Genomic DNA, 69,708 nt, shown 5'->3' on the forward strand with positions numbered 1-69,708 from the left:
GCTTCCAATGGCGCGGGCTCCTGCCTTCACACTGAGGCTTTTCTGTTCCTGTTCTAGCACCAGGACTGCATTCCAAGTTGGTTTCTCTCAGCCCAGTTCATTCCTGAGTCAGCAGAGCATATCTCCACCAGCTTATGTCTCCTTACTCTGCACCCTTCCTGACTTCTGAGCCGAGTCTTTCAGAGAGCCTCCGTAGTTGCTGTTATCTGTCTGCCATGTTCTCCTGGAAGTCTATTTATGTAAAGCTTAAAGGTAGACAATATATAATAGATTGGGGATATACACATGATAATAAAGAAAGGCAAGAGAATGGGATAGTGGTTACTTTGTGGATTTGGCAGGGCGAGGGATGAATGGTATTGTTACCGAGGGGTCCACAAGGATTTATTCTCCTATTTTTGTATTTAAATCACTAAATGTATGTCACAGATGCTCTTTTGCATGTACCCTCTAGTCCTTGCTCCCCCACCTCCAGTTCAGAGTCAAAGCCTCACCCCCGTTTCCTACTGACTTGGAGCTGGCATCTCCAGTTTACTTTCTCCCACTTGGGTTCACATTTGGCTTCCTTCCACCCCCTGCCCCTGAGACTTCTGATTCAGAACTCTATGATTGTAACAAGGTGAGGTCACAAAGCCTCGGGAAGGGAAAGCCTCCAAGCAAGGTTTCTGGGAGCTTCTTGGGCTGGAGCTGGGCTTTAGTGCTCGAGAGAGGCTTGGAGGAGACTGCAGCTGCTGCCACCATGGTGAGGCCTGTTGCCCAGGAGTGAGCGGCTGGAGCTGCCAGCTCAAGTCTGCTGCTGTGGAGCAGGGGAGGCCTGGCAGTGGGGATGCAGCAGACACTGAGGGAGTGGTGTTCTACAGTCTCTTCCTACTCTACCTATCCTACAGAGAGATTTGCTCTGGGCTGCTGGGCACAGTTCCCACTATCTGGGTCAAGGGGTGGGTGTAACTCTATCTGTCCCTCAGGCTGTGAACATGGGCTTCAAATGCTACTGGCTGAGTGCTGACCAGCAGGGTGCCTCATTCCCCTCTGGTCCCTTCTCCTTTGTCTGTAGTGGATGGAATGAGCACCCTGCCTGTGAAGAGCACAGAGCTGGTCACATGCACCTGGTTTACATCACAGATGGTTTGCATGGCCCTAGTGAGAGGGTGTCAGTGAAAGATCTGGAAAAGTGTCAGGCCTTGTGCAGGTGTCACCATGCCCAGGCTGTTTTTGTATTTTAAGTGAAGGCAAGAGATCGTCTGATTCCATCCCTGGCGGACAGCACCCACCTTTGGTGGTCTTGGGCTTGGGAAAGGATTTGCTATCTGGCTTTCTGTTACTGGGCTCTGACTCATGACATTCAGCAAGTTAAGTGATTTTCTTCATTTCTTTGGATTTGTAAAGTTTTTAAAATTAGTCACTATGGTTGAATATTATCAAATGCTTTTTGTATTAGTTTTGCTAATATGTGGTAAAGTGAAATAACTAATTTCTCAGGGCTTAATTCCTGTGCTCCTAGGGGGAAGCACTCCTAAAGCTCACCTGGCTGCTTGCTGCCCTGCCTTGCTGCTCCATGTTCCCAAGCGTAGGCTGCCTGTGGCACCTCGAGGCTTGGCAATAGAATGCATGGCATTCTCCCAGCAGCCCTCCGGACAGGAGGATGGTCCCCATTTCACAGGATGGCCACTTGTGGAAGCCAGTGGTGGTGTTGGTGCACAGGAACTGTGCCCGCTGTCTTCCCTCACTGACCACTGCTGTGCTCTGCTGTCCCTGCCCCAGTGTGAGGAGATAAAGACGACTGTGCAGAGACACACACAGAGCCCCATGTACAGCAAGGAGGACCTGAACAGGCTCAACCAGGCCATCCAGCGGCTGACGGTGGATGTGGATGGCACCAAGGATCAGGTGAGGTGAGGGAGTCGGGGTGCCAGATGGCCATGTGGGAGGGCCCCCATTATTTATAACAAATATTCTAGACCTTCTTCCCAATCCTTTGGATAGAAACTCTCTGGAGCTTCTTTTTGTTACTGCCTGAGTGCAGGAGGATTATGGCTGCATTTGTACATCATGCCTGCCTTTGCCTAGGATGCCATATGTATTTTATGTGGGTGATGAATATGCAGCAAATGCGTATGATCATATATGCTTGCTTGGTTATTGCCTTTTTATATGTACATTTTAAATGTTTTCTTTGCATCTTACTCAGCACTAATTGAGTCCATCTTCAAAAATTGTTAAGAGATCACCTAGAATTCCAATTTTCTGAGTTCTCTTTGAAAATATGAAAATCTGATGATATTAAACTATGACTCGCATCTGGCTGGAGAAGAAGAAAAACCTCTGTCTCCTGTATCATCTCATATACCAGCTCCTTGATGTGCTGCAGTCCTCCTTACTCCCAATTGCATTCTTTGGCTCCTAGACAGAGGGTCCTTTGACCTCTATCGTCTCATTGACTTTACTTTGTTATCTGTGTGGAAGAGCAAAGGGACTGAGCCTGTGTCTCCAGTGAATAAAAGAGTAGAGATCCTTGTGATTACAGGGAAATGGGAGATAGCATAGTTTTCTGTGGAACAAGATACTACTGATATGTCTAACATTCGGCCTTTTTCATGCTTCCAGCCAGGAGGGATTCTGCAGGCATTTGCATCTGTGACTCAGGCCTTAGAACTTAGAAAAGAGAAGATTCATAGGGATGTTTTCTTTCCCCCGAGCTCTCTCCCTCCCAAGCCCTTTTCTCTTGCATGTTAAGCTCCCCTGGCTCATCCCTTCTCCTCTCCCACAGAGGGAAAGACTTCTACTCCCAGTCTGGGCTTACTGCCTTTAGATGCATGTGTCTTATAGGCTTGAGGGATATTCATGGTTCGTGTGGGATGTGATGACTTTGAGGGGGAGGGGATGGGTTGTTCAAGTACATTGGTGGCAGAGAGGGTGGATGGGCCGGTTATGGTTCCATGTCTGGCCAGTGGCAGTTACTCTGATGGACCAAGCAGCAGGCCCATCTCACCAAAGCAACTGTTTGCTCTTATTACTATTGTTCCCAGAGACTCCTATGAGAAAAGATATTTTTCCTGTTAGATTTCCTTATGAAACACTAATCCCAGGACTACTTGCCAAGGAACATTTGATGCTGCTCTGATCCTAGCTCCCATGAGGAGTGTCATCATGTTAAATTGCAAAGGGCTCTTTCTTAGCCATCACAGAGGCAGGATCCAGATCTCCACTGTGAGTGCAGAGGGATGGGTGGATACTTTGAATCCTATGGTCTAGATACACCAACACATTTTGAAACAGGCCTACTCACTCCTTGCAACCACAGATAATCTCCATACCTTCACTCTTCCTCTGGCCTTTGAGAAAGGCCTGGATCCTTGGGGTGGAGGAGTAGGACCCAAGGAGACCCTTCTGTCCTTGGTCTTTCCATCACCCCAGTCTTGTGAACCAGAAAGAGCCTGGGACCTCACAGCTCTGCAGGCAGAAGAGGCCTCATGCAGTGCTAAGGACAAGCTGGCCTATCTGGAGGCTGCTCTGCAACGGGCCAAGCAGGACATTGCAAAACAGCTGCGTGAGTACCAGGAACTCATGATTGTCAAGCTGGGCCTGGACTTTGAGATCGCCACCTACCGCAAGCTACTGGAGGAAAGCAGGTGAGGGGTGAGACGTGCTTCTGATGGTTATGGGTGAGGAGGGGACGGAGGGGATGGTGAAGAGCAGCCACTGCCCTCTGCAGCCTGGAAGAAGTAGGGAGAGCTCACCTGGGTATCCAGGATTTGATCTCCTGTTTTCCATACTATCTTATAGCTCTTTAAACAAAAATGCTTAGCTAATGAGCAGCTTTGGCACCTGGCTGGGGGTGAGCCATGAAGTCACTCACTCACAGAATCAGAAAACAGGGGCAGCCTGTTGATCAAGATAGGTATAGGGACCAAAGCCTAGCTGGTGGGAACAATGTCACTTTTCACTTCTGTCTTTCATCCCCGGGTATGGTGATGCAGTGTTAAATGAACAGGTAGGGCCTGGCTTTCACCCTAGACAGCAGTAGGGCATCAAGGGTGACCAGTGTGAGCTCGGTGTCCCAGGCAGAGCAGAGGCGAGGGACTGAACACCCACCATGCAGCAGGCACACTCTATCGTTTATCTCCTGATTATCTCACAAAAGCCTGCGAGGGGGAAACTGTTTGTTCCACACTATAGACCAGGACACTGAATCTCAGAGCAGGGTAATAACAACTTCAAAGAAACATGGTGGGAGGTTGATGGAGGGGGGCTTGAACAACATTCCTCAGATAATCAAGCTGTCTCCTCTAAAATTGGATGGCCTGAACTCACCTTCCAAGGTAGGGTTACGTTACAAAAGGCAGATCTTTTTGCCTTTTTCTTCCTCTAAGAGGTCATCAGCCAAAGTGAGCTGTCTGAAAAGAGGCAGAAGGGACTGAAATGAAAGTTTTGCAAGGACTTGGGGATGAGGGACTCACAGAGCTTGCAGGATGGCAGGATTTCTGCCTGACCAGCAGGGTCAGGGCCATCTGTTTTGCAGAACAGAGACTTATCAAACCTAGTAGACAGAGTCATTTACCTGCTTGTTTTTCCTCCTCTCAGGCTCAGTATGGAATTTGGGGCCGGGAGTGTGGGTAAGTACACATTTGTACCTGGGGTAGGGAGGTTGGTTCTTATACACCAGCCCCTTCCAATGTGCATGCATTATCTCCCTTTACCCTTCTAGGAGTGCAAAGGTGTTTATGATGGGTCCGTCTGTGCAGCTTGTTTTTGTGGGGATGTTTCTGCTCTTGAGGGAGATTCTTTGAGTGTATAGGGGGAAGTGCTTTTGCTCCTTTGGGGCAGTTTGCATACCTGTTTTGGGGGAGGGAAAGTCTGTTTATCTGTCCCCTGGAGAGGCCTATAGGCGGGTCTTTTGCCCCGGGTGGGGATGGGAAGGCTCCCTCTTTCCCACACTGCTCTCTGCCCAGCATCGGGCAGCGCAGCGCTCCGGGCCAGTAGGCCCAGCTCCCAGCTCGGCCTCTGGCCCCACATGCCTGCTCGCGCCAGCTCGGCTATCCTGGACACGAGCGCTCCTGGCGGCGGCTGCGTGCTCTGCAGCTCTCTGGGCCGCGCTGAAGGATTGAGCGGCTTCCAGGGATGCTGACTGCTTTCTGGAGCCCCAGTTTCTACCACAAAGCCTTGACCTCTTGTCTCAGATACCTCTCCCGTGGAGCTAGCCCTCTCCCTCTTACCCACATCCCAGGGTGTAAAGTCTTGAACCATAGCTTACACAATGGTGAGACCTGACCCAGAGCAGACAGCCTGGGCACTGGTGCCACTGGATGGGCAGGGTCTGTGGCTTCCTGGGACCCAAGACCCTGCCCTCTGAATCAACCCACCCCTTCTTTCCAGGCACTCCTTCTTTGCAATAAAAAGTTCTGCTGTGACCCAGTGGCCAGTGTGTTTGACTCTGAATTCCAGAGACCATTCCCACAGCAGGGACCCCTTGAGGTGGCCCCACTGGCAGGAGCAATACCAGAAAGCAACCTTCCCCTGGTGGTGGGGTCCTGTGTGACTTAAGCTTTTGGCGGCTTGATACCTGTACAAGTAGGATTTTTAGATCTGGGAGGGCAAGTCAGAGGACCCTGGGAAAATTTAGACAAGGGATCTAGCATGGGTTTACAGCCAGGTTTTCTGGCAGAAAAGCCTCAGGCTTCATTCATTCATTCATTTTTTTCATCACTGTACAGATACTTTTTGAATGGCCTCGCAGTGTCCTGTGTAGTGCTAGTGCTGAGGACACAACTGTGAGGAGGCCCCCTAGATTTTACTGCCTGGCGATGACTCCCTGGATGGGGAGGTGGGCTGTGAACAAGGGACAGACAAGGAAGAGGAGAGAGCAGATCAGTGCCTTCTGCTTCCCTGACAGGGCACTTGAGGACAGGTGCTGAAGAAATTGCCATTGCCAGTTGGCAATGGGACAATGAGCACAATTGGGCACCCAGCGTGTGTTCTAGGCTAGCAGGTGATCTGATGGTGGGCAGGGAGGGCACGTGTCATTACAAGGGAAGCATGGGTGTCTCTGCTTCCAAATCTAAGGGGAATTTGGCCTGAGTTTCTACAAGGCCACTGGACTTTGGGGCATTAGATAGGATATCCGAGGGTGGGGTAACCAGAGCAAGACTGTTTCTAGGCTCTTTCCTTACGCTTTCCTGACCACATAGGCTGCAGTGCAGCTTCTGCTCAGTGAGCTCATACATTTTTGCTGCACAGAGGATTACAACATCGCTGCATGTTGGGAGCAATTGTTCCTGGCTTCCAGGTTCCTGGGTAGGGCTAAGGTGCGTCATTAGCCAGAGGCCTTGGCTTTACCTTTTAAGGTATTAAGTGCTGGAGTGTGTACCGTGTTTTCCTGCATTCTTACCTGGAGAACAAGTATCCAAAAGGCCCCTTTCCTGGATAAACAAAACTGTCTCATGCAAAAGGAATGGGGCCGAAACTTGGCTGGTAAGTGACCACACAGGTGAGGGGGAGGGCCCATGGCCCTGCTGGGATCATATCATCCTCATGTGGTCAACGCTGACCCACACCAATGATGCTGGTATTCTTGCTGACATTCCCAGGCCAAACAGCTGCCTGAAAGCAGATCTGACCTCTGCCAGATGCTGGAGCCCAGCTGTGTGTCCCTTGCATTTTGCTAGGAAATAGTAAAATTTTATGGCTTTCAAGGCCCATTTTTCCAGGTCCTGCTGCAATGAGCAATTCAGCTAAGGGAATTTGTGGGAAGTACAGATAGAAACAGCACTGACGACTTGTAGGCAGCCTTTATGGGGTGCGTTCTGCACCCCATGCGCCACAGAGGATCAACTCCCTAACTTTTTCCTTTCCAAACCTTAAACTCCTTTTTTTTTTGTCTTTTTCCTTTTTATCAGTACTGGAGATTGAACTCACGACTGCCTGCTTGCAAGGCAGGCACTTATGCCACTGAGCTAAATCCCCAGCCCCCCAAACCTTAAACTCAAACTTACCAGGAAGTCCCTAGGGCTTTAGGGTCATGTTAAAGCCTCTTCCTGGGTCAGGGTCACTTGGATCAGCAGCAATGTTTGTGTTTGGGGATCTATTCTCTAAAAGCATACCCTGGCCATGGGCCACATTCCAGTCTGAGGTGGAAGAGAATGCTGGATGTTTTTATGAAGAATCATTCACCAGCCTTTTGGCTTACTCAGTGAGTAGAGGTGACTTTTGAAGAGAAGAGAACTGTCACCAGTTTAGTCATTGTTTCTTAGCATCAGGGAACTACAGGGGCCCAGCCTTGTGTTGACTCCGCATGCCTGCCTCATACTTTAAAGCACTCAACATGTAAGATGCTAACTTATCTGTTTACAATTGTATTTGTGACCCTGACAGCAGTGACTTTCTCATCAAGCTCTTGAGCCTCCTGTATAAGTAGATACGAGAGGTTGAGGTTTTATTGTCCAGGGAGATCTGTGTGTTTTGGGGTATCCTGAGCCTTACTTCTTTACCATTAGCATGTCTCACCCTAAATAGCCCCTTGAAAGTCTTTTGTGGTGTCTATGTGAGAACCTTGACCAAACTCTTCATGTGTTTCAGGGTTCCGTCCCACTCCAGATCATATCCCAGATCTAAATGGTAGAGTCATTTTCCCTATATCTAAACTGTGAACTAAAGTTTATCTGTAAAATAGAATAGTAGCAATTATAAGATTGCTTGAGAACAAAAGATATTGCTGCATGAAAAGTGCTTAAAACATAGTTGTCAATATAATACATTTCACTTACTGAAGTTCTTTGGAAGTTTGTTTTTTGGGGGCTCGCTGGGGATCAAAGACAGAGACTTGCTAAGCAAGTTCTCTTCACTGAACTATATCACAGCCCTTTGGAAACATTTAGAACAGCTCTTAAAAATGCTGTACAAAGTTTAAGAGCAGCTGACCTCCCTCTGTCCATTCTGGTGGTACAGTGACAGTAGGTAGGTGAGCTCAAGGGTTAGAGCAACAAGGACAGAAAGCACCTCCCAGAATGACATCCAGTAGCACTGACCCATTCTTACTCCCACTTAGCCCTGGTTTTCTCCTATAACTCTTGCCACACTAGCACACCTGGGCCCATTTACATATTCACACTATACTCACACCTACACGTGCCCACTAATCCCTTTCCTTAACACACATACACACACCCCCATGTATAATCCTGTGTATGGAAAGAAACCTCAAGTCACACATGCACATATGCTTCCACACAGCTGCCTGGGATGTGCATGTCCTGGGAAGCAATCATCCTCTTCTGTGCCCACACACAGGCACCTGCAGACATGAGTTACGAAAAATGGGCAAATATACAAGACAACATGTATCTGCATAGCACAGTTGCAAGCAGGACCCTGTGCTCCCCGTTCCTTTCCAGCTCCTGATTTTGTCCCACCTCTCTTACAAAGAATAGATCTTTAAGTTGGTAAAGTACCTTAGCAGCCATGTAGTCCAAATATTTCATTCCATTACTAAGTATACTGGGGAGGTGACCTGCTAAGGGCTATACAGTAAGGAGTTCCATTTTCATCACCCATCTTGATGTGGGCGCTGTGTTTGATGGGTTCACCTTTGCTCCTCTGTCCAGTTTGTCCAGGAGTGGAATTATGAGGGAGTTAAATGCTGTGTAGCTGGAGTGGGAAGGAGGAGAAAGGCAGAGCTTGGGGAAGGTGGGAGGGTGCAGCAAGTCCTGGAGGCCATGAAGACCCAGCAGGGATGATGAGACCAGAAAAACAGGCATGAAGGACTCCGCTGGCCTAGGCGGGAAGTCCACCAGGACTGGAGTTTCAGCTGCTTCTGCACTGGGAAAGGATGAAGGATGAAGGTTGGATCTGGTGTTTGGGCTTCAGGATTGGACTCTGGACATAGACCCTGCTTGTCAGCTATGTGGTGTTGCAGCATAGAGGGCTGGCTGGAACAACTGCACATTCCAGAACTTGCCAGCATGCTGTCTGGCTCATAATTCTATCAGACATAACTGAGAAACTTGGCTTGATTCTACCCCCTATAGGATTCACTTCAGACCACTCTCAACACTCTTAATTATTTCTGGTGCTCTTTTGGGGGCTTCCACTTATGTTACATTTTGTAGGCCTGGGATTGAAAGATTAGAGATTCCTCCTGCTGTAATGGCCTGGTCAGTGCTATGTGAGTACTTCCCTGTAAGAACGAATACAATGATCCTGTAGAAATGGTGATTCCCTCTGTACTTGCATTTCTGATCATGGATAAAGATATACTAAAAGGCTGGCCCTGGTTCCCAAAGACATGTCTACTTTACATTGCAGAAGAAAAATGCTAATGATAAATGCAGATGGTGATTTTTTTTGTGCTAATACTATTTTACATATGTGAAATTAATCCTCCCATTGGCCTTGAGGTGGGTTCCCTTTATCGTCCTTGTTTTAGAGATGTGGAAACAGGCTCAGAAAGGGTAAGGATGTTGCTCAGAAAGGGTAAGGATGTTGCTCAGATTCACTCAGCTGGGAAGAAATAGAGCCCAGCTTTGGACTCAGGCAGCCTGGCTCCAGACTGTGCTTGAAGCTTTGTGCTTTTTGGCTGAGTGCTGTTTTCTGTCTTTGAGGCAATGCATCAGCAGTGGCAGGTTTCCAAGCCTTAAAGGGACGCTATTGGGAAAAAAGCCATGACAAAGGCTTTTTGAAACTTTAGATAATATTCATATAATCACTCCTTAAAGAATCCCAATAAATTACTCAGATGTGAGTCTTCTCCACCAAAGCAACCAATGAGTAATGTTTCCTTAAGCTTTGAGTGATGGGTGAGTTTAATACTCATTATCCATCAGTTTACAGATGTGCCCAGGCTATTTTCTGGGAGGCAGCTATGGTCTGGTGAAATGAGACACATACAGGATTCAAACCACAGTGAGAGAGCCAATGACTACATACACCTCTGGTTCTTTCATCTGCAACATGTATTGTTAAGGTTGCATGGATAAAATTATTAAGGTCATGTGGATAAAGTTGCATCATGTAGGGGCCCCTCCATAAACCTTGGCTCAATATGAATGCTGTATACCAAGGGACAGAGAACCATCCTGGAGGTCCCAGACTTGAACTTCTTTTTGTTCCCTGTGATTTTGAGGAACACTCTCATATTCTGGCCCCTGAGGAGGTTAACAGAGACACAGACAAGGCCCAGGGCTAGCTACATTGATTTATTGGAATCATGAAGCAAAGCAGGAATGAAGAAAGCAGAGGAGGAAGGGGGAAAGGCTTGGGGCTCTAACTACTGAGCCCATGTTAGCTCAGGAGAGGGCCCTGGCCCTGGTCCTGGAGGCCCAAGTCGTCTTCCTGTGGGCTCCAAGGTGACTTCTGGAGTAGTCCATCTCAGTGCAGCAAAAGCCCAGGAGCAAGGATCACATGGAAATCCTACGCCCTTGATGCAGGCCCCTGGGTTGGGCTGGTTGAGCTAGACATGTGGAGACCTAGGCCTGGGCTGGAGCTGGGGGCCTAACACTTCCTGCAGCTGCTGGTGCAGGAGCCTACACCTAAGGAACTGATGCCACAGGAGCCCACTCTGCAAGATGCACCGGAGTTGCAGGGTGCACACAGGCCGGTGCTCACCGCCACGTTTCCAGTGCAAGGGGCACTGCAGACACTGCCTGCCACTGGCCGGGAGCCGGATACGCACAGGTCACCACAGACGACCCCGCCTCGGGAGCTGCTGACACCTGTGGGCCAGGAAGGGGAGTCAAAATTGGAGGTAGGGGAGCAAATCATCTACTTCCTTAAGGACCACCCCAGCCCAATCCCTGAGTAGTGAGATTAAAGTCAGGGCATCTACAGCTGAAGATTTCTCATTCATCAGCTCCAAAGCTGTGATTTCTTTCCTTTTTTTTTTTTTTTTTTTTTTTTTTGGTCTAGCTACAGATTCCTCCTGCTGTAATACCAACCCATCCTTTTATGTTGGACTCTCACTAAGAATGTGCTTTCCAGATGCTACCTCCATTACAGAAGTAAGTCTGTCCATACTGAGTTCCCAATACTCACAGACATTCACGGCACCAACACCTTCACATAGCCTGAAAGTGGAAAAAAGAAAAGAAATTAGTTTGCAGTCCTGAGTTGCAAATAGATTTCCCCAAAGTCATTGGGAGCGCAATAATTAAGGAATTAGGAACCAAAGTTCTGAAGAAGCATACTGCCCACTACTAAAACTCCCCACACAAAGTGATAAAAGTAGACTTGTCTACTTTGTAGACACTGTTCAACCAAAGGCAAGAGTGGGATTTGTGTCAAGGATGGGATTGGGTAGAGGGGCTCAGAGCACCCTGGGTTGGGCCACACCTCTGCTCCTCGCCCTCCAGCAGGCGCCTGTAGGTGGCGATCTCGATGTCCAGGCCCAGCTTGGAGTTCATCACCTCCTGGTACTCCTTGAGCAGGCAGGCCATGTCCTGCTTGGCCTTCTGCAGGGCCTCCTCCAGCCCGGCCAGCTTGCACTTGGCATCGTTGAGGGTCGCCTCACCCTGCTGCTCAGACTCGGTCACTGCAGTCTCCAGCTTGGTGTTCTGGGGGCCCAAGAAAGAACGAGGTGGGTTATGTTTCATGAATTTTCAAGTTCGTTACCTGAATGTGTCCAGTCTCAGCCACCCAGTAAGAAACTACCCAGAAACCAAGCCTTGCCCTGAGTGACTACAAGCAAGAGCTCCAGTTCCAGCAAATGGGCTGGAGAACAAATATGGGGTTTAGATAGGACTGAGTGACACTGGGTGGGCCATACCTGGCACTTGGCATTCTCAATCTCAGCTGTCAGCCTCTGGATGATACGATTCAGCTCATTAATCTCTTCCCTGGTGCGGCGCAGGGTCTCCCCATGCCGGATCACTGTAGCCTTGATCTCTTCACACTAAGGAGAACAGAGAACCTCATGAAACACAGAAAGGATTAACTATCTGCATGTTCAGGACACCACTGAAAACTATGGAAGTTGTGCTCTGCTTAGCTTGTGCAACCACATGACAGCCTTGCCACTCCAATGTGCAAGTTGTCTGCCTTTTCCTTAGCATCCTTAGAGATCAGAATCCTAGACTTTCCTGATAGATACATCACATCTCTTTATTAACAAGTCTATGAAATAGATGTTCTGAGCTACTCACCCTGGTGCGGTACCAGGACTCGGCCTCTGCCCGGCTGCGGGTAGCAATGTCATCATACTGAGCCTTGATCTCAGCCACAACGCAGTCCATGTTCAGATCCCGGCTGTTGTCCATCTTCACGACGACTGAGGTGTCTGAGATGTGGGCCTGGAGAACTCGGATCTCCTGCAGGAGGAGGCAGAGAGGAAGGACAACCAAGTTACGTGGGCTCTTCCCCACCCTCCAGTACCTATACTCCCTTGGCTGCTCTGAAGCCCACCTCCCAGGTTTGGAGCTAAACCTCCCCCCCCCGATGAAATAACTTTCTGTATAAATACGTCTCCAGCAACTTCCACTTCTCCATGCTTCTGGAACTATCAGGTGTAGGTGAACTTAAGTTACTTCCCAGGGCTCACATGTCTTGGGTGCTCCCCAGGGGAAGGCTGACTGTGGGGACCTGTAAATGTACTCAACCATATCAAGCAGGATTATTGGCTGCCAGAGGGCCAAGCTTCTCTTGTGCTTTGGAAACCTTTGCTGCATCCAAAGCTTTGGGGAGGACACAGGATGGCTTCTCCAGGCACAGCTGTCCTGAAGGTCTCGTCCTCTTATCCCCACAGAACTGATCACATTTGGGGTCTCCATTCCTTTCCTCCCTATTCTTGCTCCCCTCCAACTTGGAGCCTAGGCTCACAGGAGTCCTGGTTCCTGCCTGTGGGGTTTAGGCCGGAGTGGGGGGCCTATCAGAGCACACACGTGTCCACCGTGGCTGTGATCCCCTCACCTCCTCGTACAGTCGCCTCAGGAAGTCGATCTCCTGCAGCAGCGCCTCTGAGTTGGCTTCCAGGTCTGACTTGCGTAGGTAGGCGCAGTCCACGTCCTGTGTGGGGTGGCAAGGTGCTGTGAGGCCAGCTCCTCCAGGGCGCCCTGGGGACTCGGTTGCAGTGTGGCAGGCCAGAGGGGCAGGATCGAGGGGAACTAGAGGTGGGCTGGCTTTGGATACTCACCTTCTTCAGAGCTACAAACTCGTTCTCTGCTGTGGCCCGAAGTGCAACTTCTTCTTCATACCTGAGGTGGGGAGGGGAGAAGCAGATCCTGTTTGCACAACTGTGGTTTGGCCATGGAGCTGGTCCTGATTGGTAGAACTGTGCCTGCTCCTATGGCCTCCAAAATTATGGAGAGGGCCTGGGAATGGTAGGGCTGCAGTTTCAAGCCCATAGGTCTCCATTTTCCTTTTTTCCCTGAATAATCTCTTTGCACCCCTGATTTTACTTTTGGTAGTAGGGACCCCCCATTCCCATGTGGTCCTGAACCAAAAGAATTAAGCTACTTTGTAATTGGATATCTACATGCGTGATTATGTCATGTTTGTCTCACAATGGACTATGATTGCCTAAAGATAGGGACCAGGTGAACTGCTTGGCCCTAGTCTACTAACTCCAACCCAGTGTCAGGACTTTAAGAGCTGGGTTGAGAGGGATGAGAAAATACAAATTTTTCGGTTCTGGGAGGTGGAGAATGAGAGCAATAGTGATCTGAACTGATGTAAGTAGACAAGGTCAGCCTCCATCTTTAAGTTTCTGACTGCTGACTTGGAGGAAGTGGGATTATGCAGGAATCTCAACTACAGACCTGACACTCCTTGGGCTCAGGGAGCTTCCACTGAGCCTGCCCCTGAGAACCCAGAGCATGTGCACTTACTTCTTCTTGAAGCCCTCCAGCACCTCCTGCACGTGGTTGAGCTCTGCAGCCAGCCTCCCGCCATCGGCCTCCACACACTCGGCCTCCCGCCTCAGCGTCTGCACGTAGCCCTCAAACAGCGGCTCCAGGTTGCTCTGGCAGCACTCACGGTTCTGGTAGAACTGCAGCTTGGTCTCCAGCAGCTTGTTCTGCTGCTCCAGGAAGCGCACCTGCTCATAGCAGAGGAAAGGACAGGTCAAGGAGGGCCTGCTGCCTCAAGGCCAGCTCTGGCAGTCACTGTGGGAAAGGAACTCCAGCCCTGGAGCTCAGTGGGCAGGAAGCAGAGGCAGCTGCTGGGCTCCAGGCAACTTGTAGCTGTGCTGCTCTCAGGTGAGCTGAGTTGCTCAAGCAGGCAGGGCCAAGTGGTATGTGTCAAGTGGCAGTGGTCAGGTACCACCCAGAGTTCAGACCCCTTCCCTGAAGCCAGTGAGGTAGGAGCCCCTCAGGCTGTGTACCCAGATTCAGATCATAGACCAGAGTGTGGGGACAGGAGCCAGGGAGAGGAGGTCACAGGTCATCTGTGAATAGCTCAGCTCCCCTGACCCTTCCCCTGCTTACACTGAGGGTCAGGCACCCCTACCCTTCACAGGGAACACAACTCTCAGCCAGGGGGTTGCCTGGTTTCCCTGGTTCCAGCAGCAGCCACTGCATTGCTCGGGGACTTCCTGCCCTCCAGCTTGTGTCCCACCCAGCCCGGTTGCCCCTTTCCCCACAAGCTCTGACCTTACTGCGGAGTATTTCTGGGTCTGTAATACCCGAGCAAGTGTGCGTGTGCCTTTTCCCTCCGAGTGTGGTCTCACCGAGGCAGAGCTCTTTCTATTTCTAACTCCCTTCTTAAGTGCTCAAGCCTGGAGATGCACATGAAGGGTGCGATCCAGGACACCCACCTTGTCGATGAAGGCAGCGAACCTGCTGTTGAGGCACTTGATCTGCTCCTTCTCCTCGTGCTTCACGCACTGCGCATTGGGGTCGATCTCCAGGTTGAGGGGTGTGAGGAGGCTCTCATTGACCGACACGCTGGTGATGCAGGGCGGGCTGGGGCCGCACACCCCTCCAGAGCGGTATCCGAAGCTGCGTCCATAGGCGCCTGTGTGGAAGGCCCCGCAGACGCTGCGGCTTCCGAAGCCTCCTGTGAGGCCGCGGTAGCAGGAGATGCCGCGGTAGGGGGCGGCGGTGATGCAGCAGCGGCCTGGCCGAGGCCCGCAGGCGGAGGCGCAGCTGAACACGCGGCTTCCAAATCCAGATCCACAGGTCATGGTGCTTGTGAAGGCGTGAGCTGCTGGGGGTACAATGGGAGATCCGGAGTCCTGGCCAAAACTCCAATGTGTTCCTTAGTGCGCTTCAGTCCTATTTATGCTGGACTGTCAAGGGGTTTGGTTCTGAGGACGGGTTGGGGCAATTGAGCTTTATGGGCTTCCGTGGTTAGATCTGTGCAAAGCAACTCCTGACTGTGCTTTAATGGTGGAGTGGTCCGCACCCACCTCTTTGTACAGCAGGCCAGCCCAGTCGCCCTCGGGGGACTCAGCACTTTTAATCTTCAAAGTGCCTGCTGGCGGGGCATGCGCCCTCCGTGGGCATGAGGGAGGGAGTGCAGGGAGGAGAGGAGTGAAGGGGCCGCCAGGGGAAGGGGCCTGTGCTTTGAGTGTGAGGTGTGTGTGTGTGTCTTCCAAGGAAGACTGGAGTGTTAACAAATCACATCTGGACGTTTCCACTGCATAGTGACTGAAATGCTGCTAAATACAAACCTGAATTTCCCCAACCACAGATTCTTCAGTGGGGTGTTGAAAACCATTGGGGTTTCCTACCAGGAGAGCTATAAGCAGGTTGTTAGATATTTGTCTTTTACGTTTTCTTCAGCTTTCATTAGGAGAATCTCAAACAGAGAGGAGTTGAAATACTACAACAAAGGCCAATAGACGTTCTCTCTAAATTCAACAGCTGTTATAACTAGATCATATTTGCCCAGGCATTTGGTAGTTTCAGCGAGCATGGCATGTGATCCTTAAACACTTTAGCACACATTTCTGAATTTTTTTTTCTTTTTTCGTATCTGAAACCTGGACCTTGTGAAGGGAGATGTTCTGCCACTGAGCTACATGCCACACCCCAGCCCCTTCAGCACACATTCTTTTTTTCTGGTATTGGGGATCAAAGTCATGACCTCGTGCTTCCCAGGTAGACACTTGTGCCACTGAACTAAAACCCCTGGTCCCAGCCCACATTTCTGGAGAATAATGATAGTACAACTTTTACATACAAGAAAGTTAACATTAACTACGAAGAACCACTCAACCATTCCGTATTCAAGATTCCAATTGTCCTAGGTTTAAAATAATGGATTATATGAGATTTAGCCTGTGTTTCTCTCCTTTGTATTTTCTATAAACTGGAAAGTTAGGTATAAAACTGAGCTGTACATTGTGGTAGGCAAAAGGTATGTGTGGCTATTTAAAAATAAATAAATAAAATATCTATTTCCTCAGTTGCACTCCCCACATATAAATCCTCAATTGGTACATGTGATTTGTGCCTACTTTATTGGAAGGTACAGATAAAAAGCATTTCCAGCTCATAAATTTCTTTTGGATAGCTCTGGGCTAAGGCCCTGACTAGTTTCAAGTTACAAATTTTGGGCAGAATACTTCATAAGAGATGGTATATAACTTTTATTGCATCCATCTAGAAAGTGCAAAATATCAGGTTGGTGATGCTAAATTGGATTACTGGAGTATGTTTTTCTCTTTATAATTAGAGCTCTATAGGGAAACATACAACTTGTTTTGATAAGAGGATATTTCTTTGTTATTGGTTACCTAGTATATGATCATCATTGTATGGTTATTTTAAAGTTAATTTTATGAAATATGTACTCTTATCCCCATTTTACAGGTAAGAAAATCGAAACCCTCAGAAGTTAAATAACTTGCTGAAAGTCTCCCATGTGGTAAGCAGTGGAGCCAGGAAATGTGCTGCTTTCTCACCTATGAGCTTTGACAACTCTTGTATTTCTTAATCCCTGGAAAAGTTTAAAAGGGTAGAAGAAATTGTTTAGGTGGGGATATTTGTGGATTTAGGATAGATGGGCAGAGTCCGAGAGGCCCGGGGTGGTTAGAACTGAAGGGGCCCATGAGGTATGTGTGGGTATGGGCAATGGGAGGCTGTTTTGGGCTGTTCTGGGGATAGTTGTGTGGAACAAGGAAGGAGATAGAAGTCATCAAGCTTAGCTACTTATATGCTTCTGGTACACTGTAACTACTTTCATAGCTATACTATGTCCTGCTAGCTCATGAAACACCCCTACCTCTACCCCAGTAGAACAGGTCCTAGGAAAACTGGTTCATAAGTACTGAAGTTTGCACTAAATTGAAGAGGAAGGCTGGGTGCAAAACATGTAATCCTCAGGAGGCTGAGGAAGGAGAATTGAAAGTTTGAGACCAGCCTGGGAAATTTAGTGAGACCCTTTTTCAAAAAAGTAAAAAGGGCTGGCGACGTAGCTCAGAGGCAGAGTGCCTCTGGGTTCGATCCTCCAGTGTTGCAAACCAAACCAAAGAAAACATGCCAGGAGAACCCCAAAACAACCAACTAATCAAAAACAAGAGAAAAGAGCAGTAAAATGCCGGGGCTTACAGCACCTGGTGGAGGGTACACAGTAGCCCTCGGGAGGGCAAGGGTTGGGGAGGGGAGAAGAGCAAGGAGGAGGAAACTAGACGGCAGGGCTCAGTGTGTCTGTGGAAACATTCACAGTGGGACCTTGCGACAGTACAGTCATAGAGTCACAGACTGTCAGCACCTGCTTGTCCCAGAGGAGGCTATGGCATCTGCTGTCACTTTATGTGTTTCACGCAGCTGGGCATGACCTTTGAAGCTCTTTGTACCTTCATCTGCGATCCTGGACACTGCCCATAATTGAGCAGCAGTGTCCCCAGCCAAGCAGCAGTCAGGGTGTCCCCAGGAGCACTGAGTCAAGGTGAATCTCACACACACTTTACCTTTTCTGCCAGCGGAAGTCCTTATAAAATCGCAATGCACTAACTCAAGCTAATTATTAAGGGTTGGCCCTTGCTAAGCAACTTTTAAAATGCAAGCAACAATTTGAAACAAGACATAAAGAAATTCAAATGTGAACTCCAGGAATTATTACTTGCTGCTAATGTCTGGAAATCTAAAAGAATATTAAACCTGTTTTTTTTCAGTGAAAATGTTGTGTTGAAGGAACCACCACTCTATGGCCTTGGCTCTGGCAGTGTAAAGTTAATACTTTCAACTTTATGGTAAAATTATTTTACCAAAATATGTCAACCTACAGAAGAATGTATAGGTGGTGCATCTATCCCCTGGAGAAGGAAATAGAACATGCATATTTTTAAGGAGTATGTATTGTGTATTGTACCTCATTTTGATTGTTCTTTCCTGACCTGGGGTGATCCCCTTTTCTGGATTTTTGTGTTTAATTATCCTTTGTTTTTCTTTATGGTTTTAGAACTAGTATATATAATATTCATCAATGATATATTGTTTGGTACTCCATTGTTTATTTTATTTAAAATTTTTTTTGCAGTACTAGGGATCAAACTCAGGAACTTCCTACTAATTGAACTTCATTCCTAGCCCTTTTCTTTTGAGATTGATATCACTAAGTTGCTCGGGCTGGCCTTGAACTTGTGATCCTCCTGCCTTACTCTCCCAAATAGCTGGATGAGATCTCATGTATGTGCCACTGTGCCCAACAGTTTTCCAGTTTTTGAGCTTCCTATAAGCAAATGGAAGCATATTGTACTTTTTCTTTTCTTTTCTTTTTTGGTTTCTTTTGTCCAAGTTTACTTTCCATAGTTGTTCTATGTCATTTTCACCTTTCTATTCTGACAAGCTCAGGGGTATTTCTGGAGTTCAAGATTATGAACAGAGCTTCTGTGGATGTTCTTTTCCATATCTTTTCTTTCATCTGCGAAAGGGTTTTTCTAGGGTGTATTCTTGTTTCTTGAAGTTATGCAAGAAGTATATTTTTAGTGTAGGAAACTATTTCATAAATATTCCAACTTCATACCTCTTGATGTTCATCTTACTCCATATGTGATACCATCCTGAGATTCTCCCATGTTTTAACTCATGTAATTTGTACAATTACCTTTGAGGCTGATGTTTTTACACACAGGCCTAGGGAAGTTAAGAGACTTGCTCAGGCGTGAGTTAGAGATATTTGGTACTCAGAGCCAAGTGTGCTTGGTTGCAAAGGAAAGGATGAGTTGGATGCCTTGTGCTCCCATCCATCCACCATATGGTTTCAATTAAAGTAGCACATGGTAAACAGTGTTTGTATACACACACACAGACACACACAGACACACACACAGACACAGACAGACAGACAGACAGACAGACACACACACACACACACACACACACACACACTCATCTCTCTCTCTGCCCTCTTCAAGGTCCTGTAAGGTGGTCTCAGAATTTGAGGCAAAAGTTGGAGACTTTATGCTTTTTCTTGGTAGAGGAAAACTAGGTATCTATTCAGATCATGAACCAAAATGCTAACCATGCAATGTATTAATGTGTACACATATTTTATTTATGGATATAATTCAAGGGCTTGGCACATAGTAGGTACTCAGTAAATATTTTTTAAATGAATAAAGTGAGTACCATCTACATATTAAATGCTGAATAATGAGGCCAACAAAGCTTGGTGGCTAATTGTTCAAAGCTTTGTGGTAGTATGGGGTGGAGACCAAATGAAGCAGCCTGTCCTGGAGGTGGGGCTGAGAAGAAAGATGTTCCTTACTGAGGGCCAAAGGAGGGATGAATGTGTCCTTGACCACATGAGCCAACCAATGACGACAAGGATCCTGAAGGGCTTGGGGTAGAATTGAGATGGGATATATGGATTGGATTGGGGAGGGAGGGATGAGAAAGACTTTCTGGAGAAAGAGAGAGAAGGAGATGCTTGGTTTTGTTTAGATTGTAACTCTGAGGTGCCACTTGGAAAAAGAGGAGGAGGCTGGATAGGTGAATACCTGGGGAGAATGAAAGGGAGAGGAGATCTGGGGAGACAGTTGGAAGAGGATAGAAGCAGAAGACAGTAGAGGAAAACCTGAGGAAGACAAGGGGGATTGTGTGGGCACTCTAGGGTTGGAAAAACTGGGGAGGAAGAGGTTGGTGGTGAAAGAATACAACACCAAGAGCAAGGTGTAGGCTTACCTAAGGAGATGAGTGACCTCAGCTCTAGATTTATATTAATAAAATCTCTCAGGGTAGGGACTAAAACAGGGAGAGGCAAGGGGCTCAGCCTGATTGACAGGATGGGCCTCCTCAGGCAGAGCTCCTGAGTCAGGTTCCAGTTACATCTGCACTCCCCATGAGAGCCTTTGGTCCCTTTGCCCAATGGAACTGCCTTCTGGTAGTGTCCCAGTTGTCTTGGCTGAAGATGCGGGGCTCTGATAGGGCCTCTCAGCTCACCAACTCAACCACTCCACCAACTAGTGACTGGATTTGAGGTCATCAATAGCTCACAAGCCACTCCATTACCCCTCTGCTTCCTTCCCTGGAACCTCCCTGGAACCTGGTCAGCAGCTTCTGCTACAGAAAGCAGAAGCTGTAAGTTTAGAAAGGCCTCAGCCCCTTGGACACCCACAAGCCTAGCATACAGATGTGGAGCCCATGAGCTGCCTCATACCGTTGAGTCTCAAGTAGTCTCAGGCCTCAGGGAGGAGACTGGCCCTGTTTTCTCTGCCTCAAATAGCTTAATTCCTCTTTCTTCACTGTCAAAGTGTCTCATGATCTCTTCCATTCCCACAAGGGCTCTTGGGCTCCTCTTCTCTCCACCCCCTGGCCTTGTCTCACCCTATTCTGCTCTCTGAAGCATCTCCTTCACACCATTTCACTGACACTGCTCTGCTTGCCTCCTTACTAAAGTCCATCATCAACCTTTACAAGGAGTCTTCCTTACCCTTTTCCTAGCCCAGCTGGAGTCATTGTCCCAGAAAGGACTCTAGCAGTATTTAGTGGTACATCCAAAAAGCAGCCCTCTCCAAATTTCTGGCTTTCCTCAAGAATATGGGTCTTCCCTGCTGCACTGGGAGCTCTGATCCGTATCTCCATGCCATACCACTCATGCTCCCAAATTAAGATGGCATTCAGCATACAACTCGGGTCTGTGGGCCACATAATCCCTGATTGCCTCTCCTGGAAGATGATATCTGCTTTTAGTGATCATGCATGCATCCTGGGGAATGTGCCTCACAGAACTTTCTACAGAAGTAGGATGAGTTCACGGCTGCTTTGAACAAAGACTTCCTAATGTTAAACTATCCAGTTTGCTTATTTTTTCAGGCATACTTTGAAACAAGGTCTACTTAGACCAAGGTCCAGAACAGAAGGTTTTTCTCATTTAGTCTGTCTCCACCAACAAGGTGGCCAGTCCAGAGGGATTGTTTTCTTTGCCACGAAGCTTTTCTAATGAAAACGCCAAACTGGCATGATTTTAGGAACATGGCTATCTGCACTCCCTCCAGGAAGTTCTCCCTTAATTTCAACTTCTGTTTATCCAGTTGCAGTGTCCTCTTGCTCTCCCTTTGAATTTCAGTATAGTAAGGTTGATTACAAGGGCACGTCTCCCACCCTCAGCTCCATGGTATTCTATCTCCATGGTATCAACCAAGCAAAAAGCAAGATGAGTAAGCATGATTCTGTTTGATTCATGACTAAGGGTTTCTGATGGTCTGTTAAGGTTAAATAATAAATACAAATTTATGAATTAGTCATGAATTAGTGGCTTTTCAGATTATCCAAAGGTTTTCTTTTCTACTAGTGAGATTGCTCAAGGGCCTGTGACAGTTTTTCTTTGCCTAAGATGAGAGATTCTCAGGGGACTATCCTTGGGGCAGTCAAACTGGAGTGGGAGTTAAAGAAAGGGCATTTGAATTTTCCAGACAAAGAGAATAATCTGGAGAAAGGCCTCAGTCCATCCTTCCCCTTGACAGGGCCACATGATAGAATACAAGTAGAAAATATTTATTGGGCACTTTCTTTGTGCCAGGTGCTGTTTAAATATTGCCCATGCATCATTTTATTTCATTCCCTACTAATCCTGCATGATAGGTACCATTTATAGTAACTGAACGTAAGTGATTTAGAAACATGTAGATATATTACATCAATCCGGTCATTATAGCCGCAGCAACAGCAGCAGCAACAAAAACAAAACAAATATGATTAAACACTTAGAGTATGACAGGCTCAATTCCAAGTGCTTTACATGGACTAATTTTTTAAATCCTTATGACAATTTAATGAGGTTGGGTATATTATTGTCCCCATTTTACAAATCATGAATGGCTAAGTAATTGCTTTGTTACACAACTGAAGAGTGGTAGTGCACTGGAATTTGAAAATAGGTAGCTTGAAATCTGGCCTTATATATTCTCAAATACTGTGCCATAATTTCCATTTGTTACTTATCAGTGCAGTAAGAATTTTACACAGTGAATGTGTGTGCACATCTATCCATACATATCATATACAAAGGGCTATGTAACAATAATTATGCACATAAAACAATGGGATGATATTTTTTATTCTACTCCATTTGATTTTTTTCTGATTTGTTTTAGCAAAATGAAATTCTGGCCACTTTCATTAATGGGCTGCAATACGAACTCTGAAGAGACCTTGCCCCAGGGCTAACTTAGATTATGATAAAGCCACCTCCACTGTAAGTTCTATGTTCTGGAATTTACTCATTGTGCAGACACCTCTGTAATTTCTGAGGCAGCAATGGGAGGCAAAGTCTTAACCCATTTCCCAGTAGAGGGAAGCACCTTACCACCAGGTCACCAGAGCTCAGTCGGGTGGTGTCTTGGTCCATACCCAGCCCTTGTGAGGCCCACATTGGATAGCACACATCAATATGGATCTGTTCTGACACCTGGCAAGGAGACTGACCAACTTTTGTGCAGGGAGAGGGACTTCAGGGTGTGTATCATAGAAAGCACTGGGGACTGAGAGTAGCAGCAGCTCTCATGTGCCTCTATCAAACTTCATATTCTGAGGAAAACATTATATGGATTCATAACTGGTGTACGCGCCAGGCCTTGGAGGAAACACAGAAGCCTGAGGTGAAAGGCAGACATTTGATCCTTGCTGAGGCCTTGTTGGATATAATTGTTGGACTTTCTTGGGTCTGGCAAGCCACTGTGCACACTCTGCCCCTGCCTTGTGGAAGATCCTGAGGGAAAGACTGACAACTCTTGGAATAGGCTGGCCAAGGTGGCCTGAACTGGGTGCTAGTGAGGTTGGTGAGGCACAGATGGGCATCTGTGAGCAATCACATGTACAACTGCAGGAAGAGCAGCCTGTGAGTGGAGAAGGGGGGATGGAGATGGGGGAGGGATGCAAGGTATGGGAGAAACATACATACAGAGAGAGAGAGAGAGAGAGAGAGAGAGAGAGAGAGAGAGGGAGAGAGGGAGAGAGGGAGAGAGGGAGAGAGAGAGAGAGGGAGACAGAGAGGGAGAGAGAGAGAGAGAGAGAGAGGGAGAGAGGGAGAGAGGGAGAGAGGGAGAAAGAGTTCACAGCAGTTTGAGAGTGGGTGTGGAAGTGTTGGGTTGGTGTGTTGGTGGGGTTGACTGGGTTGTAGAAAGTGAACAGGGTAAAAGAAACCAATAATCACAACCCAAGTTCTATATCACCAGGTCTCATACCGATCCAACCTTCCGGGTCAGACAATTCAGCACCAGGGACAGCAACATCAACCTCCCCAAACCTTCAGACCCTGAGCTAGCACCGGCCCCACCCTTTCCAACCTGAGTCACTGCCCACAGTGTCTCCCAGCAACTAGGGTTTTGTGTATTAGGAGGTGAGATAAGTGTGGGGGAGGTGAGCTGGCCCTTTGAAGAAGAAAATTGTGCAGTTTTGGGCAAAGGCCACAAACAGGGGCCTCAGCTAGACACCAATTAAATACATTTAGAGAGGAGCTACAGCAGCTTGAAAAGCCAAGCTCATAAAGGCTTCTAATTGCTTCTCACCACGTGGCTCACCATGTATATAAAAGGCCCATAGATGCTGGCGATGGAAACACGTCCACTGTACCCTCCATTAGGACGTCTCCAAGCAGAGTCTCTTGTCCCCACTAAAAGCATCATGACTTGTGGATCCTACTGTGGTGGCCGAGCCTTCAGCTGCGCCTCTGCCTGCGGGCCTCGGCCAGGCCGCTGCTGCATCACCGCCGCCCCCTACCGCGGCATCTCCTGCTACCGCGGCCTCACAGGAGGCTTCGGAAGCCGCAGCGTCTGCGGGGCCTTCCACACAGGCGCCTATGGACGCAGCTTCGGATACCGCTCTGGAGGGGTGTGCGGCCCCAGCCCGCCCTGCATCACCAGCGTGTCGGTCAACGAGAGCCTCCTCACACCCCTCAACCTGGAGATCGACCCCAATGCGCAGTGCGTGAAGCACGAGGAGAAGGAGCAGATCAAGTGCCTCAACAGCAGGTTCGCTGCCTTCATCGACAAGGTGGGTGTCCTGGATCGCACCCTTCCTGAACCCTCCCTCACTCATGTGCACCTCCAAGCTTGGGCACTGAGGAGGGAGTTAGAAAGAGCTCTGCCTCGGTGAGACTACATTCGGAGGGGAGAGGCACACGTACACTTGCTCAGATACTGTGAACCTGGAAAATACACCAGTCAGGTCAGAGGGGCAGAGCTTGTACCTTTCCCCCCCACAAGCTCTGCTGGTCTGGGTAGGACACAGGCTGGAGGGCAGGAAGTCCCAGAGCAATGCAGTGGCTGCTGCTGGAACCAGGGAAACCAGGCAACCCCCTGGCTGAGAGTTGTGTTCCCTGTGAAGGGTAGGGGTGCCTGACCCTCAGTGTAAGCAGGGGAAGGGTCAGGGGAGCTGAGCTATTCACAGATGACCTGTGACCTCCTCTACCTGGCTTCTGTCCCCACACTCTGGTCTATGATCTGAATCTGGGTACACAGCCTGAGGGGCTCCTACCTCACTGGCTTCAGGGAAGGGGTCTGAACTCTGGGTGGCACCTGACCACTGCCACTTGACACATACCACTTGGCCCTGCCTGCTTGAGCAACTCAGCTCACCTGAGAGCAGCACAACTAGAAGTTGCCTGGAGCCCAGCAGCTGCCTCTGCTTCCTGCCCACTGAGCTCCAGGGCTGGAGTTCCTTTCCCACAGTGACTGCCAGAGCTGGCCTTGAGGCAGCAGGCCCTCCTTGACCTGTCCTTTCCTCTGCTATGAGCAGGTGCGCTTCCTGGAGCAGCAGAACAAGCTGCTGGAGACCAAGCTGCAGTTCTACCAGAACCGTGAGTGCTGCCAGAGCAACCTGGAGCCGCTGTTTGAGGGCTACGTGCAGACGCTGAGGCGGGAGGCCGAGTGTGTGGAGGCCGATGGCGGGAGACTGGCTGCAGAGCTCAACCATGTGCAGGAGGTGCTGGAGGGCTATAAGAAGAAGTGAGTATGGCCCTGTGAGGTACTGAGGCACTGAGGATGCTTGGGTTACCCAGAGCACAGATGCTAAGAACCTTCAAAAGTATCAGGCTGGCAGAGTTGCATGGTTTATACTTATTGGCCTCCACGGGTGGCTTTAGAGTGTTGCTAGAGTGTTGCTGGCAAGGGCACTGGAAAGTCCCAGATGAGCCCATTGCATTTTCAACTCAAAATTGGAGGGAGAACCTCGGACGCAAAAGGGAAAGGACTTGGCAGGGCTGCTGGGCCTGGCTGTGCATCGAGTTCTGTCTCCTCAGTGGTATGAAGTGGGAGGCCAGAGAACAAAGCCCTGCCTTGCCTTGACCCCCAATTCTCTTCTACCTAGGTACGAGGAGGAAGTTTCTCTGAGAGCCACAGCTGAGAATGAGTTTGTGGCTCTGAAGAAGGCAAGTAGCATGGAAATGGGAAGCAGAAACACAAGGATTTCAGGACAGACTCATCTTAGGGAAACTAGGGAGCTCAGTCTCAGTGTGGGCTGTGCTGACTTTTCCATATCAGAATGGGAAGTTTCCAAACAAGCAGGACTTTAAATGTTGTGTCCAGGACTTAGACAAAAGGCAATGACTTGGATACCTCCTTGATCAGGGGGATGGCTGGGGACCCATGACACTATGGAGCTTCAGATTTCTGAGGGACATTGTGGTCTATATAGCATTCTGTAAATATGACTAGGAAACAAGGAGCCACTTCCAGGTTCAGGGATGGACAGAAGCAGGAGTGACCAGGCAGCCTCCTGGATAACTACTATGGGTGGCAGGGTCAGGTAGCAGAGCTGAGTGTGATCTGGGCAGGCTTCTCGCAGCAGAACATGGACAGAATCAGTGATGGGAGGGATGAAAGGTGGATGAGCCTTGTCCACAGCCTTCAGGGTTTGCTCTCACATTGGGAAGGTTGCCGGCAGCATCCTGGGCAATGGAAAGATGAGAAGGGAGAAGTGGATTAGTATAGAAACACTGCCTGCCCACCCCCTCTCCCAACTTGCATGGACTGAATAAGAAAAGAGAGCAGTCTGTGGCACAGTCTGCAAGATCTCTGGGCTTAAACATCCCCATCTTCCTAGGATGTGGACTGTGCCTACCTGCGCAGATCAGACCTGGAAGCCAACGTGGAGGCGCTGACGCAGGAGATCGACTTCCTGAGGCGACTGTATGAGGAGGTGAGGGGCTCACAGCCATGGGTGTGGCCACATGTGTGGCTCTCATAGGGTCCCCCACCTGGCCCAAAACCCATAGGCAGGAGCCTGAGGAGCAAGCAGAGAGAAGGAACAGGAAGAAGAATGCAGACCCCAAACTAAACCAGTGCAGTGGGGCAAAAGGGTGAGACTTTCAGGACGGCTGTGACTGAGAAATCATCCTGTATCCTTCCCTGAGCCAGTGGGATGCAGCAGAGGCCTCAAAAGCACCAGACAAACTTGGCCTATGCCTAGGGCCCAGGGTTTTCTCTGGCAGCCAATATTGATGAGCTGGTCTAGGAAACACTCACAGGTCTCAACACTCAGTCTATTCCCTGGGGAAATTTGGGATGAAGCCTGGGCTCACATGTATCTGAATAATTCCAGAAACAAGCACCTAAAAAGTGGGTATTGTTGAGGATTTATTTATATAGAAAATTATATAATTTCATTCAGGATTTCAGCTCCAAACCTGGGAGGTGGGCTTCAGAGCAGCCAAGGGATTATATATAGGCATTGGAGGGTGAGGAAGAGCCCATATAACTACACTGTCCTTCTTCTCCACCTCCTCCTGCAGGAGATCCGAGTTCTCCAGGCTCACATCTCAGACACCTCAGTCATCGTCAAGATGGACAACAGCCGGGACCTGAACATGGACTGCGTTGTGGCTGAGATCAAGGCTCAGTATGATGACATTGCTACCCGCAGCCGGGCAGAGGCCGAGTCCTGGTACCGCACCAGGGTCAGTGTCTCAGGACACCAGCCTCCTAACAGGACAGGGAGGGATGTAACATGTCTAATAGGAAAGGTTTGCTTTGTATGAGGATTGTGACCTCTAGGGATGGTGGAAAGTCGATGACTCTGGTTGGCGTGACAGGACAGGATTGCCCTGTGTGGTTATATAGGCTGAGCACTGTAGAATCTAAATAATTTTTAGTGCTGTCCTGAATGAGTGAATTGTGTCTTCCTGAGCCTCATGAGCACCTTTGCTTCCCTAGTGTGAGGAGATCAAGGCCACAGTGATCCGGCATGGGGAGACCCTGCGCCGCACCAGGGAAGAGATCAATGAGCTGAACCGCATCATCCAGAGGCTGACAGCTGAGATTGAGAATGCCAAGTGCCAGGTATGGCTCAGCTGTGTCCAAATCAGAGGGTCTGGGCATCCTTGCAGTGTCACAGAGCCAACGTGACCCCTGTCACGTGACCCACCACTTAGTCTCCATTCTACTTGTATAGATATAGATCTGTCTGTGGTCACCTGGGGAAGTTTTATTTTTGGGATATTTCTAATTGAGAGGCAGTGACTGGAAATACCCTGGTAATGAACTTGGAAATGCATGGAGCATAACCCACCTCGTTCTCTCTTGGGCTCCCAGAATACCAAGCTGGAGACTGCAGTGACCGAGTCTGAGCAGCAGGGCGAGGCGACCCTCAACGATGCCAAGTGCAAGCTGGCCGGGCTGGAGGAGGCCCTGCAGAAGGCCAAGCAGGACATGGCCTGCCTGCTCAAGGAGTACCAGGAGGTGATGAACTCCAAGCTGGGCCTGGACATCGAGATCGCCACCTACAGGCGTCTGCTGGAGGGCGAGGAGCAGAGGTGGGTTTTGCAGTTGTTTCTTTTTTAAAAAAAATTTCCTAGCTCTGCCTGGGTTTTCAGAGTGCCTGTTCCTCCTTCTTATGACACACGCCAATGTCTGTTTCCATTCCTCACCATCCTACAACTGTACAGGAAATTTGTGTAAGTCCTTTGAGTATGTCCTTCTAGTCCTATCTGAATTTCTTTTGCTTACTCATGATGTGGAGTAGGCACCTGCTTGCTGTAAATGGGACTTGCCTTGTGTCAAAAACAAGTGATTTCTGTTCCTAAAAAGCCTACCTCATTCCTGAAGCCACCTTCCTTGCATAGTACATTTTCTCTCCCAGCCCTGATTCCATGTGCCCCTCAGGATTCCAGCTCTCCTCCTCTAGTCCAGTCCTGTGCCCATCCCTGGAATTCAGATGTAACTCATAATCACCTCCTCAGATAGGAGATTCCAGCCACTACCACTCATCTGTTGTAACTTCAATAAGTGTCCCAAAGTGGCTTCACTGCAGTTGTGGGACTGAGGTAGACAGAGTGCAGAGACTGTCCCTTGCAGCAGGTATACCTAGCTCTCAGGGATTTTACTTGTTTACTTGCTTCAGAATGAGGATCATTCAGCCTTCTGATGGTTGGAGGGCAGTTATACAACTCCAGAGCATCGAAGACAGCTCTCCAGAATGAGGACTTGTTGTTTATACTGGGTTTGTTTTCCCTAGTTGGTCAGTTGATCATGCCTGGACTTGTCCTCTTGTCACCAGGCCCCAGGCCTTGGCACAGAATGGTAGAGGGTAGGATGCTGAGGGAGCATCCTGTGTACCGGGGAGATGAGGAACACAGGTTTGGTACCTGGATGTCTAAGTGATAACATGGTGAGACTCCAAAAACAACCTCAAGGAACTGTGTTGGAAAACTCAGAGGTCATGTGTAAAGGGACATAGGAGGCTTCATTAGGGACAAATTCCCTAATATAGTAGCAATCGAGTCTGGGTTTAGAAATTGGAGAGACCCATGGAAATAGCACTGGAAATTGTGTTTCTCATCAATCCACTGCATTACACTCTTGCAATAAAGGCAGACGCTTTGATGTAGTTACCTAGGAAACCTGGGTAAGAGATGGTTTTTTTTTTTTTTGTCTTTTTCATTTTTATCGGTACCGGGGATCGAACTCACGACCGCCTGCTTGCAAGGCAGGTGCTTATGTCGCTGAACTAAATCCCCAGCCCCAAGAGATGGTTTTTTTGATAGTGGCTGCAAAGTCTTCTTTTATTTGAGGCCTGTTTGGCCAGCCCTTCACCACTGTGTGTTTGGAGTAACTCTGCTTGCTTCCACTGGGGAGAGGATACTGTGTTGGAGGAAATGCAGACTCTGCGGAGTCAGGAGTCCAGTCATTTCCTCTCTGGGCCTTGATTTTTCCACTTGTGAAATGACAGAATTGTAATAGTCTCAGTCTATTTTAGATGGGTTCCAAAATCGCATTCATTCCTCCACCAGTTATTTACCGCTTCAGGTGTTGTTTTTAGGGAGTGGGGAGGGCATGTAAAACCTGCCCTCCTTTAGGCCTACATTCCAGTGACAGCAATCAAGGTAGATTTAGGTTTTCCTCTGCTTCCCTCAAATGCACTTGTAATTCAGTTGGAACCAATACAGAAACTGCGGCAGCTCACAGTTCTTAAGTGTTCTCAGTGTGCTGTGAATATCGGAGCAGATTTTCCGGGTGCAGAGAGCAGAGTGTTCCCAGGCAGTCTCCAGAACCCCTACAGTGCCTTGGTCTTGGCTTTCTTGTGCCTCCCTCTTAGCAAGTTCCCCAAAGAAATAACATAGTTCTTACCTTGCATCTGGCTACTGGTCCCTGTGGCTTTCCTGTGGCACTGATTTGTCCCCTTTCCTCTCCCACAGGCTGTGTGAGGGCATTGGCTCCGTCAATGTGTGTAAGTAGTCCCAGCTGTCTCCCTGGGGTGGGGGTGGGGTGGCCTAAGGCCCTTTGAGGAGGGGACATTTGTTTTTGCTAAGAGACTGCCTGGCCATGGCCATGCCTGATCGCTGCTGCCTGTTCATTCCATGTTCAGGTGTCAGCAGCTCCCGAGGTGGCATCGTCTGTGGCGATCTCTGTGCCACCGGTACTTCTCCTGCTGTCAACACCAGAGTCTGCAGTGCCCCCTGCAGCGGCAACGTGGTAGTTGGCACCCCCAATGCCTGTGCCCCCTGCGCTGGGGTCAGTGCCTACAGTAGTGGCTGTAAGCAGTGCTAAGAGGCTGCAACTGCTGCTAGCAACACCTCCCCGTCCCCACTATCACCCTCCACCCAGCCAGGACCTCACACTGCTACCAACAGTCTCCTCCACACAGTCCCCCAATGAGCATACCTGCAAGCCCTTTTGCCCGCTCTCCTGAGTGCCAAGCATGGGCAGGAGTGTGCCTGGGTCTCTTTCTTTAGCCTTTTCTAATGGTTTATTCTTCTGAGGAGCCATCTTTTTCTTCTGCCTATGTTTTGCTGGATTCATTGGTTCTGCCTGACCCGTTCCCCCAAACCTGAAGACATGAGGCAGGCCCGCAACATCTGCCTGCTAGCACTTTGGGGAGTCTGATCATTTGCTTCTGTCTGGGAAGGGAGATGGGGAACCTGAACTGCTGCTAGTTTTCTGTAACTTGGGAGGGATCTGTCCCACGTAGGGAGGGCACCTTCCTTCCAGGGCTGCCTATAGAAGCTTCTAAAAAGCCAATGACTCAGCTGCCTGCATGTTTGTCTTTGTCTCACTCCTTGTTTCCAATAAAGTCATTGCAGCAAATCAAACCTGCCTCCTCAGAGTCTAGAAAATGCCCTGGCCCTGCTGTGACGGGTACCCCTGCCAGATGGCTCCTTGGGACCTGGCCACCCCCTTAGACATTTTTAGTAGGTGGGAATGCCCACCTGAGTGCTGCCCAGCTGGTCTGGAGCCATCTAATCCTTGTAGAAAATGACAACTGACTCTTGGGTTGGGAGTCCTGTGAACCTTGAGTTTCTCTAACCAGGAAGTCTGAGTGGCAGCTCTATGGGATTATGGGCTGGATAATGTCTTTAGCTGGCCTGTGTATTTTTTAGTATTGCTGTCTTCTAGCCATTAGATGCTAGCAGCACTCACTGTACCTTACTGTGACAACCAACGATGTCTCTAGATGAGGCCAGGTGTCCCCTATGGATTTTGCCTCTCCTCCTTCCAGTGGCATTCCTGGAGTAGAGTTGCCATATGAGACTGTGTGGGGGCAGAAATAGAAGAAAGGATGGAAAGAGTGGCTGTATGGGGAAGAACAGTGCCAGGCTGAGAGGCAGGAGAACTGGGCTGCTAACTCAGCATCCTGACTGCCACCTCCTACACGGGTGGCTTGAGGCAGTTGCTCCTACCCTCTGAGCTCCTGTTTCCTGAGTGGTGGTGTTTGTTCATACCAATTTAGTTTAAATGTTGGTGCAGCCACCTGGCAGTTCTGCCACTGTGGGCAGTCACTCATCCTTGCTGGCCTTTGCCTTCTCCATAGGTAAGCAGGCTGTAGGAAAGCGTTACAGAGACCTACTGAATTAGAGTGGGGGTGGGGGGAGCAAAAGTAAACAACAGGAAGTAGCAGGGCAAAGAACTGAGAAACCAGAGAGCAAAGATGACTATGGCAAAATATCAGGACACCAATAGATAAAGGGCACCTTGTCCCCACTGCCCCAAGATCTCCAAGCGTGTACAACACCAAAAGTACACGTCCCTGGCCTACATCCGACCTCATTTGCGTTGCAGTTTTGTTTCTTCTCCATGGACGCTGAGAGCTATTACACTTCCTCTAACAACCTTGTATGATCAGAATCACCTCCTCCTGATGGGTGCACCAAGTCAGGTACCCTGTTGGGCTATGATTCCTGCCAGTTCCTCGGCTATAGATCCCCTCATAACCCCAGGACTTTAAAAGACCCAATACTACTTGTCGCTGCTGGAGCTCCAAGGTAGTCTCACTAGTATGTGTAACTTTGCTTCTTTTTCTTCCTTTCTTTCTCTCCCTCCCTGCCTCCCTCTCTCCTTCCTTCCTTCCTTCCTTCCTTCCTTTCTTTCTTTCTTTCTTTCTTTCTTTCTCTCTCTCTCTCTCTCTCTCTCTCTCTCTCTCTCTCTCTCTCTTTCTCTCTTCCTTCCTTCCTTTCTTTCTTTCTTTTTGGAATGGGGGATTGAACTCACAACCTCACGCTTACCAGGCAGGTACTTGAGCTGCTGAGCTAAACCCCTGGCCCTGCTTCTTTTTCTTTAAAAAAAAAAAATCTTAGTTTTGTTATTCCTTTTGAGTATCCTGCTGAAATCTTTATTTGGAATGTGAAGAACCTGGAAATAACTCCCTTGAGAGTTATTATCCCACACAACTCCCTTGAGAGTTATTATCCCACACAACAAATCACCCCAGAAAGTTGAAACAATATTGATCACTTCTCATGATTCTGTGGACTCTCTAGGCAGTTCCTCTCCTGTGCATGATGTTTATGGTGTGAGGGTTGCTGGAAGGTCTGAAGTAGCCTCACTCATAGGGTTAGATTGGGTGCTGGTCACCAGCTGGGAGCTTAAGTAGAGCTGTTGTCCAGGATGTGCTTATTGGTATCTTGAGATGAACAGAGAAAGCCAATATAAAGAACAAAAAGTCTCTCAAGATTAAAGGAGCAGTGGCTGGGGATATTGCTCAGTGGAAGAGCACTTGTGTTTGTATATGAAAGGTCGTGGGTTTAATTCCCAGTACTACAAACAAACAAACAAACAATAAATAAGTCCTGTATAAGAGCTATAGACACGAGGAGCAGTCCATACCCCAGGCCTTTTCTCAGCATCCAATGGTTCTTTCCTCAATGTCTGTACAACTTTCATTAATTGTCTTCCTGAAGACATTCAGGCTCAGTTTGATGCCTGGTCCCAAACAAATGTCACAGGCTTTCGATTTTGTTACAGCAGCATCCACTACCAGATACCAACCTCTCTTCCACTTAGCTATTGTGATGTAACAATATAACGGCTTAAGGCAACACATTTTTCAAGGTCGTGTGGATTGATGGGTGAATTTTTTGTTCTTGTTTCTTATTGGCTGGGATGGCTAGAAGAGTCAAAATGGCTTCACTTATATGGCTGGCATGTGACGCTGGCCACTAGGTGAGAGTTCAGCTGCACTGTTGGCTGGCAGCCCCGGTTCTTCTCCACGCCCTGACAGTCCATTTAAGATCTTGGCACAGAAGCCCTAGAATGTCCATCCACTTTTTATTCAGCTTGTCAAAGCAGCCCCAGGGTCAGCTCAGATCTAAGAGGCAGGGAAAATGGCTCTATCTTTGCCATGAAGAACAATAGGTATCCAGAGGGGAGGAAGCTTTGGGAGACTATTTCTGAAGAAGGCTACCATAAGAGCATTAAATGAAAGAACTTAAATTACAGTCTGCCATGCAGTGTGGCATGACAGCATAGCAACATTACGAGCTTCTGAATAGAGGTGGCAGATGGTGGGAAAAGGCTGATGGCTGAAAGTCTGGAGGCTTAGGCCAAAGCCTCTCACTTTTGGAACCGCAGCTAATTTACCCATGTGATGACTGGGGATGTGTGTAACACCAGGAGCTCCACTGAATGTGCAAGAGCTTCAGCTGGTGTGCAGAGCAGGGCAGGTGCCAAGGGTCCATTACTCAGGAATTATCACTACCACAGCTGGCCTTATGTCAAGCTTGTTAGCACAGAGAGATCGGTTGGCCAGATGCCTTACCTTTCTCAGCAGGAAACCTCCAGAGAAGAGGCAGTTGGCTCTCTGGAGCCTGGGTGCCCTTGCTAATTGGCCTGTATGATCTACTGCTGCAAGATGATGGACAAGAGCCTGAAAGAGGATGAGAAATGCACTTAGATGGAGAGAGCTTGTATGAGTGGGATTGTAGGTAGGAGGGGAGAGTGGGGCTAAGGAGGGACTTAGGGACTCAAGACCAGAGGCCTAACAGAGTTTGAAGTGTCCCTCAGGACAGGTTTGTTGGGCTGACTGTGCCCTGTCAAACAGGTGAGGAAAGCTAAAGACTCAGGAAGAGAGAAGGTGACAGGGAGCCAAGGGAGTTTGTTGTGGAGATTAGAGAGCCATAGTGAGACAGTTGGAAGCCATCATGATGGGACAAAGTTTGGGACAACAAAATAAACCCTTGGGCACGGTGACCTGTTACCCTTTGTAGCTTGGCAGGTTGTCACTCCACATTTGTACTCTCTTCAATTGACCTGTCATGAGACTGATAAAACCACAGAAGCAGATTGTTTATACAAATTAAGAGACTAGATACTGAGGAGAAACATAAATTTAAGCTTTGTTTGTCCTTTGTTGAGTTAAAGATTACTAGTTTTGGCAGCCACATAGCGGGGTAATGCATTGTTACAGTTCATATCTAGATGTCCCCGCAAACCCACACGTGCTCAGAGGTGGGGCTTTTGGAAGCTGACTGGGTTGTGGGGTGTGACAGCTGACTCAGTGGGTCAAAAGAGGCAGGTCTTTGGAGGTGTGACCTGGGAGGGTGCAATTTGCTCCCTGTGTCCTGATTTCTCTTTCTGTTTCCAGCTGCCGTGATGTGAGCAGCTTCTCTGATATGCTCTTTGCCTGCCTTGGAGCTGTAAACACGAACCAAAATAAATGTCTTTTCCTTTAATTTGGTGGTATCAGGTATTGTGTCCTAGTGACAAGAAAATGACTAAGATATCCCTTATTAGTTTCCCACTAGCTTTGCAGTGGATAACAGCTCTGAGGTGTGGGTTGTGAGAACAATTGCCTCGGTTACTTCTCAGGGATCTGAAGACTGCTTTTGCTGAGAACCTTGACTCTCCACTTGGGCCTGTAGATATCTGATGGGTGCCTGGAATTCTTCAAAAGGCACAGTATCTCTGTCATCATGTTATGCTTATCCACTTTGCTTTTTTAACCTTTATGCCAGATTCAATCAATTCTGCCTGTACACATGAGGATTGCCCACTGGAGCTGTTATGTGTTCTCTCTCTCTCTCCCTGCTCTTTTTCTGTTCCTTGCCCTTGTGCTTCTTCAACAACTACAGTAGCCCAAGCACCTGCATTCTTTCAGTCCCAGACCCAGAAAGCTGTGATATTTTGTATAGCATTATGTTGCCAATGACACAAAAAATCAACAACACTTAGGATAAGTCAACTGTGACCCTTTGACAGTCACAAGAAGAAATGTCTTTTGGAACTGTACCCTTGGTCAGTGGAAATTTACAGCAAACCAATAAAAACTTGCTACTCTTTTTGTTATGTGAACAATTGGTTCTTCTCTCAGTTGATGTTGACCCCTTTCAGCTAGCACTCCAATTCTCCTGATCCTCCCCAAGCCTGGCCTGTGTATGTGCTTGCAGTTTTTGATGCAGTCTCATTTCTGTTGTCTCAATCAAAAGATCCTGTCCAGTTCCATACCTCTGGTGACTCTTCAAGAATAGTGTACTGCTGGAGACCACTTTGATGTGCTGCAGTGAAGGCTTTAGTATTAACCAATTGATTTTCTATATTAATTTGGGAGTCTGTCCCAGGCCTACGTGACTTGCCTGTTGAGTCAGTGGCTGGCATTCAGGAACAGAACTCTTCATACCAACAGTTATGGTAGAGGCCTGCAGTGGCCTGTGACAGTGTGACATCTCTGAAGCTAAGTTAACACTGTAGCTGAAGGCATCAAATCTCACTGAGAATTTTAAGGCAACAGCTGTCAACCTGAGAGATGAAACAGTTCTCTCATTCAGCAAAGATTTACTGTATGTAATATCTTTGTTCCATTTTTTCAAGGTCTTGCTCGCCTTCATGTCTTTTTGTCTGAGCTATTCTGTGTATTTCTCTGTGTGGCCCTTGGTGTGTGATATATACAATAAATAGTGGACAGTTCAAAGAAGCCTTTTCAAAGCAAGACAAGAACTCTGACCTTTCTGAATCCCTGTATACTGTATTACTTTGTGTATTGTCTTTTTAAATTGTTTTTATTTTTAAAAAGCAAAGCAGGAAAAAGGGTAGAAATAATACAGAATTTCAAAAAAAGTAATAGTAATATATCAACACTAGTTAATATATATTACGCATTGTTATCTTAGAAGTAGTTGCTCAAGTTACAAGATCAAAGAATAAAAAAATGAACAATCAAGCAATGACAGCATAAATTATTCTTTTTGATGAATTAATACAGAATTAGTAATATGGTTATCTGTCTTGCACACTTAAACATACATACAGTTATATGTGTATACTTACAAGTTGTTCTTTCCTTTTGAGCACTTTCCCTTTCATTAATACAATATTTATTATATATTTTGGATCTGATTATTCTTTCAATTTATTATTATTATTGTTATATATTTTTTACACTAGAGACAGACTACAATATTTACAAATGCGAGACTGAATTATTTCACTTATGAGTATAGCCTCAAGTTGCCTCCATTTACCTATAAAAGCCTCAAGATCATCATTTTTTATAGCTTAGTAATATTCCATTGTATAAAAATACCATATCTTTTTCATCCATTCTGCAGTTCATGGGCATTTTGGTTGTTTCCAATATTCAGCTATTACAAATTGTGCTACTATAAACATGGATGCACATATATAGCTGTGACATCACATTTTCAGTTTTTCTAGGAAAATACCCAGGAGGGGAATAGCTGAATTGAATGGGACTTCCAATCCTAGTTTTTTGTTTTCCACATACTGATTTCCATAGTGGTTGCACCAGTCAGAATTCCCATCAATGGTGTAGAAGTGTTCCTTTTTCCCTGCAGCCCTGCCAACATTTGTTATTGATTGATTTCTTGATTATCCGGTCCTGACCTAGATTCTCCAGTCTCCCAAATGAGTGTGTAGCTGTATGGCAAAATCTTTAATAAAATGAGACAAGTGTTATGACTTCAGGGCTCCAGGAGGGTCAAAACCCTTTAGCGGAGTTCAAGACTCTGAGGGCTAAGACGAAGACTTTTCTGGACTGCCTATTTTTATTAGGTCCAACAACAAAGGGCAGGGAATTGAGGAAAGTGTGGGAAATGAGCAGGACCTTGGAAGTCATTTCAAAGACTTCTCCAAGTAATAAATTATGCCAATTTAGGAGAACCGTCTTATCTCCAAAATGATACTTATGGTAGGATTGAGACTGCAGGAGTGAAATTTCTTCAGTTGCAGTCTCTATTTACTTAACTAGTGTTGGAGCCAAGTATCTTGAGGCTTATAGGTAAATGGATGCAACTAAAGACCATATTCATAAGTGAAATAAATCAGACTCGCATATGTAAACATCGTATTGTCTCCCTAGTATAAGAAACTGAAAGAGTAAACAAGATTCGAAATGCACAGTAGATACTGTGAAAGGAAAAGAAACTACTCAAGAGGAAAGAACAACCAGAATGGGGGAAAGGAGAAAAAAAGGGAGGGAAAAGAAAATAAATATAGATAGATATAGATGGATAGAGATATATATGCACAAGATAGCAAAGATAATTATGATACTAATTTCTATTAGTTCATTGAAAAGAATGGTTTGTGCTTATTTGATTTGATCAGTTTTTCGTACCTATATCTTGGAATCTGAGCAACTACTTTGAAGATAATACACAATATGTTATCATTGTTAATTCCCTATTATTTTGTTTTGAAATTCTGTATCATTGTTTTTATTCATTCTGTATTATTGTTTTATCATAAAAAAGTTGGCTAAACTAAGATGAAGTCAATTGTGTTATAAAGGAAGGATTTCTTATGTATGGCAGCCTGATGATAACCATTACAAAGGCTTTCTCAGAGTTGTGTTTGTCTTGAGTTAGTCCAAGCCTGACCTAACAGACCTGCATCAAAACTCCAGATCTTAAGGTGTTGATAGGTAAAAGCTGTTTTACCTATCACAAGGATCACAAAAGACAAAGGATGCAATTACTAGTACAGATAAAAAATGTTGGGCTCTTCACTAAGCCTTCTGCTTTCAATTGCACTGGTCCATAAAATATAAACATGAAAATATACCTTAATATATTTAAGATAAAAATATATCTTAATTCCTTTTTTTATTAGCATATGTTTGCTAAACATGTGTTCTAGACTCCAACAATTTCAAGAAAAGCTGACAGATCACCCAGGAATTCCAACTCATCCCAAGCCAAGAGCCTAGGCCACAATTACTGTCTCCTTCAGGTCAGACAGCGGGAGATTTTTATAACTCCCAACATGGGTAGGGTTGATGTTCATATGTCAGCTTAAAGAAGCTGTAGAAAAATATATTTGGTCCTGCTCCTTAAGAATAAGGAAGCTAAAATCTTTCAGGGGACAATAAGATGGTCATGGGTGATTGTGGTAGAACAAAATGTTGGGACAACAAAATAAATCCCTGAGCATAGTAAGCTATTACCTTTGGTAACATGGCAGATTGCTTTTAAACCCCTCTGCTCTTTGTGACAGACCCATCATAAGACTGTTGAAACCATGAAGCACAATGTTTACACAAAATGGGAGCACAATGCTGGGCGTAGTGGTGCATACTTATAATCCTAGCATTTGGGAGACCGAGGCAGGAGGATTTCCATGAGTTCAAGGCAGACCTGGTTACAGAGAGAGTTCAAGGCCAGCCTGAACCACTACATAATGAGACTCTGTCTTAAGCAAAACAAACCAAAACAACAAAACCAAAGACAAAACAAAAACAAAAAACAGAAAAAGAAAAAACCGAGGATTATTAAACCCTTTAGGTCCACTTGCCTTTTGTTGACTTAAAGATCACACACATTTTGGAGATCACATAGTTGGATAATACATTATTAGTTTCCCACGGTCTTTGCTGTAGGTAACATCTCTGATGCCTGGCTTATGTTAATGGTTGCCTAGGTTACTTCTCAGGGACCTGAAAGCTGCTTTTGCTAAAAACACTGACTTCACTTGAGTCTGTGGATACCCAATGGGTGACTAGAATAGCACAGAAAGGCTTGGTACCTCTGTCTTCACAGAGTGTCTGTCCCCTTTGCTGCCTTAATTTTTGTTGTAGATTCTAATTATCTCTTCTTCTGGATGTGTTGATTATTTAAAAAATGCTTTGTCCAATCAGCAAGGCTAATTTGGTCTATGGTGCCCTTGAAGTAGTGTGTATTTACTTCTCTCTCTCTTTTTTCCTACTGTCACTTGTGTTTTTTCAGCAGCCTTGTCATAAGGCCCAGACCCACAAGGCTGGGATATTTTTTACAAGATAATGATGTCAGTGGTATAAAAATGCAACAGCTTCTAGGGCAAGTTGGCCACGACAATTTGGAGGTTGTAAGAAGAAACATCTTTTGAAACTGTCTCAGGCCAATAGAAGCTTATGAAACTTGGGTCCATCTCACCAAATCAATAATAATTTGTTATTGTTTCTGTTGTGAGCATCTTAGTCTCTTCCTTGATCGATGCTGATTCTCTTTAGTTGAAGTTTCAGTTTAGTTGAACTCTTCTCACCCCATGGAAAGTCTTGCTGTGTACATGCTTGCAATATTTGGCTTGTTCTCGTTTCTCTATCATCTCTGAGTCAAAAGATCCTATCTGGTATCATTAGGGGCCTACATATTCTCAAAGAGAGGAAAAAGAGTATGTTCTCCAAAGATAGAGCAGGGATATTGGTAGGAAAGGTCAGGCAGGGGCTAGGAAAGGCACGGGAAGAGGAGGAGGAGACCTAGCAAAGGAAGAAATGGACTGGGTGGGTGGCTACTGCCCTCTGAGTGCTGTTCCAAGTCTGGTTCCTTGAGGATGGGATTAGGGGATTCTCAGATTATTCCTCCTCAGAGCTCTCCAGAGAACAGGCAAGGTTAGGCCAGAGAGGGGGCAGTGATGGTATCTTCGTGTCGGAGTTGAAACGCTGAGGTATGGGGGATAGGACAGCTGAGAAAGCAAGGGAAAGGGCCCCTCTCAGCAGCTACAGGCCTGAGAAGACTGCCGGGGGACTGAAGAGGGAGGAAGGTGGGGAACGAGTGAGTACCAAGGTCTCATCTCCCCTTTGCTGGGCAGCATTGAGAGGACAGTGCAGCGTGGGCGGTGTTCACATTGGCACAAGGTGGCCACTTGAAGGTGGTGTTGGCACTTCTGATGGGTGCTGCTGTGGCATGTATGTGGTATTGGTGTGTGGGAGTGCAGAGTGGAAGTGTGCCAGGAAAACTGTGTGTGTGTGTGAAGGAGTTAGAAGCCAGCACATACGTGCATATACACATGCATAACGTACACATATACACTCACATGTGTATACACACTGCCTCCTGGCAGATCCTGTGGCTTCCTCTGGCTTCCTTCAAAACCAGTTGAAGACACAAAGCTACAAAGCAGCCCAGGCTGGTGGATGTGACTTAGAAGGGATGCGTTGTGTACATGGGCAGCACTGCGTGCCAAGGAAGCATGGCTGTATTTGGGAATAGCCCTCAAGTGTCCAAGATGAAGACAGGCTAGAATGACCCAGTTCTCAGGCAGAGTGATGGGCCAGTTGTTTACCACTTGATGGACATGGGCTTGCTCCAGGAAAAGAAGACATCACAACACAGCGGTTTCCTCAGTTTATTGGGACATGGGCAACCAGAGAGGCCAGAGCTTCATGGGAAGCAGCTCCCCTGCCGTGCTTTGAAAGGGAATGCCCTTTGGCTGGAGAGGGGTGGGTCCAATCTGGCGGGTGGGTCCTTTTCAGCAGAGAAATGGCTACCGGGAAAGCCCCAGTGGTGTATTTTCAGAACACAAGGAGAAAGCCACCAAAACATTGCTGAGCTCAGCTAGGGCATGAGCAGTGGCAGACTGGGCAGGTGGAAGGGGTTTCCCTGGCTCTTAATTCTCCGGCCACTTAAAACCTCCCCTGGCAGATGGAACCTCCTCCACAGGGTGTGCACAGGCCGGTGCTCACTGCCACGTTCCCAGTGCAAGGGGCACTGCAGACGCTGCCCGCCACGGGCCTGGAGCCGGACACGCAGAGGTCCCCACACACAACCCCACCTCGGGAGCTACTGACACCTGCAAGAACAAGGGCAAGATCAGGAGGCCTGGCTGTGCTCATGCCAGCCAGCCGGCCTCCTTCGTTTGCCCCATCTGATGTGTGTAGCCCTCCAGGATGGCACAGTGAGACTCAATTCTGGATCCAAGGCTGTGAAGGAATCTAGCCTGGAGCAGGAGCCTGGCCTGGTCCTGGATCTGCTGGGCAGCTGGGGGCACATCCTCCGCCCTCTCTGAGCTCAGCTTGCTCACTTATCCAAGGTGGGATTATACTGAGTGACATTTGAGATCCCTTCCTGAAGTGATGTCTTTCTCTCTTTATCTCATTCAGGCTGTGAGGTTCTTCTTGCAAGCTAATTTTAGTCTTTTCTACTGTATGACCAGCTGTGTCCCTTTACTGGGGCATTGTTAGAAACACTCCTCCCCGAGTTGCTATACAGACATTGGCAGGAAAGCCTGTTGTTCCTAAACCTGTAATTTTTTTCCAGTATTTTTGATACTTACAGACATTTACAGCTCCAACACCTTCACATAGCCTGAAAAGGTGGAGAGGGGAAGAGGAGAGAAATCAGAATGAGAACATCAAATTTCTTGCAGGCACCAAGATGTCTCATCCCAGGGCTGTTTCTGATCTACATTCATGCTTCAGTGCAATTAGGAAAACATGCCTTTCTGATAGCAGAGAGTGGATTCTTGTTTGTTCTCATCTGGGTGCCTCTGCCAATGTACATCTCTAACAACCCCATTTGGGAGTTCTGTTGGGAAGGGAACAACCTCTTTGGCATGCAAGGCCAAAGACAGAGTTTGAACAGTAACTCTACCATAGGCAAGTGACTGCCTAGATCCAAGGGTATGGACCTTCGGAGGATTTGAGGATGTTCTGAACTGAGTGGCAGGGTGCTAGTCCCAGCAGGACGCTGGGTTCCCTGGGACTCTGGATGTCATAGTGGCATCAGCTTCATGTGAAAAGGAGCCTTTTCTCAGTTCCAGGTCTGTGAGATGAGAGCTGGAATTCAATCAGCTAGGCATCTAGGCTGGGGCCATTTGTGGAGTGAAACTGGGACAAGAGGCTGGTTTATTCGTAGGAGTGGGTAGGGCAGCTGGGCTGGCTCACCTCTGCTCCTCGCCCTCCAGCAGGCGCCTGTAGGTGGCGATCTCGATGTCCAAGCCCAGCTTGGAGTTCATCACCTCCTGGTACTCCTTGAGCAGGCAGGCCATGTCCTGCTTGGCCTTCTGCAGGGCCTCCTCCAGCCCGGCCAGCTTGCACTTGGCATCGTTGAGGGTCGCCTCGCCCTGCTGCTCAGACTGGGCCACTGCAGTCTCCAGCTTGGTGTTCTGGGGGCCCAAGAGAGAACGAGGTGGGTTATGCTCCACGCATTTCCAAGTTCATTACCTGGATGTGTCCAGTCACTGCCTCTCAATTCAAAATATCTCAAAAATAAAACTGTCCCAGGCGACCACAGTCAGACATAGACAAATAGAATGGAGACTAAGTGGTGGGAATTAAACAGGAATCATGTGACACTGTGTGACACTGTGTGACACTGCAAGGGTGCCCAGACCCTCTGATTTGGACACAGCTGAGCCATACCTGGCACTTGGCATTCTCAATCTCGGCTGTCAGCCTCTGGATGATGCGGTTCAGCTCGTTGATCTCCTCCCTGGTGCGGCGCAGAGTCTCTCCATGCCGGATCACTGTGGCCTTGATCTCCTCACACTAGGGAAGCAAAGGTGCTCATGAGGCTCAGGAAGACACAATTCACTCATTCAGGACAGCACTAAAAATTATGTAGGTTCTACAGTGCTCAGCCTATATAACCACACAGGGCAATCCTGTCCTGTCACGCCAACCAGGGTCATCGACCTTCCACCATCCCTAGAAGTCACAATCCTCATACAAAGCAAACCTTTCCTATTAGACATGTTACATCCCTCCCTGTCCTGTTAGGAGGCTGGTGTCCTGAGACACTGACCCTGGTGCGGTACCAGGACTCGGCCTCTGCCCGGCTGCGGGTAGCAATGTCATCATACTGAGCCTTGATCTCAGCCACAACGCAGTCCATGTTCAGGTCCCGGCTGTTGTCCATCTTGACGATGACTGAGGTGTCTGAGATGTGAGCCTGGAGAACTCGGATCTCCTGCAGGAGGAGGTGGAGAAGAAGGACAGTGTAGTTATATGGGCTCTTCCTTACCCTCCAGTGCCTATAATTCCTTGGCTGCTCTGAAGCTACCTCCCAGCTTTGGAACTGAAACCCCTGACAAAATGACATAACTTTCTGTAATAAAGTCCCCAGCAATGCCCACTTTTTAGGTGCTTGTTTCTGAAATTCTTTAGATACATGTGAACCCAGGGTGCTTTCCCTATCTGGAATGTCCCAGATGCTTTCCAGGGCACAGACCAAGTATTGAGGCCTGTGCACATTCTCTGAGACTAGTGGTGGTGAACTTATGACAGGCATGTTATTTGCTTTTCTTTTAAGACAAAAGATGTTAATCATGAGTTGTTTTTGTACGTCAAAACCTCGGTATTCAGGTTAAATTGCAGTGTTGGCACTTGGAAATAAATACGTGGGTTTCAGGTTGCAGTTTGGGCACTTGTCTCTGAAAGGTTTGCCATCATTGTTTTGGACCAACTGCATCCAGCAACACCAGAGAAAACCCTGGGCCCAGCAGGCAGAGGCTGTTTGGTGCTTTGTAGGCCTCTGTTGCATCCAAAGCTTTGGGGAGGACACAGGATGGCTTCTCAGGCACAGCTGTCCTGAAGGTCTCGTCTTCTTATCCCCACAGAACTGGTCACATTTGGGGTCTCCACTCCTTTCCTCCCTATTCTTGCTCCCCTCCAACTTGGAGCCTAGGCTCACAGGAGTCCTGGTTCCTGCCTGTGGAGTTTAGGTCGGAGTGGGGGGCCTATCAGAGCACACATGTGTCCACCGTGGCTGTGAGCCCCTCACCTCCTCGTACAGTCGCCTCAGGAAGTCGGTCTCCTGCAGCAGCGCCTCTGAGTTGGCTTCCAGGTCTGACTTGCGCAGGTAGGCGCAGTCCACGTCCTGTGTGGGGTGGCAAGGTGCTGTGAGGCCAGCTCCCCCAGGGCGCCCTGGGGACTCGGTTGCAGTGTGGCAGGCCAGAGGGGCAGGGTTGAGGGGCTGGCTTGGGATACTCACCTTCTTCAGAGCTACAAACTCGTTCTCTGCTGTGGCCCGAAGTGCAACTTCTTCTTCATACCTGAGGTAGGAGGGGAGAGAACAGGTCCTGCCTACACAGCTATGGCTTGGCTGTGAAGCTGATTGCCAGACCTGCCCCTGGTCCTGTGGCCTTCAAAGTTATGGACAGGGCCAGAGGTGGGCTGGGAGTGCCCTGAGGAACTGAAACACCTGTTCCTAGCAGTCTCTTTCCAGTGAAGGTCGGAGGGCAGGATATGGAACCTCTGTGTGTGTGTGTGTGTGTGTGTGTGTGTGACAGATGAGAGAAAGAAAGAGAGAGAGAGAAAGAGAGAGAGAGAGAGAGTGAGAGAGAGAGAGAGACAGAGAGTTAGTGGAGTAGAAGTGGCTGTTTCCTCTCTAGGTCTCCATTTTCCTTCCTTCTGAGGCCTTCCTCGGGCCCCTACCTTGCAGTTGGTAGTACAGTTTTCCCATCACTCCCTTGCTGGACTGAGCTAAGAGAAGTAAATTACTTTGTAAGTGAAGCTCTACATCTGTGAATATGTTAGGTCTGCTTCCCAGTAGGCTGTAATCTCTCAAGGATGGGGACAGAGTCTACTGCTTGGCCCTGATCTGCTAACTTCCAGCCAGGACCCAGAACTTTAACAGAGGACTCAGAGGAAGTAGGAAATGCAAACTCTTCTGCAGGGTCTGGGAAACAGACGACAGGAGAAAGCCCTGTGCTCTGAGTGGATGCAAGGAGACAATGTGAACTTTCATTCCCGAGGTCAGGGCTGCTGAGGGCCACTTGAGCCTAGAGGAAGCATGACCAATGCAAGGTCTCCTCCACTCCCAGAAGTCACCTCAGCTACTGATCAGGTGCAGCTTGGGCTCAGGCAGCTTCCCTTGATCCTCCCCATGAGTTGCCCGGGCATGTGCACTCACCTTTTCTTGTTGCCCTCCAGCACCTCCTGCACGTGGTTGAGCTCTGAGGCCAGCCTCCCGCCATCAGCCTGCACAGAGTCGGCCTCTCGCCTCAGTGTCTCAATGTAGCCCTCAAACAGCGGCTCTACGTTGATCCGGCAGCACTCACGGTCCTGGTAGAACTGCAGCTTGGTCTCCAGGAGCTTGTTCTGCTGCTCCAGGAAGCGCACCTGTTGCCCAGAGGCATAGCCTTAGGAACTACTCTCACTAGATCCCAAGGCAAGAAGGGGTCTTAGCGCCACGACCTGAAAACTGTGGGCTCTTCCACAGTCTTTCTTTAAGAGGAGGTCATTTGTCTCAAAAACCCCACCAAGGCTTACTCAGCTCACAACTTGGAAGTCTTTTTGAGAGCTAACTTCTGTTTCTTCTAAAGCAATTTGCCTGGTGCCATGAAAAAATGTTTAAACCGTGCTGAATCCATACTCTGTTGCCATTTGTTAACAGTGTGACCTAACACCACTCACTATGAAACTTGACTGGGCTCTGGAACAGAAACGTACAACCACACTCTACCTCAGGCCAGTGGGGCCAGCTGTGTACAAGTACATAACTGGACCTCTGTAGAATAGCGGACTGTTAAGGTTGATAAAGTATGTGCCAGTTATTCAAGCCCTACAACAACAATGCTATTAACATGATAGCCACTTGGGATATTAGTGCAGGAACGCCTTGTGCTTGGTGGCCGGGGGCTCACCTGACTGCCTGAACTCTCACCGGGGGACCTCACATGTAGAGCCATGGTGACACGCACTACAATAATTATGGCCTATTGGGCCCCAAGCAAAATTTCTCACCAGGCTGGCCCACTGTGTCATTCTGATACCTTTGCCTAGTAACTCTGCCTCACCCTGGTAACTTCTTTTTCTTTCTGTCTTTAGTCTTTTGTGTTAGCAGTTTCTTTTCTTTTCTTTCTTGACTGTTCTTGAGCAGAAGCTCCTAGTGCAGTTTGAGCTTGGCTCTTGAGAGTGCCTAGTGGCAGCCTTCAAACCTCAGCCACTTACTTACCTGCTACTTGCCTGGATTTGGAAAGAGCTGAATGATGGCTCTGCAGATAGAGTTCTTGGAGTTCAAACCATCGCCACAGAATGGGCACAGTCCCTGTCTCTCACCCCTACATTCTGCGCCCCAGTGCAGGGCCTTGGAGAGACTATTCTCACTCCTGCTCAGTAGCCAACTCACCATAATGGATAAAAAGAGCTCTGTGTGACTTGTGAGACCCTCCAGGCAGTGAGACCATCCTACCTCATGGCCTCTAGACCTAGCCTTGACATCAGAAACACCCCCTTTCCATGTCAGCAGTTACTTGGCTTCAAATGCACTGAATATCCACACGAATGTCCTTTGCTTTCCAGGTGATATGATCTCCAAGCACTGAAGACTCTACCCTGGTTCTCCATATATGCTTTTGGTTTGTCTCCCCATCAGACTGGCAGCTCCTAATCCTATTGTTGTGTCCTAGAAATATGACTACCATTCCCCTTGATCTGGGAGCCTCCAATCGCGAGTGCTCAGCTCCAGTGGTGCACATGAGCGAGGGTTCAGGAAGGGTGCGATCCAGGACACCCACCTTGTCGATGAAGGCAGCGAACCTGCTGTTGAGGCACTTGATCTGCTCCTTCTCCTCGTGCTTCACGCACTGCGCATTGGGGTCGATCTCCAGGTTGAGAGGTGTGAGGAGGCTCTCGTTGACCGACACGCTGGTGATGCAGGGCGGGCTGGGGCCGCACACGCCTCCGGAGCGGTATCCGAAGCTGCGTCCATAGGCGCCTGTGCGGAAGGCCCCGCAGACGCTGCGGCTTCCGAAGTCTCCTGTGAGGCCGCGGTAGCAGGAGATGCCGCGGTAGGGGGCGGCGGTGATGCAGCAGCGGCCTGGCCGAGGCCCGCAGGCGGAGGCGCAGCTGAAGCTTCCAGGGCGAAATCCAGAGCCCACAGAACCAAAGCCACAGGTCATGATGGAGGTACCAGAGTGTCTGTGCAGTGGAGAAGCCGGGCGAGGATGGAGCCACAGGACTGTGCTCCGGGCTTGTGGCAGGTCCTTTTATTTGCCAGGAGCAGCTGGCATTAAAAGGGGCAGCAAAGAGACAATAGCTGTGTTTTATTGGCTTGGCATCACCCGGTCTCTTAAAGCTCCGACCCGCTTGCCTCTTCAGTGTGGCTGTGTCAACAACCCCAGGCCACTGGCCATTTCATCTTCAAAGCTCTTTACAAGCTTCTCCACTGCTCTGCCCCTCCCACTGGCTCTAGGTGGAAGAGGGAGAGGGGCTCCTGGTAGTCAGTCAGACTCCCTGTGCCGGGTGATTGCCTACCTTCCCACAGAGGGGGCTGTAGGAGTCCCAACGGACCCATCTTTCTAGGATTGCTCACCTTCCGTGTAGTGTGTAAGGCAGGGTTCTTTCTTCACTGTCAGGTTCAGACTCTCCCAGCCCATTCCTACCAACCCTGGTCAGGCTAAGGAGCAGGGGTAGAGATTTAGGGAGTGGGCCATAGCCTCTGCGTTGGGTATTCTTGGTGCAAGTAAACCCTCTGGGATGGAAGAAACTGAGGTCGGGGGGGGGGGGGGGTTTCCAGGACAGAGCCAGGGCTGTTCCTCTGATTTCTGGACCGCATTGCTGCTGGGATCTGGAGTAGGGTGAGGTTTGTGCCTTGTCCCAGTGCTTCAGCTCTTGATCAGGGAAGAGTGACAGCACTCGATCAGGACAGTTAGGGTTGAGGAGGATTAGGGTAGGGCAGTACAGGATTAGAAGGAGAAGAAACAGGAGTTCGGTTCTGGTTACAGATGTGGTTATTCCTTCATTCTTCAGGAAATACTTACTGAGTGCTCCCCACTCCCAACTGTGCACAAGCTACACGCTAGGTTCTGGAAATCCAGCGGGGACCTGGGTGTTAGAAGGTAGGAGATGGTGGCATGTCCTTGGGAGCAACAACATTTTGCTAGCAGGCAAGGGAGACATTAGAAGTGGACTGAAGGTCACCACGATGCCAAGCTGAAGAATTGAGGTTTGATAGAAATCCTAAAAGGTTCTCAAGGGGAATGCTCAGCAGTGGGTGCCTGGTAGGTATGTACCTTCTAAGAAGGAGGCAGGGTGCTGTGTGTATGGGGTCACCAGGGTCCTGCAATTGAACTCCTTCCTTTGAGTGGACTTCCAGAGTGATAGAGGGCTGGACATTCATTTGGCTACCCTTAAAGCTAACTGGATTTAATTTGGCCCCTTATCCCTTAAGACCAGATCTGGTGATTCATTTGATGAGTGGACAGTGGGACTGAACTCTTTGGTTTCTTTTAACCCAAGGATCTTGCCTATGACCCCTCAACATGCATGTCCAGACAGCTTTTGAAGATGACTCTTTTGATGGCACTATGTCCTGACCCAGCTATAGAGTTATAGCCAAACACTGGCCTAGCCTGGGATAAAAATTCCCTTACCTCCACTGTCCTCTGGGATCCTCTCCTTTTCCCCTCCTCCACTGCCCCTCAGTTCCTGGGGCTAGTAAGGGAATCTCCAAGAGGAGATTTGGGAATGGCAGAAAAGCAGCCCATCTTTTGTGTTGCATAAGGAACAGCAGGGATGGTGCTATGAGAATTGGTCAGGGAACTGGACAGATTGCCCCAGATCCTGAGGAAAGGACTCTCTGGGTCCAAGTACAGGTTTCCTTAGTCACACATCTGGAGGGGGGATCTCTATAGGTGTGGGCTGTGGGGTATGGGCTCCTGGTATGAGAGATACACCAAAGGGCCTCAGCCATGGAGCCAGGGATGGCTGGGTCCAGCTCACTGGCTGCCAGTTCTTGGAACACCTGTAAGGGAGGGTGGGCTGGCTGGTGTTTTCATGCTGAATCTCCTCTGCCAGACATTCAAGAAAGAGCCAGATTTCTTCTTGTTGTAACCTATGCTGGTTCTGGTGAGTGTTGTACTAAAATGCTAAAAAACTAAAATGCAAAGTTAAAAAGATAGCTATTAGCAAAAATAGTTAGTTAAAAAGAGAGTTATTAGCAGTATTGTCATTCTGTGCTGTGCCTAGTAACAATGAAGCACCAACCACATAGTTACAGATTAACTGACTGCGTCTGTCATGCTATTCTGTATGTGTCTTCCCCGAGTAACCTGTTTGCTGTGTTAACCTTTGCTCCCTTTGTAAGAGACAAATGATGCTGTGTCAACCATTGTTCTCTTTGTGAGAGAAAAATGTTCCTGGAATTGGCAGACCAAGGGCTATGAATAGGCTAACCACTCCCTGCGAAATGCCTCTGACCTCAAGCAAAGGGGAACAAAGGCCCATCTTGTTTCTGTTTCTCATTACTAAGTACTTAAGTGGTCAATGAGCTAATCATAAATGAACTATAAAAATCTGTCAAAATTCTAACCCAGTTGCACAGCTTGCAAACTCCATCTCTACTGTGCCTCTGGTACCATCTTAAATAAAAGTGCTTCTTTTTAGAAGACACCTTGCCCCATTCTTGACAACAGACAACATCATGGGGCTTGTGTTTTGGGGGGTACAACAGTGAGCACCTGAAAGGTTCTCAGACATCTAACACTTCTGTGAAATTTTTTCTTTGGTGCACAGCCAAGGTGTGGAGCAGTAAATCCTATGTGAGCATTTTTCCTTCACCACCCTGGTAACTGCTTCCCTGTTCTCTGACCCAGTTCACCTCTCTCAGTCCAGTGGGTTCAATGTTAGGGTGGACGTCTCAACAGGGGAGCTCTGTGTAGACTCATGCACCTCTTTGGGCTAGGCAGCCATGACAGTATCTGGTCCTGCCTGGAATGGAGCTGATGTAGCACAGATTCTGGTGATTAAAAAGACATGGTTTGGATCCTGCTTCACCACTTACTCTGATGTGGCACAGGTTCTCTCCTCAATTTCCTTACTCGTAAAATACGATGGACAGTTCATACTTTGCTGACACCAGGAGGATTAAATGAATGCCGAGTGTTGGGAAGTGCTGTCCCTTCCCCACTGTGTGCTGACATGCTGACTGGATCTTGGCTGCATGAAGCAGGGCCTTTTGTAGGGACAGTGTCATGGGCCAGTGAGATATCAGGTACCATGCCTGTGTCATCAGAAAACAACTGATGGCTTTACAAGGCAGCCATGGATGCCCCAAAAAGCCTAAATTAGTCTCTATTTGTAGGTGGCCCAGAACAAAGAGGATTCCCTAGAAAACAAATGTAAGCAGGAAGCTGACACAGGGCCAGCAGCAGCCCAATGGGCTGGTTCCCTCCACCCAGGGTGCAGGCTGCGATTCGACTCTTCCCTAACCTAGGGCTATAAAGAGGCCCTAGACTGGTGGACCACTGGTGGACTGGCTGTTTCAGTCACCATAGCCTGTGCTCTGTGCCTGCCCATCTGGTGGGTCAGTCTGGGGACTCACTTGTCCTGCTGCCCAGATGGCTGCTTGTCCTATGGGTCTGACCCTCTGATACTTGTCCATGTGTCTGAGCTTGCAGCCACTACCTAACTGTACATTATTCTGAATTTGTTATTTTTTCTTGCCTTAATATCCATAAACCTCCAGATTTTGGTTTTTTGCTAACAGAATTTTGATAAACAATTCTGTAATGAACATTTGTGAATATATCTTCTTACTCATCTCCATTACTTTCTTTAAAACAAATTCCTAGAGGTGAGTTTGTTGAGGTGCAGGAGACTGTCCTGGTGCTGGGTGTGCCTGCTTGGTGCCTAGCTGACCGTGGAGATGGTATTACTGTGGGAGGCTGTTGCAGTGAGCTGGTAAGATTTGAAGTCTGGAAATGTAGATGCCGATCCTATTCCTGACATGATATGACAAGGTCATTAATCTCTGGAAGTCCGGTTTCTCCATCTGTCAAGTTAGGATTATAGTACTAGCTTCCTGGGGGCTCTGTGAAGGTGAATGGGGCTTGTGTCCCTGAAAGCACATGGAGGTACCTGATCAGAGAAGACTGATTATGCACCAGGCAGCCTATCTTAGATAGGAGAAATCCCTGAGATTTTTACTCACCATTTCTCTCTCAGCCTGATGCCTTTGATTTTGCTTTCTGGACTTGAATTCACTACAGCATGAGGCCTATGAGCTTGAGCTGACAAAGGCTGGCACCATCACACTGACAATAACTTATTGTGTAAGTACTGGGAGCTGCAGAGGACGAAGGGGTCTTAATACCTGCTCTTGGTTCTCAGGAGACAAATGTTTAGTTGGGTCAATTAGTAAATATGCACCAGTTGGATGGGATGTCAAGTAAAGCCGTGAGACTCACTATCCTGTCCCTTGATGGGTAGGTGCATCTTGTCTCAGGAGCTCAGAGGTTAGCACTAAAGGTTGGGAAAGAAGAGTTTGGGAAGGTGGAAGGGTAGATACAGAGAAGCAATAAACACCAGAAAAGCACAGAAATGTCCACGGATCATAGATAGGTTGGGTGAAGCTTAGAGGCTAGCACATCTGGAAATGAACTGCAGGCCTATGCCAGTGACACTGGGAACAAGACGGGGTGCCTACTCCCAAGGCATGCAGTCTTACACTGGTAATCCTGGTCAAAGAAAGATATATGTGTTAGAATGGGAAGAGAAGACATTGAAATGGCATTATTTTCATACAATGGATCAGCTATGTAGCAAGCCCAACATAATCAAATGTTGAAATAAGACAGGTGTGGTGCCACATGCCTAAAATCCTAGTACTTGGGAAGCTAAGGCAGGAGGATCACAAGTTCAAGGCCAGACTAGAATCCATAGTGAGACTCCATTGCAAAAAGTCAGAAAAAAGGAACAAATTATAGAAATAACAAAGCAATAGAAAAGCAGATACTGTTTCTAAGAATGATAAAGACAAAATATTTGCAATATAACTTTACATCTATTCAAAAGAGAACAATGTAATGTGGTAGAGGATAACACAATTTATGGAAAACTATGTAATTGTGAGAAAAACATACAAGGAAATCTGATTAAATGGAATTATACTATAATAAAGGATACTTTGGCCTAATATTCCACAATATAAATGCTAACTGTAAATTCAGTGCAAACTCAATAAACATGACAGCTGGTTTTGCTTTATTTTTATTTATCTTTTTATTGATACCAGTGATCAAACTCACAACCACGTGCTTGCAAGGCAGGCGCTTATGCTGCTGAACTAAATCCCCAGCTACAGCTGTGTTTTAGAAGAAATTTAGTAAAGGCAAACTAAAATCTATATGAAAGAATAAAGTCCATTTATAGTAAAGTCAATGTTATGGTTTAGATCTAAAATGTTCTCTAAGGTCTATGTTGGATAAGGCCTGGTCAGAAGGGCTGGGTCACCAGGGGCATAGCTGGGAAGGTATATTCTCTTCCCTGGCTCCCTCCCTTCTCTCTCTGTTTCCTAGCCACTACATAGTAAACAGATTTCTTCTGAAGTGCTTTTTCTGCCTTGGAGCCAGCTGACTACTGACTGAATCCACTGAAATTATAAGCCAAAATAGATTTCTCCTTTAAGCTGCAAGTGCTGGGCATTTTGTCCTAGTGATAGAAAATAACTAAGATGATTTAGTAAAGTTCATTATGAAGAAAGAAAGTCTTCAGAGTCTGGGTATCTGAAGACTAGAAAGTCATAGTAAAGAGAAGGGGAAGTATTTGAGCAGTGACATGTAAATGAACTAATAAACCAGAATAGAGAGCTCCTAACATGCTCTTCACTGTAACATGCACTTGGTATTTGATGAAGGTAGCAATAAGCAAAGGCCATTTATAAAGTTAATGACGTTTGTAAATATCAACTTACTGCACAGAGCTGGAGTCCTGTTTATACCACAGGGAATGAAGTGAAGGCCTGGGCATGAAAAATAAAACTAAAAAGCCATTAATTTATGAGTGAGGAAAGATCTTTTGTTTTGGGGGGTGAGAGTAAATACTGGGGATTGAACCCAAAGCTTCCATTGAATTACTCTTAGCCTTTTTAACATTGTAAGTCAGCATCTTTCTAAGTCATTTAGTTGCCTACACTGGGCTCGAGCTTGCAATTTTCCTGCCTCAACCTCCTAAAATATACCACCACCCTTGGATTGGAAAAACATTTCTTAAGCAAACTTTTTTTTCTTTTTTGAGACAAAATCTCTTTGTGTAGTCTAGGCTGAATGTTGAATTCACTATGTAGCCCATGCTGGCCTCGAAGTTGAAGAGATCCCTTCTGAGTGCTGGGATTACAAGTGTGTACCACCATGCCTGGCTCCTTAAGCAAACTTTAAAAGTCAAATCCAAAAAATGATTGATATGACTGCACTAAAATGAAGAACTACAGATGGACTTCTGGGAGAACATGGCAGATAGATAATAGCAGCTATGGAGGCTCTCTGAGATAGCCAGCTTAGAGTCCAGGAATGGTGCAGTGTGAGGAGTCCTAAGCAAGGGGAGATATACCCTACTGACCCAGAAACAAACTAAGCTGAGAGAAACCAACTGGAAATGCAATCCTGATGCTATGACCAGAACATATAAAATTTCAGTGCCAAAGCTGGAACCCGTGCCTCTGGAAAACCACGATTTGAATTTCCTGCCACCACAGCTGTGTCTGAATAGGCACAGCAGGGATAGAGACACGAGAGCTCTGAGAGTGGGAATTGGCAAACTGAATTGAGAGTGGAATGGCAGGGAGCCCTGCATCAACCTGCGGTGAGTGAGAAGAACGGGGACCCTTTCATAGACTAGAAGGCTACAACAGAGGACATTCTGGGACTGGGCAGACTAGCCAGAACAGGACACTGCAGTGACTTTAGTCACATATTCCCCTTTCAAACGGGATTGGTGGGGAGCACCTGACCTGGGTGAAACCATGGACAAAGACCCAGTAGGCTAGCCCAAACCAGGTCCTAGCGCCTGGCGGTGTACCCTAGCAGTGAAGCCTTCAGTAGGTTGACCTGGAGGGGCGGGCCCAGAAGAGGCTGCCGAGGTCTGTGTCTCCCTAGTACACTGCAGTGGGTGGGAACACCTAGCTGGTGGATTCAAACAAACCATAACCCACAAAGAAAGAAACTGGGCCTCCTATATACGTGTGTATGGAAGGAACAAAAAATATGAGAAGAGGAGGCAACAAGAAAGGGTCCTCGGTCCCCAATCCTGAGAACATTGATTCAGGAAAGGTAAATGCAAAGGAGAATGAAGACAGAAAACATGCAATATCAGACACGGCACCAATAGACATAAAGTGATATCTCCAGAGCCTCACAGACGAGTTCAAAAGTGAAGTATTTAGCAAAGTAAAGCAAGATATAAGTAGAATAATTAGAGAAATGCTAAGCACCGCCCAAGAAAAAACAGATAGTGGAATGGAAGAACAGAAAAAAAGGGGAGAATTGTTTGATGGAGAAAATAGAGAAAACATAGAATACATGAAGCAGGTTCAAAGGGATTACCAGGAAACTAAAAACTCTATTGAAAACTGGCATAACAGCTTGAAAGAAACTAAGGATAGATTATCTGAACTGGGGGACAGATTTGTAATGTGGCAGCATGAAATGAAAAACTTCTTAAAAATAACAAAGAAACAGCAATAATACAAAGACTAGAAGATGATAAGAGGATCTATAACTTAAGAATTAAGAACATAATGGAAGAAGTAGGGACACAAACAAATAACTACAAAGGCTATTCACAGAAATAATCCAGGAGAATTTCCCTAATTTAGCAAAAGGTAAAGATACTCAGATGTATGTGGCATATAGGACCCCAGCCACCTACAACCCAAACAGAGCAACACCCAGGCATATAATAATCAAAATTCCAGAAATCCAATATAAGAACAGAATATTAAAAGCCATCAGAGACAAGAAGCAGATCACTTACAAGGGAACACCCATCAGAATTACAGCAGACTTCTCGGCACAAACCATCAAATCACGAAGAGCGTGGGGGGAAATAATTCAAGCTTTGAAAGATAATTACCTCCAGCCAAGATTGATATATCCTGCACAACTTTCCCTAGAAATTAATGAAGAAACAAGGTGCTTCTAGGATAAAGAGGAACTAGGGGAATTTGCAACCACCAATTCAACTCTACAGAGAATACTGCAGGACATTCTAAAAAAGAAAAATACCAAGATTCCAGAAACAGTGGCAGAGCGGCCACAATGAATGGAGCAGAAAGTGAAATGAAGAAGACAAACTGACAACTAATGACAGAAAAAGAGCTCAACAGAAATGAGGCAGAGAAGGTTGGATGGTAGGAATAGCTATTTTGGAGAAAACAAGACATCATAATAGCTAGTGCTGATTTAATATCCTCTTGTTTTGAAGTCCCATCAGGCTTTTGTTCTTCTGACTCCATCGGTTTAAACGTGTTGTATCTTATTGGATTTTATTATATGTGGTAATATAAGCAAAAACTTTTATAGACAAGGAGATTATACAGAAACCGTTGTTCATTTTCTGTTAGTTGATTCTAAATACCCTGTAATACTGTTATTCTCTTGAATGGTTTTACATTTTTTTGATATATTTGATGCTACGGTGTACGAAGTTATACTCAAAAGATTTCAAGGAAAGAGACAATATGGTAACTACTTTTATGTTGGAATTATCTTGTGGTGAAACACTATCTTGCTTAAATGGTTATGTTTTGATCTGCGCTGTTTTGTTGTTATGTCCCCTTTTATCTCAATTTTTATCCCTTTTTATTATTTACTTTTTTATTTTTATCTTTTTAATTAAGGGAAAAATAAATAAAAAATAGCAGGATATATTATAGTAACCCACTTTGATTTCCTATTAGCTTGATTTGAAACCCTGTATTGCTCTCACCATCTTGTTTTGACTGATTTTCCTCTCTTCTGTTTTGCTTAATAGTACCAAGTTTGAGATTATAGGCACCAACTGTGAAGACAATAAAATTCACTATGACACCCATTCTGGTTTGACTATTATCTTCTTTTGAAGTCCTGTAATGTCTCTAATGTTTTGGTTTTATTGGTTTTGTTCTTTACTGTTTTGTTCAATTTTATTATAACTGATGATATAGGCAATTCTTTTTAAGATAGCAAGAGGCATTATGATAACCATTGTTGATCACCTTGTATTTTGTTTTTACATTATGCATTACATCCATCCTTTTGATTTGACTGACTCTGTTTTGTTATGTCACATTTGGTTTTATTCTCTTCAAAAAAAGTAATAAGAACTGTGGGAGTAATAAAACCCAAAATGTGTCATTGTCATTGTAAAAAATAGAGGAAAAGAAAGTGCTCTAAAGGATATAACTGCATGTATATTTAAGTGAATAAGATAGATAACCATATTACTGAGTTTTGTTGGATCACTGAACAGAACTGTTTGAAGTCTCCCTGTTTGAATGTCCACTTTATATGCTTTAATTTTTTAATTTGAACAACTATTTCTAAGATGACAATACGTGATCTTTAACTAGTGATTTCCTACTGTTTATTTTTCTGACATTCTGTATAACTTCTACTCTTTTTCTGTTTTTTTTTCTTTTTCTCCTTAAATAAAAAAAAAAAGAAGTACAGTTTGGTGAAAGACCAACTAGAAAAAAAATAGATAATTGGTAGCTTAATATCTAAAATATATAATTGATAGCTTAATATCTAAAATATTTAAGGGACTCCTACAAGTCAACCAATGAATGAGTCAATTCAACAGAAAGCCTGGCAGGGATCTGAATAGATAGCTCACCAAGCAGAAAACCAAAGTGTCCAACCACGGTATGAGGGATGATGACTATGCTGCATATTTGGAAAGATGCAAGTTGGCTCCAAAGATATCTTTTTGCCAGGATGGCAAGAAGCGGAAAAAAGATGGGTGTAACCAGCCGTGGGTGGAGACTTGGAGGATGGGAGCCCTCATGCCCTGTGGGCTGATGCAGATGTTCCAGAAAGGACACAGCATTATTACTCAGTGCACTCAGGCACAGTGAACCCTGTGACCTGGTGTTGTAGCTTGGATCCCTTTAAAGTGTGTTCTCCAAGAGACATTATGGCAGCCATTGTTAATTTTCCTACTGTCTGATTTTGAAGGCCTATAATGCCTTCATTACTCTGTTCTGACCAGTTTTATACTATTTTGTTTTGTATGAATTCATTGTGTGTGAAGATAGAGACAACTATTTAGAAGAAAACAAGAGACATTATGGTAGTCACTGTATATCTCCTTTGTCTTGCTCTGAAATCTGTGTCACATTGTTTTGCTTCTGATCTGCTTTGTTCTGTTTTGTTATGTTTAGTTTTACCCTTTTTAAAATAAAAAAAAAATAAAGTGTGCTTCTAAAACTTCGTGTGCTGAAAGCTTGGTCGTTAGACTGGGGATGTTAAGAGGTGGAAGGACCCTTCAAAGGTGGGACCCTGTGAAAGATGGTTAGTTCGTTTAGGGGTGCTCTCCTTGGGAGGGATTAAGGTAGTTCTTGAGTTAGTTTCTGGCAGATGGGTTGTTATAAAGGAGGGAGCCTGGCCCCACTCCACACTGGCTTCCTGTCTCCCATGTGACTTTACCCTTTGATGTGCTGCCATGAGGATGCCATCCACTATGGGCGATGCAGCCTGAGGGCCCCTTGCCAGAACCAGTGCCATGCTATTTGGACTTTCAGCTTCCAAAACCATGAGTTAAATAAATCTCCTTTCTTTATAAGTACCTAGCCTCGGAAATTTTGTCATAATAATGTAAATTGTACCAATGACCTGGCAATCCTACATTTCTAATGCTACATTTTTTATTAGTATGTGTTTTCAGTATGTAATGATTACCTTTATTATGAGGAGTTGGTACATGTACAGGACACATCTTAATTCTTTGATTTTCATCCCCTACCCATCCCTTCCCTACCTGTTCTTGGTTCCCTTCCCATGCATGAAAGCCCCCCACCCCCGCCATCATTTTTCCCTTTGGGGATGAGAAGAGTGAGATGAGAGAAAAGAACTGAAGGAAACCCATGACTCCATGCGCAGGATGAACAGTGGGGTGGACCAGCTCTGTCTGGAATGTCCAAAAGGAGACTTGAAAGTTAGGTGGGAGGAAACTAAGAGTTGAGTTAGAGAGTGTCCCGGGCCAGTGTGAGGATGAGGCTCTGAGCCTTCACATTCTTGCCCTGAGCCTTAATGCCTGAGACTGTGCATCTTGGAAGTGGAGTCTTTGGGAACCAAAGTGTAAGGGTCTGCAGGAGGAAAGCCTGGAGTGCAAGGTCTGCTTAGTAACTGGCATGCAGGGTGGTGGCTGTAGGTTACCCAGGGTGTTGCAGCAGGGTGTTGAGTGCTTGCAGGCAGGCCACTGGGAACATGAACCACCTAAGCAGGGTTGAGAGGGGGTAGGGGTGTTGAGGGGCTGGGTGGGGAACACTCTGTGGTAGCCAACCTGGAAAGGCTGTATGGAGCACCTTCTGTGGCATTTGAGGGTGCCCTCTAGTGGGAATGTCGGGGCAGTCCTAGCATTCTGGAGCTTCCTTTGGAAGGCGCCTGCAGCAGAGTCCTGAAGCACACAGCTTCTATGCTCCTCAGAGCCCTGGGTTTTGGCCTGTGAAACGGACTCACATCATGCAGGTGATGCAGTGGTGGAGGTCCTCGAATAAGGCAGGGAAAGGGCAATTATTAGTGTTCATTGGTCCAGTTTCTCTACCTGAGACAATGCCTGCACTGGCATCTCCTGTACTGTAGTGGGGACTCTGGAGGGCATCATGTTGCACCCTACCTTATAGCCTGCATGGCTCCTACAGGGTCATTCCTGGTTTAGGAGCTATGGTCAGGGTGGAAAGCCTGGAAATGGCCTGATGAGGAGGCCAAAATATGCCATGAGGTTTTGACCCATTGGTCCTATTGTACCTCTTTGATTGGAACCCACAGTGTCTTCCCCCAACCCCATAGCCTTTACTTAGTACCCTACTCCCCTGCAACACACAATCTCCTCTCCTCAGAACTTCTCATGGGGAGGGATTCAAAGGGCCAGTCTCATGGTCCAGGTGACATGACACCATGTGGGAACAGGATCCATGCTGGTCACTTCTCTTTTGTCCCTGTATGCATAGAGCATGTCTGTGGGTGTGCCTGACACTCCAGGAGCTCCTTAGTGCAGAAACCACAAGCCACCTCTGCTGAGCCTGCCTAGCTGCAGGGCCACCGGAAAGGCTAATTTTAAAGCCACTAGATTTCAAGGTTTAGTAACTGCTGTAGTGGTTGGAAAGACTCCTAGCAGGATTCTATAACTTTCAGTCACTTGATTAAAGGCACTGCTTTATTCCAGAATTTTAAATTTTAAAGTTTTCTATATTCATTGTAAATTTTTTACTTTAAGTCCTGCAAAATAATCACTTCTTTTTCCACAGCACTAACCACTTCCTTTCGGGTCCAGGCTGGCCAGTCAATGACTCTTTTGTTCACTTTCACCCTGAAACTTTGTTGAGACTTGCAGCATAGGCTGAGTCAGGGGAGGGCCTGTCAGGCAGAGTTCTGCAGAGGTAGCAGGTTTGGGGGGCAGCAGCTTGAGTGGCTCTAAATTTGGATGGTGGCCTCACAAAGCCTTCTTTTGGAAGTTGATTTCCATGAAGCCACCCTACATGGTGCTACTTGCAGTGTTTGGCCACATCTCACCTAGTATGCTTCTGGGTGCTAGCAAGATTGATCTTTCTGCCTCAGATGTGCCTTTATTCATTTTGGATCTGTGACTATGCAGGTGGGTGGTGGGGTCTAATTACAGTGCAGGAGGGACATTTAACTGCATGCTCTCAGCTTTGGGTGTTGGCTGCAAAGCTGGGACCACAGGGAAACTATACTTATTCTCTCATTCCTCACACAGTCCCTCTATGGATACCTTGCTTTATTGTGCAAATGCCCCAAGAACTTTTTAAGGGCTACATTACCCTAGAAATCATAAGCGTCTGTGTGTCCCCCTTCCCATCAGATGCAGGAGACTCAAAGGTACTTCTAAGTGATGTACATTTTCTTCTGATATCTCCAGTCCAGAGACCCTGCTTCCAGAAAGCAGCCTGTCCGGGACTTCCTGCAACAGGGACCCTCCTCATCCTGGCCCTACTCTGAGCTCTCTGACCTCTTCTCCATCTCAGTCAGTCTCACTTAATTTGGAAGCATTTTAGACACAGAGATTGAATTCGTAGGCTAGAACTTTTGTCTAATCTGGAATCATGAGGGAAAGAAGTGGTACATGTGACAAAATAATAAATATGTGCAGTTTGACCACAAACTCTTCTGCAAGGATGGGAATGTTATTAAAGTGAATCTCTGGTTCTCCCGAAGCATTACATATGTCACATGTGCATTGATTTATTCTGTGGCTTAGAATCACAAGGACCATCATGCAGCCCAATAGGATCTCCAAGACCACCCAGGACAAGACCCTCCTTGCACAAATGGGGAAACAAACCACTGACAGTGAGGGGCGGTGGCTATCCTCATGAACAGAGCTGGCTCAAGGCTGAGATGGCACCAGTTCCTGGCTGTGAGGCCAGGTCTCTCTCTTGATGTGTCTCTGCCTCAATTTTAGCAGCAAGACAGCAATGCTGCTGAAGTGCCATACTGAGCAGGGTGCTTCTTGGCTGACCTGTAACACCCCAAAGACAGTGGGGTACATAAAAAATTTGTACCTACTCTGAAGCGTTCCATGGTCTGTGCCATTTTCAAATACATATTGGCTTTTGGTTTGCTCTCTCTGGTTTCTTCTAGACAGCCAGCCAGGATAGTGTGTGGCCTAAGAGACTGGCCTTGGGTAATAGATGGGCCTGGCTCTTCCACTGACCTGCTATAGGATCAGCCCATTGATCTGGGAATCAATGACTTCTAGAGTGAGAATAATACATCTGTCATTGGTTTAGCACCCAGATAGTTTGAATTCCCCACTTCTGGGCATATGGCAGGATTGCCCTTTGAGGTGATTGGTTTCAGCCAGTGAAATGTGATGAGCGATCTGGTCACTTCCGATCTTGATGCTCTGTCGTCAGTGTGATGTCTTCTCAAGACCTCTCTGTTCCTTTATAACAGCTGTAAATGTTCCAGGGAGCAGTTGTGCCACCGTGGCCTTTCCGGTGTCTTGGAGGAGGTTTACTAAAGAGTGGAAGCCTTAGGCAGCTGCAGTAGACATGAGTCAGAAGTGAAATGATGTTGTTCTAAACCACTGAAACCTATGAGTTGTTCATTGCTATCACAGAGTCCAGCCCATCCTGGCCAACACCCTGGCATTAAGATTGTAGAGCAGATTAAAAATTTATCCTAGTGAGAATTGACAAATCCTGCCCATGTCAAACACTCCATAAGGATGGTGTTCTATGTTTATCATTATCTTTATGTCCCACCAGCATCGCAATATCAGAATACACAAGACTGAGCTCAGGCGCCCACCCCCTAGTGCTAGACCTGCGCTTCCCCTGCTCCATGTGTGTGGAGAGGCTGTGCCACCTGCCATCCTCTTGCACCAGCTGTGAGAGTCAGTATATGCACCACTCTTTCTCTCTCTCATGTCTCCTCAGTTGACAGGTGCCTCTACATTCCTCGAGGTTCTTTTGGTCTCACATCTTCCTTTCCTCCAAAACTGTTTTAGCTCAAGACTATGGAATTTCTCATCTCATTTCATATGACAGCTGCTAATTGGATTTCGACCTTTTTCTTTTTTTCATTTTCATATTATGTTCTTCATTTCGCATCTTAATTGATTGGACCATGCACCAGTCTCCTTCCTTTCATCCCGTGGTCCATTCCATCCTTCTACTGTCCCTGCATGGCTCTGTCAGATGATGTGCAAATTTTTCACTGTCAGCAGGAGAAAGTCCTAACTCTTAGAGTTGGTGCACAGGTCTTTGTGTCTTGGCCAAGTTTACTTTTCATGCTCTGCAGGGAATATTTGTGCTCTAGCTATGCTCCCTGATAGGGAGCATGTACTCTTTGATTACTTTACTCCCTGATATGTCATTTGCACTCATGCCTCCAGACTTTGGTACACATTGTCCTCTGGGTGCAAGAACTCAATACTTAAGTTCAGTGACTGTTTCTTTTTAACAGAGTCAGTCACCTTTGCTGATGTCTGTTTTTGTTTTTTGAGACAGGGTCTCACTACGTAATTCAGGCTGGCCTTGAAGTCACTATGTAGCCCAGGCTAACCTCAAACTCATGGAAATCCTCCTGCCTCAGCCTCACAAGTGTTAGGATTATAAGCAAGTGCCATCATATCCAGTTACCTGATCTCTGTTAAAATGTCACATATTTAATACATAATACTATACATGTTTGATTTTCTATCTTTTCTAGTAGACTGTGAGCCACTTGGAGGTGCTTGCTCATCTTGGTATCACCAGTGCATATAGTGCAGTACAATTGGGAATAGGTTATCAATAAGTACTTGCTAAAGGACAAGATAAGGGCTTCTGAACATTCAGTGGCCACTATGCCACCACTATGCTATAGCAATCCTTTATGCATGGATTCAGGTGCTAAGTAGAGGCAGCCCAGCTTTGGGGGATGATGGACTCCGTAGTTTGTTCTTTGCCTCCAGAGACCTCCATGCTCTAGCCCTGGTAGATAACTGTCTGGAGAATATGACCAGGAATTGGAAACTTTCTTTTAATAGCTGAGCATATCAGAAGATCCAGATGAGATCTTCCTTTCTTGATCTATTTTTTGAATATTTTCATAATGATACTGATGTCAGTAAGAAACCCAGCTACCTTTAAGCTGGAGGCAAAACAGAAAGACTATGTAGTGTAGTCCCCACTACTCTTCCAGAAGATTCCAGGTTTTCTTTTGGCTATTTGTCCAGAATTCTATAGCTCAAAGGTCTTTTTAAGACCCTGTCTTGAAAAATGAGATAGAGAATTGTAACATGTATCATGACCTGGGTCCCTGAATAACTGTGTGGAGGACAGTATCCCTCCTGACAAGCACATGCCCACAGCAGTGTTCAGTGAGCCAGGAATAAACTTCGATTTCATTTGAGTTATTGAGTGATTTATGAGTAACGTGGGATGAGGGTGGTGGGCAATGGAACTGGTTTACCTTGTGAGTAAGGCTACAGAATTTAGTTTTGTTTTTTTAATCTTTTTTGTTTTTATTGGTACCAGGAATCGAACTCACGACCGCGCACTTGCAAGGAAGGCGCTTATGCCACTGAGCTAAATCTCTAGCCCCCAGAATTTAGTTTTATGTAGAGAATTTAAAAACAATAATAAAATGAACCAAAATGCAGAATCTTTCCTGTTTTCATTCTTCACAAGAAAATCTAAAGAATGCAATGAGAAGATTCTCTTTCCCACTAGAGTGAATTTCTTTCACTCCCCTCTCCCCATGGCACAGCACTGCAGCCATTGTGCTACCTTTTTTTTAAACAGCATCTATCCTTTTTTATAATACAGGAATATAGGAACACATTTAGTAATCCAGGAAGTTCTGCCTGCCTACTTTAGGCCTTTATGGGGAAAGTGGTTCTCAGTGATTGTCTCTGCACAAAGTTGACATAATTTTTTTCTGGGTGACTATGAACGTAAGATTAGTAGAATCAGGTCAGAAACCTGAATTTGAGTCACAGGTGATGATGATCTGGATATCAGGGAGCAAACCCGCCTTGCTGATAGATTTATCCAAAATGGGCATTCTCTGTGAGATGCTGATGAACTAGTCTAATAGAGTTCTCTACCTTTGGAAATATATATGTGACACCCCTAAGAAAATGTAGTAGGCTTTTTCCCAAGAAGATGACACCTCCCTGAGTCAGCAGAGATGATGTTGATCCTGAATAATAAGTCTTCTTCCCTGAGTCTTTGGGTGGTTTTGAGCAAGTTGATGCTACTGCTGAAATGAATGTCCTGTCTCCCTTGTGTACCTACTTAATCTCATAGTAATCCTTCCTCACCTAAACTACTGAAATACTGGGCTTTCTTGAATCCTTAAAAACATGACAAACAGAAGGAATTAATAAGTGAACATGGATGTTAACAAAAGGAGAAAATAATAAATTTTCAAATTGTTGGGATGGAACTCATGACTTAAGGACAGTTCATTTTTTTGTAGAAGACAGCTTTAACATAAGGGTAAGGAGAGTTATACAATGAATTTGAGAATCCTGTAGAGTCAAGAAAAGAAGTATCTAAGTAAGAATAAAAGAAAATAAAAAAAGAGATAAAACTTATAGAAGGCTGCATATGATGGGCTTTAAAAACACAGACTACAAAAGTTTAATATTACTGAAGTGTCACATGCATCAGCACATGTGGCACATACCCAAACACAGACGCGAAGGTAGGACACTTGCAAATTTTGAGGTCCATTTCCAATAGTTTTATCACCTTGGGGGTAGAGAAAACCATGAAGTGAAGGGCCTACCTGATAATCCCAGATCTTTGCACCAGGCTAACTCAACTATATACTCTGGCATTGGCACTGCCTACAGGTGGATCTTGGTACCAAACTTACCAGTCTGTGACTCCAGCACTGTTTCCACTAGATGCTTAAGGACCCTTGTACTTGCCTTGTCTACAGACTCTCAGGGCCAGGCCCACTTGCCTACACAGACTGGCACCATGCCAACCCCGATCTTTGACTGAGGGGACTGTTGAAGGGCTTCCTGTGCTTAAGTCAAACTTATCGAGGTGGAAAGAGAGAACTGCTTCTTCAAAAGCCTAGATACCAATGCAAAGTTACAAGAATAATGAAAAAATCAGACAAATGTGATGTTACTAGGGAAACAGAATGAAGCTCCAATGACTCATCCTAAAGAAATGGAAATCTATGTACTACTTGACAGAGAATTAAAAGTAATTATTTTAAAGAAGCTCAGTGAACTATGAGGAAACACAGACAGTCAACTAAACAAAGTCAGGAAAATAACATATGAACACAATGACAAGCTTGATAAAGCCATAGAAACCATACAATAGAAACAGGAGCCAAAGAATACAATGACTGAGCTAAACCATTCAATAGAGAGCTTTGACATTAGTCTCGATTTAGCAGATGAGAGAAACAGCAAACCCAAAGCCATTTCATTAGAAATTAGCCAGTCAAAAGAACGGAAAGAAAAAGAGTAAAGGAAGCTTGTAGGACTCATAAGACATCACAAGCACACCATTATTCTCATTATGTGAGTTTCAGAAGAGGAAGAGGAGCAGACAGAAAGTTTATTTAAAGAAATAAGGGTTGAAAAATTCCTTAATATGAGAGGGAAATGGAGATTCAGATTCATGAAGCCCAAAAGATCTTTCATAGAGAGGTCTCCTCTGAGATTCAGTATAACTAAACTGTCAAAGACAAAGAATTTCAAAGGCAAGAGGAAAGTGACTTGTTATATTCAAGGGAGCTTCCCCACTCCACAATCAGTGTATTTCTCAGCAGAAACTTTGCAAGCCAGTAAAGAAGGGGGAGTTTTCAAAGCGTGGGGAGAAAAAACCACCCATAAAAACTACAATACCTGGAAAAATTACCTTTAAAAAGTGAAAGTACAAGGGCTTGGAGATTTAGCTCAGCGGTTCAAGTGCTTGCCTGGTGGTGCAACGTCGTGAACTTAATACCCGGTACAAAAAAAAAGTACTAAAGAAATGAAAATACTAGCCAGCTTCAGTGGTGCATGCCTGTAAGCCCAGATACTTGGGAGGTTGAGGCAGAAGGATTGAACATTTGAGGCCATTTTGTACAATTTAGCAAGAACCCATCTAAAATGAAAATAAAAAGATCTGGGGATATAGCTCAGTGGTAGAGCACCCGTAGTGACACATACTCACACAAACACATAACGACCTTCCTAAGCAAACAAAAGCTGAGAGCTCAAGGAATTTGCCTTCACCAAACCTGCCTAAGTGGAATGCTAGAGGAAGCTCTTTATTTAGAAACAAAAGATAGTAAATTACTGCATATAAAAACATGAAAGTGTACGGAGGCATTAATCTTTCTGGTAAAGATAAATATACATAGGAATGCATAATCATCTAATATTAATACTATGATGGTTGTATACCAATAACTTTTAACTGTACTATAAAAACTAAAAGATGAAAGTATGAGGGCTAACTATAAATTAGTTAAGAAATATATGATATAAAAAGAAGTAAAACTTGCTATTAATAACATAAAATGTTGGAGGAGGAGTAAAGAGTATAGAATCTTTATGTGCAAGTCGAGATAACCAGCTTGAAATAGACTATTAGCAAGATGAGCCCTACAAAATTACTGTACAGCACACTGTCTAGAGCTAGCAATAAGCCAGGTGTGGTGGCACATGCTTGTAGTCCTAGCACTTGGAGGGCTAAGATAGGAGGGTCGCTAAGAATTTGAGGCCAGCCTGGGCTACAAAGTGAGTGCAAGTTCAGCCTGAACTATAGTGAAACCCTGCCTCAAGAATGACAGAAAACAGAACAAGACAAAACAGAACACAAACAAAAAAAGTAGAACTAGCAAAATGGTATTGAATACTGAAAAATTTGCTCAGGGGATAGACCTTATAATAAATATTCTTATTGCAAAATGATCATGGTGGTAACAAAAATGAATAAACAGAGATGGTGGGTGGAAATTTTTACTAATGTGCCTATGACACAAATTGTGGTGATGGTTTTGTGGGTACGTACTTATATTCAAACTCATCACGTTGCATATTTTAAATATGTATGGCTTTTGGTATGACAGCTGTATCTCAATAAAGTAGTTCAAAAAACATAACATACAACAAATAAACAAAAAAAGAGATTTTGGGGACAAGAAAGGGGTTCTTGAGTCAGAGAGATGGTGATCTGATTTTGGAATCTGGGAGGAGGACAGCTTGGGAGATGATAAAGTGATCAATTTGGCATGTGAAAGGCAATCTGCAGCAGATGATGGGGCATAGGCAGGAAAGTATTAGTCTTCTCACCTCTGCACTCAGGAGTGTGCCACAGATGGTAATCAGTCAGATTTGACAATGATGGCAAGAAATTGACTTCTGTATAATTTATCTGCAGAATGAGATGATCCAAATATTTTCTCATTTCCAGCTCTCCCTATCCACCCCCACCATCCAGACCTGATTCCCACCGAATAATGCACTTTTACCAGGTACGATATCAAAGCTATGTTATGTTCTTCAGTATGGAGATGTGTACAGGCTAGGACTAGGGGAGAAGCTACACTATAACTACATGATACAAGACACAAAACAAAGGTTGTTAAGATTGGAGCTCCCTGTCAGGCTTTGCTACATCTGAGTTGGACAGTAGAAGACAGGGAGTGTGTCAAGACTCCAGGAATGAGAAAATGAAAAGGGTGTATAGACGCAAGTGTGGTGCTGATACTCAATGAATTTATATATATCTGCATCTATCTATCTATCTAATATGGTTGATACATTGTGTCAACTTGAAACGTTTAGAAATTTAATTAAATGGTTCAGCTAGGGGCCAGGGTCCTTATTTTGTAACATCCTCAGCCTGTGTAAGAGGCGGGCATGCAGATGGTGTGAATGCTACACCCACCCAGGTGGGGGTGGTAGCCTGCTTACAGTATAAGAGAGAGAGGAAGCTTGTTTCACTCCCTTTTGCTGTGGCTACTTTTGCTGGCTGCTACCCTGAAGTGTTGCTCTGGTGCCTTGCCTATCTGCCTTGCCTATCTGCCTTGGAGTCAGCTGATTGTGAACTAAAATCTCCACAAACAGTGAGCTAAATAAACCTTTCCTTCTTGCATTTTGGATATTGGGTATTTTGTCCCAGAAAAGAGAGAAAAATAATCCCGACAGAATTTGACATGAGAAAACTGGGTTCATTGCTGTGGCTATACCTGACCATGTGGCTCAAGAGCCTTTGGGAATGGCTTGTGGGAAGAGTTTGGAAAGGTTCAGAAATGTCACCTGCAGGAGTAGAGTTGGAACTCTATGCTGTTCGGTATGGGAGATTCTGGTCAGAGCTCAGAAGACCAGAAAACCAGTAAAGACCAGGCTCAGAAGGTTTCTGCTGGGAAGAGGACTGCAACTGGTTGTTGGACTCTAGATGATGCATGTTGTGGGTTGGCAAAAAGTTTGTCTGCATTTTGCTCATGTCCAGAGACTGCCTGAGACTAAGATTAAGGACAGAAAACTAATTAATCTGGCAGAAGAAATTTCAAGGTAGTCAAATTCTGAGGCAGTGGTATGGCTATTGTTGGGGGCTTTTAGCCAGATTTACATTATGAATCAGGAGCAAAGACCCCAGCAGGATGATTTATTTATTTTTATTTTAAAGTGAATAAAACAAAACAGAATAAAGCAGATCAGAAGAGAACAACATAAATAGTACAAGACTTCAAGATAATAGGAAATCAACAGTGGCTATCATAATGTCTCTTATTTTCTTTGAAATAGTTGTCCATACCTTTCACACAATAATTCAAATAAAACAAAATAGAATAAAACTAATCAATATAAAAGAATGAAAGCATTACAGAACTTTTAAACAAAGGCAATAGGAAGTCACAATAGCTACCATAATGTCTTTTATTTTCTTCAGTATAGCTAGCCATACCTTCACACATATTAAAATCAAGTAATAGAACATAGACTAAAACCAATGAAAACAAAGCATAAAAGCACTATAGGATTTCAAAATAAGATGATAGAAAATCAACAATGGCTACCATGTCTTTTCTTCAAAATAGCTGTTCATACCATCAAGCATTCTAAAATCAAGCTTACTCTTTAAGAGAAATTCTAGGCATGTATAAGCCTATACATGTACATCTATCTTTTCTGTATTAGGGAAAAACAAAGTGAAACAACAAATAGAAGAAAAACAAGAAACAAAAGAGGCAAGTAACAATAGCAACCCAAAAACTATAACAATATAGGCTTTCAAAACAAGGTGGAAAGGACATAAAGAAGGTTGTTATTTTGCATAGTTATTTTCAAAAGAGCTACTCAGATTACCAGATATACATGCAAAATTGATCTAATCCTATAAATGTTAACTGTTTTGTTCTAAGAACTAATAGAATTAGTAGTACAATCATTTTAGTCATCTTACGTGTATATATACAAATTTATATCTTTTTTTCTTTTCCTTTCCTTCTTTTCTCCTTTTCTATATGAGTTATTTTTCCCTTTGAGCAGTTTCTTACCCTTTCACATTTATTGAAGATTTTGTGTCTTATTTACTCTTTCAGTTTCTTACATGAGGGAGATAATATGGTATTTACACATATGAGTCTGATTTATTTCACTTATGAGTATGGTCTCAAGTCATATCCATTTAGCTATAAAGGCCTCAATGTGATCCTTCTTTATGGCTGAGCAGTACTCATTGTATAAAAATACCACACCTTTTCTTATCTAGTTCTCAGCTGATGGGCATCTTGGCTGCTTCCAAGATCCGGCTATTCCAAATTGTGCTGCTATAAACATGGGTGCACTGTGGTATGAAGTTTTCAATTTTTCTGGGAATATAGCCAGAAGCAGGATAGCTGAGTCAAATGGGACCTCTAATCCCAGCTTTTTGAGGAATCTTCAGACTGATCTCCACAGTGGTTGCATCAGTCTACACTCCCACCAACAGTGCAGAAGAGTTCCTTTTTCCCCACAGCCTCTCCAGCATTTGTTGCTGTTGGTTTTCTTGATCCTGGCCATTTGTTCTGGAGTGAGATGGAATCTCAGTGTT

At 46.1% G+C, this 69,708-nt stretch overlaps 4 protein-coding genes across 5 annotated transcripts; 2 read left to right on the forward strand and 2 right to left on the reverse strand.

The window, feature by feature from the left end:
- Positions 1-648: 648 nt before the first annotated feature.
- On the forward strand, positions 649-5,367 carry LOC134477315 (keratin, type II cuticular Hb1-like). Of its 2 annotated transcripts, XM_063254802.1 has the most exons (4): positions 649-742; positions 1,762-1,887; positions 3,415-3,629; positions 4,582-5,367. In XM_063254802.1, the coding sequence occupies exons 1-4, from the start codon at positions 740-742 to the stop codon at positions 4,703-4,705; spliced, it is 468 nt and encodes a 155-aa protein (XP_063110872.1). In that variant the 5' UTR covers positions 649-739; the 3' UTR covers positions 4,706-5,367. The 2 variants fall into 2 exon arrangements, with proteins under 2 accessions (XP_063110872.1, XP_063110873.1); XM_063254803.1 differs by lacking the exon at positions 4,582-5,367 and having other exon boundaries at positions 3,415-3,633.
- A 4,807-nt stretch (positions 5,368-10,174) lies between these two features.
- Positions 10,175-15,168, reverse strand: LOC100714972 (keratin, type II cuticular Hb1). Its single transcript, XM_005006458.3, has 9 exons — positions 14,735-15,168; positions 13,809-14,017; positions 13,115-13,175; positions 12,892-12,987; positions 12,129-12,293; positions 11,753-11,878; positions 11,320-11,540; positions 11,023-11,054; positions 10,175-10,703 (listed from the first exon to the last, which is right to left on the reverse strand). Exons 1-9 carry the CDS (start codon positions 15,101-15,103, stop codon positions 10,483-10,485), a joined length of 1,500 nt encoding a protein of 499 aa, XP_005006515.1. The 5' UTR covers positions 15,104-15,168; the 3' UTR covers positions 10,175-10,482.
- An 8,754-nt stretch (positions 15,169-23,922) lies between these two features.
- On the forward strand, positions 23,923-30,891 carry LOC100714698 (keratin, type II cuticular Hb6). Its single transcript, XM_063254804.1, has 9 exons — positions 23,923-24,359; positions 25,104-25,312; positions 25,674-25,734; positions 26,409-26,504; positions 27,097-27,261; positions 27,518-27,643; positions 27,896-28,116; positions 29,998-30,029; positions 30,168-30,891. Exons 1-9 carry the CDS (start codon positions 23,991-23,993, stop codon positions 30,347-30,349), a joined length of 1,461 nt encoding a protein of 486 aa, XP_063110874.1. The 5' UTR covers positions 23,923-23,990; the 3' UTR covers positions 30,350-30,891.
- A 9,725-nt stretch (positions 30,892-40,616) lies between these two features.
- On the reverse strand, positions 40,617-47,184 carry LOC100731771 (keratin, type II microfibrillar, component 7C-like). Its single transcript, XM_003476039.4, has 9 exons — positions 46,742-47,184; positions 45,136-45,344; positions 44,215-44,275; positions 44,005-44,100; positions 43,027-43,191; positions 42,645-42,770; positions 42,168-42,388; positions 41,558-41,589; positions 40,617-41,074 (listed from the first exon to the last, which is right to left on the reverse strand). Exons 1-9 carry the CDS (start codon positions 47,123-47,125, stop codon positions 40,908-40,910), a joined length of 1,461 nt encoding a protein of 486 aa, XP_003476087.1. The 5' UTR covers positions 47,126-47,184; the 3' UTR covers positions 40,617-40,907.
- Positions 47,185-69,708: the final 22,524 nt, after the last annotated feature.

This window comes from Cavia porcellus, unplaced genomic scaffold, assembly GCF_034190915.1.
Source record: "Cavia porcellus strain 051 isolate PalLab524CR breed Dunkin Hartley unplaced genomic scaffold, mCavPor4.1 scaffold_8, whole genome shotgun sequence".
Classification (NCBI taxonomy): domain Eukaryota; kingdom Metazoa; phylum Chordata; class Mammalia; order Rodentia; family Caviidae; genus Cavia; species Cavia porcellus.

What these genes read in the sequence shown, in the direction of transcription:
- LOC100714972 (XM_005006458.3), bottom strand. Translation starts at nt 15,103, where the DNA reads ATGACCTGTGGATCTGGATTTGGAAGCCGCGTGTTCAGCTGCGCCTCC. An exon ending in TCGCTGCCTTCATCGACAAG is followed by an intron (nt 14,018 to 14,734) that starts GTGGGTGTCCTG and finishes TGCTATGAGCAG; the next exon opens with GTGCGCTTCCTGGAGCAGCA. An exon ending in AGTTTGTAGCTCTGAAGAAG is followed by an intron (nt 12,988 to 13,114) that starts GTGAGTATCCAA and finishes CACCCCACACAG; the next exon opens with GACGTGGACTGCGCCTACCT.
- LOC134477315 (XM_063254802.1), top strand. An exon ending in TGGATGGCACCAAGGATCAG is followed by an intron (nt 1,888 to 3,414) that starts GTGAGGTGAGGG and finishes CCATCACCCCAG; the next exon opens with TCTTGTGAACCAGAAAGAGC. An exon ending in AAGCTACTGGAGGAAAGCAG is followed by an intron (nt 3,630 to 4,581) that starts GTGAGGGGTGAG and finishes TCCTCCTCTCAG; the next exon opens with GCTCAGTATGGAATTTGGGG.
- LOC100714698 (XM_063254804.1), top strand. Translation starts at nt 23,991, where the DNA reads ATGACTTGTGGATCCTACTGTGGTGGCCGAGCCTTCAGCTGCGCCTCT. An exon ending in CTGGAGGGCTATAAGAAGAA is followed by an intron (nt 25,313 to 25,673) that starts GTGAGTATGGCC and finishes TCTTCTACCTAG; the next exon opens with GTACGAGGAGGAAGTTTCTC. An exon ending in TGAGGCGACTGTATGAGGAG is followed by an intron (nt 26,505 to 27,096) that starts GTGAGGGGCTCA and finishes CTCCTCCTGCAG; the next exon opens with GAGATCCGAGTTCTCCAGGC.
- LOC100731771 (XM_003476039.4), bottom strand. Translation starts at nt 47,125, where the DNA reads ATGACCTGTGGCTTTGGTTCTGTGGGCTCTGGATTTCGCCCTGGAAGC. An exon ending in AGTCCTGGTACCGCACCAGG is followed by an intron (nt 42,771 to 43,026) that starts GTCAGTGTCTCA and finishes TTGCTTCCCTAG; the next exon opens with TGTGAGGAGATCAAGGCCAC. An exon ending in TTGAGAATGCCAAGTGCCAG is followed by an intron (nt 42,389 to 42,644) that starts GTATGGCTCAGC and finishes TTGGGCCCCCAG; the next exon opens with AACACCAAGCTGGAGACTGC.